The 72089-nt window shown below is 40.5% G+C and overlaps 1 protein-coding gene and 2 long non-coding RNA genes across 3 annotated transcripts; 2 read left to right on the forward strand and 1 right to left on the reverse strand.

The window, feature by feature from the left end:
• Nucleotides 1-12317: 12317 nt before the first annotated feature.
• LOC310923476 (F-box only protein 15-like) lies at nt 12318-36588 on the reverse strand (the record flags this gene model as incomplete). The annotated part of the gene is made up of 10 exons (XM_083885465.1): nt 12318-12587; nt 15813-15937; nt 21324-21469; nt 22612-22694; nt 24976-25105; nt 26898-27107; nt 27358-27591; nt 31121-31225; nt 33127-33240; nt 36569-36588. The coding sequence occupies 10 exons, from the start codon at nt 36586-36588 to the stop codon at nt 12318-12320; spliced, it is 1437 nt and encodes a 478-aa protein (XP_083741591.1).
• A 1945-nt stretch (nt 36589-38533) lies between these two features.
• LOC310923474 lies at nt 38534-40101 on the forward strand. Its single transcript, XR_014592598.1, has 3 exons — nt 38534-38676; nt 39839-39901; nt 40002-40101. It is a non-coding gene; the product is annotated as an uncharacterized lncRNA (long non-coding RNA).
• Nucleotides 40102-42529: 2428 nt separating this feature from the next.
• On the forward strand, nt 42530-45991 carry LOC310923473. The gene is made up of 2 exons (XR_014592597.1): nt 42530-43344; nt 43439-45991. It is a non-coding gene; the product is annotated as an uncharacterized lncRNA (long non-coding RNA).
• The last annotated feature ends 26098 nt before the right edge of the window (nt 45992-72089 follow it).

The following is a 72089-nucleotide window of genomic DNA, read 5'->3' on the forward strand; positions in this document are numbered from 1 at the left end:
TGGACACCTTTTCGGGAGCCGTGTACGCCTCTGCCCACACAGGGGAGAAATCGGCGGATGCCATTCGGCATCTGATACACGCTTTCTCCTTCATGGGCATCCCCAAGTCTCTAAAGACTGATAACGGCCCAGCGTACACGTCCAGGGAGTTCTGTATCTTCCTACAGCAGTGGGGAATAAGTCACAAGACTGGCATCCCTTATTCCCCAACGGGCCAAGCAATTGTGGAAAGGACCCATCAAAACATCAAGAGGGTCCTTAGCCAGCAGTCTAGCATCCTAAGAAACGAACCTCCATCTATCAGGTTGTCCCGGGCCCTCTTTACAATCAATTTTCTAAACTGTTCCTTCGAGACCATGAACCCGCCAGTGACGAGGCACTTTCGTGGGAGTGCACAGTTAGCGCCCCACGAAAGGCCAAAAGTCCTCGTCAGGGATCCAGAAACCTTGAGAACATTAGGACCTCACGATTTAATTACCTGGGGACGCGGGTACGCCTGCGTCTCCACTGACACCGGACTTCGGTGGGTTCCATCCCGCAATGTGAGACCTTATGTCCCCAAGGTTTCCAAGGAGGGTTCCAGGCCGGCTCAAGTGACAGTTGCCTCCTGGAGAAGGAGGAAGAGGTCCGGTACCGAGGGCAGTAAACAGAAAGACGATCCGGCAAGAGGGGCAGAAATTACAGCTGCAGTTACCTTGCCCCACTGGATGTTTCCCCCCGAGGGAGAGGAGGAAGACTCCTTCCCTTTTTCAGTTTCTGTCAATGATCCCGAACCAGGAACCCTGGAGTGGCTCTTTAATTGACTTAAAGTATGTGTTCTTAGTTCTCCCCCCAGGGAAGCCGCGGACCAGACCACCCAATCCTTCGCTAGAGGATTGCCCCCAAGCATCATCATTGCCATCTGGATGATGCTCCTAGCCAGCCTCGCGGGACCAGCGACCACCTGGATGGTCCCCCAGCCCAAGGCAAACGTATGGAGGACCTTGGCCAAGTCTCTAAAGCAGGACCATATCTGTCTGTCCTCCGCCTCAGCAGGAGATCCCCTGTCATCGTGCCTCGTGGGGATCCCGTCCGTAGAGAGTGAGTTCCCCCCTCAACTCTTGCGGTTCAGAGCAAGTTATAATCGTAAGCCCATCCAGGTTAATCATTGGAAGGAAATAGGCCACGATTCCCATCTAATCAAAAATCCCTTGGCGCTCTGGAAGGAGTGGACCTCCCACCTCCCTGTCGTTACCCAAGAACCCCAGGAGCTGGATCTCCTGGGGTCTTCCCCTGCAACCTTTTGCATCCACTTTTCCTTCCAGCCCGCGGCCAACGTCCGAAAGCACTATCGCGAAATCAAGCAGGTATCAGATAACTACTGGGCCAGTCGGTGGTGCTCTGCCCTGGCCCACGTAGCAACAATCTCCAGCACCCAACCCCTTGCACTTCCCCCGAAAACGTTTTTGATTTGTGGAGATAGGGCTTACAGCGGCATCCCCTCTCTTGTGTACGGAGGCCCATGTACACTCGGGCAGTTAGGGCTGTTTACCCCCAACAAAACTCAAATTATTCATTGGATCAAGAAAAATTCTACTCAGCATGCATCAATCAAAAAGAGAGGCCTGGCAAACCTCCACCCTGATTGTGAATCGGAGATATTGCATTGGTCCAGGGCCAAGGCTACGGCCGTCACGATTTTTCTGCCCTGGGTTTCAATTGCAAAAAACATGGGGGAATTGGCCGAATTGGAGTGTTGGGTGGCAAAACAAGCGAATTTGACGTCTAACGCGCTATCGGACCTCCTTGCAGAGGAGAAAATAACGAGGCAGGCCACCCTGCAAAACAGGGCGGCCATTGATTATCTCCTGCTGCTTCATCAACACACTTGCGAAGAGTTCGAGGGGTTGTGTTGCTTCAACCTCTCGAGCAGGGCGGAGGACATACACAAGTCCATCGTTAAAATCCGAGATATGGTCGGAGAGATCAAAAAAGAGACTGGAGGCTGGCTAGGGAACCTACTGGACAAATGGGGGGTCCCTTCGTCCTCTTGGTCTGGTTCCGTGATTCAAACCTGTTTGACCATTGTTTTTGTTTTAGTTATTGTTTCGGTTGCTTTTGCAGTCATTAAAAAGATGCTTCTAAGGTTAATTTCAGACAACACCTCTCCCACAATAAACCACCTAGAAGAGAGCCCCCAGGTGAAAATCGAACTCCAAGAGCTGGAGGACGCCCTTCGCCAGCTAGATGAGTTCCGGTCGGCGCCTTTTGACGAAGAAACGGTTCTCTAAAGACTGTCAAGAGCTTTCGCTCTTTCTTTAGTTAAAGTAAAAGGGGGAGATGTTGGGGTTTGTAAAGTTTTATGTACATTTGTCTGTGTTTTATGTACATTTCAGTTTAGTGTACCCCAGTTTTATGTACCCAAAATGGCTTCCCTGGGCCCTGTTCCCCTGACTCCATCTTGTTGTTTACCACTTAAGTTATATAACCCTCTGCCTACCCTCCCTGGAGACAGTCCCTGATTGGCCCGTCCTTCCCGCCACAGGCCCTGTCCATCACCCTCACCCCCCATGCCAATCTCCCTGAGGCCTGGGCCTAGGGATTGGCTGGGTCCCTTCCCGCCTTTTCCCTGGTCACTCCTGGTTGGATCACCCCTCACCCTTGCCACTCCCTGGTTCCTGCTCATTGGTTGTTCTGCGCTTTCCCCACACCCACTCTGTGTTGTATTTAAGCCGGTGCATTTGTTTGCTCGGGGCTCTCCCTGGAGTGCCCGGGCAGGAATAAACTTCTCTGACCCCAAGCTCCCGGAGAGTCCTTCTCTCATTTATCACCGGCTTCGTGGCTGCAGCTCAGGTCGTTGGCCTAGGTGGAGGACCACAAATATCAGGTGTACTGCTACGTGCGCTCCGGGCTAGCCACACAGGGCAAGCGCACGGCGGCAAATGCACATTCATTTACAGTTGATTTCCAGTGGTGAAAATCTGACCCAATGCTGTAAATTATTAGAACTCAACACTGCGATTCAAAAGCAGCTCTTCTCAATTCTCAATGAAACATCTCAAGAAGGTAAATCAGTGCCTTGTCTAATTACGAACATGTTTCACATATGGCATTTTTTCCAACTCTGGCTCTTTCTGTAAGTGTTCTCACCATTTCTTAATGTGTGTGTTTTTTTAGAAGACTGTCCAGCAGTAAAAAGCTGTCTCCTGCCAAAAGTATGCTGTTCTGCTTCAGGAGGTCAGGTGTGTAAGAAACTTATTTTAAGGGAATAGAACTACATGAATTGATACCAGCAGAAGATCTTTAATGACTTTCTGTTAATATTAGCCTCTCTCTCAGATTTTACTTAATGAAATATATCCTTAGTTGCTTGTGGAGGAATTTGCTTTGTATAAGAAGAAGTCTGTGTTATTATACTGCTTTCCTCTCCTAGGTAAAGATTTGATATTTACATTTACATTTACATTTGCAGAGACATCATAAAAATGCCATTTTTAAAATGTTTATGAGATATTTGTGCCATATGTCTTTTAGAAAAAATAACACTGTGGAAATACATGTGTAAACTGAAGGTGTGCATAAACTCTATGCATTAATTTGTGAGCTCCTTTTATTTTCTTTTTTAAAGAAAAAAACCTCTAAGATTATCTTAACACTATATTATTTCCTGGAGTGTTAAAAAAAGAGAAGTGTTCATGTGTGTTGTAATACCATCGTGCTGCTGCCATGATATTTGGAGTTCGTATGTATTTGGTGTTTACTGAAGGGGTTGTAATACTAACAGTTTGGCAGAAAAGACAGATCTGTTGTGGCTTTCTGCTTTGAAAAAAATAAGAGAGTTGGCTAATTCAGGCTAGGGGAGGATCTTCAAGATCCTGAGATTTGAGAGTGATGTCTCCAGGTTCTTTGGTTTCTCATTTTTACACCTGCTCTGTCAAAACCTTTCACAATTAAAATAAGATGAATAAAAAGTGATATCCTTTAAGAGTCAGAGTCTAGTATAATGCAGTAGAAGGGTTCTGCCAAAACGTCCCCAAAACACAAAATAACAATGTAATTAAATGACAGTACACCAGGCATACCAATTACAGATTTGTCATTGCACGTGACATTCAAAATTTAAAGAAAACCCTGTTGCTCAGTTACTTATTTAATTCCAGTTCTAGTAGGCCATTCTATGGGTTGTAAAAGGCAGCTGCATGTATAGTAAGTAGTGTGCTTTCTGGAATGATAATACTTGTCTCCTGTGTTCTAATAACTTTTTCTGTTGTTTTGTGTACATGAATTCTCAAAAAGTTTATTTGAGTTGGTGATGTAGTCAATCAGAAGTTGACTAACTGGAAAAAACCAACTGTGCAATACATCTGCAAAGTGCTTTGTTCTGATGACTCAGGCAGTAAATCTGCATATGCAGACCTTCCATAATTTCTACCATGAGGTATAAAATAAGTGAATCTATTTCTTTATATAACTGAGTCTTTGTTTGCTGTGCTTGAAAAGTATTTCTTATGTCTCAGAGAGAGTGCAATTGTTTTTGTTCTCAGTTTCTTTAGAAATGGTAGTTGATGAAATATTTAGAAATACATCTGCCCATAATGCTATAGTATTTTGCTGAGAGAATCTATAAGGTAGAACATTCAAGCAGTGTGACTTCATTTCCTGGTAGGATCCAGATGGAGGAGAGCTACAGCTGAAAGATTTGGCCTGCAAACTGAAATGTCGACTGCGAGACCTGGAAGGAAAACTAGCTGAAGCTCGTGTAGAGCTCTGCGAGATGGAAAAAGAGTAGGGAAATCAACTGCAGTTCTTTCTGTTTGCTTTTTGTTTTTCAGCAAGCCATGTTTTTCTCTTGACATCTAAATATTGATGGAGATTTATAAAATGTTTCATTCCTGGCCTAAAACCAGAGTTTCAAAATGCATCTAAGCTCTATATCATGTGTATGTATCCAATGAGGGGTACAAATGATACTGTCACACCCACATTCATAAATTGACTTGGTAGGTTTTGCTTCTGGCAGAGGTGTTGAAAAACATTCCAGTATTCTACATAAAAAGGATTTGTATAGTCCATGACAATCCCATGTGGAGCTACAGTCTATGAAATGTTGCATGCTGAATAAACCCTAAATAAAAAATCAGTTGAGTAGCTATAGTGTAACATTTATTGAAGGACCTACAACATGTCACAATTAATTATGCAATGTAATTGGTATGTAAATATCCGAGAAGATAAAAGCCACTGTCATCAGATGGAGGCAGAGGGTTGGATTTCCAAATAAGTGACTAGACCCAAACAGCTTTTGCTTAGTTGCATAAAACATATTTTGTGGAGCACTACAATATAAAAATAACTAAATTGCTTCAGATACAAATTCGTGCAGTTATTACCGGTTCCAGGGCCATTTAAGAGGTAGCTCCAAGTGGCAGACACATTATCATGCATCCTATTAGCATGAGAACAATGATTATTCACAAGTCTTGGGTCAGTACATTAAGTGATATAAGTTCACGCCCTTATTAAGTGATTCCAAGAATATCAGTTTGGATTTTCCCTGTGCCTATTTCTAGAACTCATTTTCCCAAATCTAATTTTCTTTCCCAGTTGTCCTTTCTAGTAGAATTCTTTAGTCCTCTTTAGCCCTACTGTTCCTGCTAGAAGTCTTCCCTGAAGGAGCTGACTAAGGATGGAACTGGGCAGTCTTTTCTCTTAGCAGATGTTGCTGGCCTTATTACCTGTGGTCATCTCAGTCAGCCTGCTCCTTAAAAAGGTGGAACAAGAATCTTGTCAATTGATAAGTGTTAGAGCTTTTGTTGGTTCAGATCCTCAAAAATCTCACCAGGGTCCTTCAGTAAAGAGAAGAAAGGACAGAGTGAATACCTTCCAAATAAATAGAAAACATATTTTTTAATTTTTTCCTTCCACTTTTGGTAAGAGGAAAGCAACAGTAATACCAGTGTTTGACGGGAAAACAGAGATGTTGGGATAGTTTTTAATATGAAGTAAGAGTAAAGGACAAAAGATAAACTTGCTTCACTGGTTGTCTGCCAACCTTTAAGAAACACTCCTTTTGGGGACAGCAGGAGAGGAATTGTTAGCTTTGGTATTACTTGAATAATACCTGTGATATCCTTTGGCTGAGTAATACATTGCAGCAAAGAAAGGAGCCCAAGAACCTGATAGAAGAAAATACCTAGGTTCTTAATCTGTAGGAAAGAAAACTGAGCTGGTTTAGTTAACTGTTGGAGTCCAGGGTATCCCTCTGGGCGCCCTGGGAAGTCACAGACCTCGGTAGAGAGGCCTGGGACCCAAAAAAGAGGGTCTGGGGTCTGTGCAGGGAGATTTGCCTGGCACAGAGCCCAGGAAGACACAGTCTTTGATTTTGGTCCATGAGAAAAACATCTAACACAGAGAAGAATTGCAAGTCACAAAGGTGTTACTGAGAGTAGTGTAGTTATCACTGTGCAGAAGATTTTGTAGTTATGGATTTTTAGAATGTAGATGCAAAGGGACAAGATGGTGATTTTAGGGCAGTGCCCTGGGTTCTTCTTCTTCTCCCTTGGCATCCATCTTCTGCAGTGACGTGGGCACAAAATAGTTTCAGTGGATTGGATCAAAGTAGAAATGACCGTGTTAGTATAGGTGATAGACATTGGCATAGAATTGTAAACAATGGGTACGTAGTTATCTGTATAAGAGGTAGCGACCTCCCATCACGGGGGGAGTCGCCTTGTGTCCGAGCTGCAGTGGACATCATGGCAGGACACAGGGGAAGGGGAGTCACCTCGTGTCCAGGCTGCTGTGAACATCTTGGCCGGACACAGAGAATTGTAAGATAAGAACTAATAAACAACGCGAGAAACCAGAAAAGCAAGACCTTGAGACTCCTCATCATTCTCGCGCGCCAAACACCGAGCACCGAGCTCAGCACAGAACACAGAGACACAGAGTCAGACAGCAAACCCTAAATCCTTCAGAGGTCCAGAGGGAAAAATCACTCCCTTCGTGCCCACACGAACCACCAGCCAGCCTTGGAATCTCGGGTGAGGAAACAACCGAATTAAAACCCCGAGAATTGGCGTCCCTGGGTGGGCACACGAGTGGGCACATGGATGGGCACGAACGGGCACGAATGGACACCGGTGTGGGCAGAATCGGTGCTTTCCAGTGGACACAGCAAGACCTCTGAAGGAAAGAAGACAAGCTGAGAAGACAGGGGAAGAAATCTCTAACCAGAGACGGCAGCTGATTGCAAATTCACCTCGGACCGACGAGTTCCAAGGGCCCAGGACTCGTCTCCTGAAATCTGCAGGTCGGTGATCAGGAAACCTCCGAACTGAATTTGAGAACACCTGCACTGCATTCTTCGATTTTGGTAAGAACAGTTAAATTTAGAACACGGGAGGAGACCCTCTCCCGGGAAAAATAAGGGAAAAACCTTCTCCGTGCAGCAGCAGTGTAGCAGGGAGGGAGGAAGAAACACTTTACCAGCTGGCCTGCAGCCAGCACCGGGTTTGTCTGTGGCCAGCAGAGAGCAGCGGGTTCTTTTGCTGGCCGGCAGCCAGGCAGGTCCTGTCGTCTGTTATCAGCAGACGGGTCTCATACACCTCTTACAGGAGGTGGGGAAGGGGAGAGCCATCAGCCTCCTCTGAGTTTTAATAGGAAAGGAGAGATACCAGCACCCTCAGGATTACCGCAGGGAGGTAAAAAAACCCTCGAGACAGGAGAGTCAGCAGGTCTCCTTGAGTTTAGCACAGAAAAGTCATCAACTTTCCCTGGGTTCGCCACAGTCCTCAGGAATTCAGTCCCAGAAATTCGTCTCGGGAAAGTCAAAACTTCTAATCCATCCCGAGATAAGGACATGCTTGTTTTCGAGGCGTGTTCCGTGAGCACGGGACACTTGCCGCAGCAGTGGGGGAGGGAGAGGTGAGACAAAGTGCATCCAGGAGTCTTTGCAGCCCCCCTCAGACACAGCGCGTTCAGACACAGCCTGAAAGTTTTCCACTGCCCTTTCCCCTTCAGCGCAGGGACAGACAGAGAGAGGGGGGAAGGGGGAGTGGAGGAGACACCAGGAAAACAGGGAAAACAAGCCCAGATCGCGTCAGTGGTGAGAGATAACACTGCGGCGTGTGCGCGCGAAAGCGATCGCGACTGGGGGCGGCCGGGGAGTGCCCCGTGTCGGGACAGCGCGGGCTGCGGGGGCGGCGCGGGCGGAGCAGGGCCTGTGTCGCGGAGCGCGAGTGAGGAGCCGGAACAGGCAGAGAAAGTACAGAGTTGGAAACTACAAACCCCAGAAAGCCTTGCGGTTGGTGCATGCGCAGTGACAGAGCCAAGATGGACGGCGCAAGTGCAAAGCTAGAAACTACAAATCCCAGAAGGCCTTGCGGCAGGCAAAGAGCGAGTGGGATGCAGCTGGAGCAGTGGGATCGCTCCAGGCGGGACAAACCCCGACAGAGAGCGAGACGCGGGCAGCGCCGGGGCGGCACAGGCAGTGCCGAGGCAGGTGGTGCCAGCGCAGGCAGGACCGGGGCAGGCAAAGGCAGAGCAAGCAGGGAGGAGGCGTGGCCAGGGCGGAGAGTTTCTCCAAGGCGCCACCCCCTCAGAGCGAGTGCTGCAGAGCCTGACCCCGCCCACAAGCGGCACTTTGACATTGACAGTCCAGTTCCCTCAAGTTTTCCTTTCAGCAAAAGGTAGCCAAGTTTCCCTTGAATCCACTGCACACACCCTTTCTTCATTTATCCTTCGGCTACATGCTGGGTTTACCCTTTTCTTAGAGTTTTAAAGTCTCCACTCCTCATCCAGGAGAGGGAGGGATGCCGGGGAAGGCAGTAACCCTCGGGGTTAGGAGGGGCTGCATTCAGGCAAAATAAGAATTCAATTAAAGTTACAGGTTTTGTGAATTCAGAAGCAGAGATCTGGAAATCATTGGATGTTTGCAAAGCAGCTGCATGATCAGGAGCAAAAGACTTATTGTCATGACATGGAAAAGGATTTTTGATTATAGTGTTGATGTATTTGGATCCAAGTTGATTTGTGTTTTAGTATTGTATTGACATTAGAAGGGATTTCTATGTGGTTTTAAGATTTGTTAAGTAAGTAAAGTTGAATTTAAGATAAGGATTGATAAAGTTTAAGTGATAGATTTATATTTTATAAATTTAAAGTTTTATTGTATGTAAATTTTAAATGTATTTTATATTAAGCTAAATAAGTTTTAAGATAAATAAGTTAAGAGAATAAGTTTTAAGATAAGTTAAGTTTTAAGTTAAGTAAGTGAAAGTTAAGATAAGAAAAAAGTTAAAATAATAAGGTAATAAGTAAGATAAGTTGGTAAAATAAGATAAGTTTAAGATAATAAGTTTTAAGTAATAAGTATTGTTAATTGTATCATGATACATTTCAAAATTCTCCTTTATGTTCTTTAGTTGTTTAAGCATTTCATAATTGTTGTTGTTAAGAGCTTTGTTCCAAAAATGTATTAAAGGATATCACTCTAGATAAGGCCAGGGTTTTGGCCACACTTTGGCTTTAACTAGAGGAGAGATGTGTTCATCAACAAGCACAGATGTTGCATGTGAAACTTTTCCTGATGGATTTCAGGTTTTAACAAGAGTTGTGCATTTTCCATCAAAGTACAGTTTTAACTAACCTATGGCAAAGAAGTAGCTTTTGTTTCTGCAGATCCAGAACACAAGTGAATTTCTGCAAAGAGTGTGGAAATCATGTCAAGCGCAGAAGCTCTGACGGCTTCAAGAGTAGAGGAGAGAGCATGCAGATGTGAACCAGTGTCAAGACTGCAGACATCTTTCATTCTGCGTGCAAGGACTTATATCTTGCGTTTTCTTTTCCTTCTGTATTGCATGAATTTGTCAGATGGTTCAGAATCAATTCACGAGAGCACAGAGCGGTTGGGAAATGGAGTGAACAAACTCAGAGAAGAAACCAGATCACGGATGAATGGCATGTTTGATTTCTTCAACCTTTCACGGTTGTGGAAGAAAATTTTGAAAAAAATTGTATGTATTTTATTGAGACTTGTAATTCTTCTCATGATCAAGTTGTGTTTGCTTTAATGCATATGGCAAAGCAGCCAAAGAGGTGTTTTTTGGTGAAAACAAAGGGGGGAGATGTTGGAGTCCAGGGCATCCCTCTGGGCACCCTGGGAAGTCACAGACCTCGGTAGAGAGGCCTGGGACCCAAAAAAGAGGGTCTGGGGTCTGTGCAGGGGGATTTGCCTGGCACAGAGCCCAGGAAGACACAGGCTTTGATTTTGGTCCATGAGAAAAACATCCAACAGAGAGAAGAATTGCAAGTCACAAAGGTGTTACTGAGAGTAGTGTAGTTATCACTGTGCAGAAGATTTTGTAGTTATGGATTTTTAGAATGTAGATGCAAAGGGACAAGATGGTGATTTTAGGGCGGTGCCCTGGGTTCTTCTTCTTCTCCCTTGGCATCCATCTTCTGCAGTGACGTGGGCACAAAATAGTTTCAGTGGATTGGATCAAAGTAGAAATGACCGTGTTAGTATAGGTGATAGACATTGGCATAGAATTGTAAACAATGGGTACGTAGTTATCTGTATAAGAGGTAGCGACCTCCCATCACAGGGGGGAGTCACCTCGTGTCCGAGCTGCTGAGAACACCATGGCCGGACACAGGGGAGTCGCCTTGTGTCCGAGCTGCTGTGAACACCATGGCCGGACACAGAGAATTGTAAGATAAGAACTAATAAACAACGCGAGAAACCAGAAAAGCAAGACCTTGAGACTCCTCATCATTCTCGCGCCGAACACCGAGCACCGAGCTCAGCACAGAACACAGAGACACAGAGTCAGACAGCAGACCCTAAATCCTTCAGAGGTCAAGAGGGAAAATCACTCCCTTCGTGCCCACACGAACCACCAGCCAGCCTTGGAATCTCGGGTGAGGAAACAACCGGATTGAAACCCCGAGAAGCATCCAGTAAGAAAGACGACAAAATGCAGCTGATCATTCTTGTTCTGGCTAACGACCAAAGGTAGAAACATTTCCACTGTCTCTTTGGGTAAAGTTAACAAGGTGAACTAGAACGGTAACAGCCTCAGCTTATTGCCTTTGAAAGTCAAATTAACATACAACTCTGTGGCTGTAACATCTATCTACCTCTGTAGCATGGAAGACATGCTTACATATAAACATTGTACAAACCAATTAACGTATGTAAACAAATAAAGAGTATTTATTTTTAAGGAAATCATTACCATAATAAAGTCAGAGCAGTCAGCTATGTAATTGTCCCTGACAGGTAATGACATTGGACTCTCAGTATCGTGTAATTTTTTTTTTTGTTTTGGCGGGTTTTTTTTGGTGTTTTTTTTTTTTTTTTTTTTTTGTTTGTTTGTTTGTTTGTTTGGTTTTTTTTGTTTTTTTTTTTTTTTTTTTTTTTTTTTTTTGTGTGTTTTTTTTTTTTTTTTTTTGTTTTTTAAATACAGGAAGTAGAAAATTTGATCCTAAACTTACTCCAAGGAACTGGAAAGACCAGGCACATATATTCAATTTTCAATTGTATTCATATTGTTAGATAAACTATCAGATATACATTGTTTCCAAAACAACTGGATGTTACATAAATTCAGTATGAACAGACACCAGCTGAGGTTAGCTTATAATTGGGACACTTACTCATAGGCCAATATGTGAGGCAAGTATCTAGGCTCAAATCAGACAAGGTTAGAACATGGGAAAACAGAACAAACAGGAATTTAAAGAAACGTCATAAATAGGTTTTACACATTACTTCCTTAACAAATGCCTTGACTGACATATTTTTCAAACCTGACTTCCCATCTACCCTTTCAATCTTTTACTAAAATATATTTAAGTGACGTTTTTCTGGAAAAAGCATTTAACAAAGCCTGTAATTTACCAGTAATACTCCAACAAACCTGGAGCAAACAGCACACATGCTGTTTTATTACTAAGCATTAAAAGTCAACGTTCTCAAAACCAGTGCAGCTTATGTAAGGTAAGGCATCTCCACCGTATGGCTCTCAAAAGAAGCAATTCCTTAATGACAGTAACATGTGTCTATAAAGAAAAATCTTCCTAAAAATAATTTAAATATAGCCAGCGAGAAACATACTAATGTTCAACAGAGAAGAAAGCCTCTCACATAAATCAATATGTCTCTTTGATCCCTCAGTTGCCTATTAAAAAAATTTAGGCAATTGCGCTTATTACTGGAAAATTTGCAGTCTTGCTCGTTGGTGTCAATCTTAAATATCAGTTTGTGTTTTTTTTTATTGTGGGAGGGTTGTTTGTTTGGTTTTTAAAGCAAGGAAATTAGTGACCTAATTAAGTCAGTAATTTGTTCCATACCAGCTATTTACCTTTTTGGTGCTTACATAAAGCACCAAAGTGACCACAATATATTCCTTGGTTTCTTCCAACCACACAAACTCAACACAGACTTTACCCTCTGAATCTGCATAGTCTGCAGTATAAATATGACCCATGTAGTCATAAAGGCCAGATGACTTGGTAGACAATCCCATGTGGACTGGAGCACTAAAACACCAGAAGGGCTTTCCAGTTTCATCCAAGAGAGTCAGATCCATCACAAAGCAGTCCTACAAACACAAGCAGAAGAGATTATTTCCCCATGGCCCAGTAAGTAGATCTGTCCCTGATGTTAGAAGAAATATAAAGGGTTCAGAGGGTTTTGTACAAAGGTTAAAACCTCAAAATAAAATTGATAATGGTTCACTGACCTATTGCAAGAAATACTTACTTAGAGGTTTTCTACAGAAATCAAAATTGCAACCCACAGACATGAAACACTGCAGTACAGAAGGTACCACTGCCAAACCAAATCAGACATTATTTCTTGAACATTTTTCAGCCCTTAACATCTGTTTTTCTCAATTATTAGTTACTTTACCATTCAAATGATTATAGTCCCTTCAATATGAGTAAGCAACCTAAGCTTAATGTCAGTTGCTAAACTTGTGTGAATGTAGCAATGTTTGCAAAGATACTCAGGGACCACTCAAGGCAGAGCACGCAAAATTACCCTTCCAAGCCAGCTGTATACAGTACTTTTTGAAAGGCTCACAGCTTCAGTTCCCAAAAAGGTAATAGTAATAATCCTGATGTAATTCCTCCTCTTACAAATTCTTGAAAATATTTCTTTACAAGATTACACAACTAGATAATTTAAAAATGTTAATGCCAATTCTTTTGTCTTTGCAAACTGATAGTTTCCCATATCCCTTAGAAGCACAGGAGTTGTCTGTCATGGTTAGTATCAGCTGTTCCTTATTCTCTTGAGTTCTGAATCACTAAATGAATCAAATTATCTTAATTATGTTGTATCTGTGGTCCAAAAGCAGAAATAAACCAAAACCAACACATTCCATGCCAAAAAAATTCATTTGGAATGCTTTATTTCTCTGTACTACATAGTTGTGTTTCTGTTGCTCTAACATTGCTTTCACTATTACTTTACTTCAATCAAACAACATAAGGGCAGATGGCACAAACATGAGGCAGTATGATACACACAGTTTCCCTAAGCCTTTTAATGCAGACTATGCTGAAAATACAAAATTCAAACCAAACCTGATAATGATGGTATCATAAACTTATATGAGCTACAGAATCACTGGAAACCAGAAAGAATTACAATTTTCTGGTTTGACAACTTGCATATATAAGGCCAATTACAAAATGTAAAGTGGGATGGTGTTGGGTGGTGGGATGGTGAGGTTTCCATGCATTTCCTTCCTGGTTCTAGTCAGGATCAGGTTAATTTTTGCAGCAGCCAGGAGGTAGCGTGGCTAACACAGTGACATTGTTCTATACCACCTCATCTCATTTCCAGGAGCAAGGAAAAGGTTGTCTTCTCAGTCAGACTATTGTGGCATGGTCAGGTTGAGTTCCTCCCTTCACATGCATGTTTGCATGTTAATCACTCGCCTCTCTTGTACCTTCTTATTATTAATTTTGTTGCTGCTACTCTCCATTTTCTTCTCCCATTGCTGTTTCCAGTAAACTGCTCTTATCTCAACCTTGACCTTTACCTTTGTGCCTCCAGTTCTCCCCTCCAGCTCAGCACAGGGCAGAGGAAGGGGAGAGAGCCAGTAGAGAGTGTGATTTGGAGTGGTTACAGTGAGAACATTAAATTGGAGAATACCATTCCTAAGCCATGACAATTTCCAACTATCTGTACTTCAGCAATTAAATTTTTTACTAAAAAACCCAGAAGTGCCAAGAAAGCTTTTGGGTTTTTTGGTTTTCCTTAAGAGTATTAAACAAAATTCAAATAAATTCCAAGTACTGGAATGTCCTACTTCTGTGGCTGATGTTATTCGGCCTCCACACATTTTAAGAATTTTAGACACTTATGGTAAAGACCACAGTGAATTCAACCCATGGCTATATGCTGACAAATTCTATCTGTCACCCCAAAATGAGGCATTTAAAAAAATTGTATTCTTTATTTTGTCGTAGAAACAAACACTCAATATAATTTATGCCGTATGCACATAGGAGGGAGACTAAAACTGAAAAACTAAAGACTACAGCCACAGCTGTTTCCTCTGTCAGATAACTTCCTAAATTCTTATATACTACTCAGGAGTATTTTCATGGAAAAAAAAAATCCTGCCAAGCAGCTGAATCACAGATTAGACTCGGGTTAAAATCACAGAATGATTTGGGTTAGAAGGGACTTACATAAGTCATCTAATTCCAACTCCCCTGCCTCACCATGCTCATCATGGGCGAAAGAATTTTTTTGCCTTTTTTTGTCAATGTCCAATTTAAATCTACCCTCTTTCAGTTTAAAAATATTGTCCCTTGTTTTGTCAACACATGCCTCAGTAAAAAAGTCTCACCTTATCAAACAATATTTCATTCCACATCTATACATGATTGGCAGAAACAGCAGTTTTATTAATTTTGAGGGTCTTTTCAAAAGACGTGCCAAATTTGAAATCAAGTGTTGAACTAAGTGATTTTTCAGTAGTGCTTAAACTACATTCATCAGAATTTTTACAACTTCTGAAACATTCACGCCGATAAAGTACATTTAAAAATATGTGCCTTCACCACTATTGCAAAAGGTACAGAAATAATCTGAAGCTTTGTTTGAAGTAACTCTTTCAGGAATTTTATCCAACAGAATGTGTGAGCATTCCTCTAAAAAAATAAAAAGTTAATCCAGCTGACTGATGTACCTGACTGGAGCTAGGTGCTGACTGTGTGGATGTGGTCTGTAGTTTCTCCCTGTGGCCACTGGCATTTTAACATTCCCCAGCAGTTCCTAACTTTCACTGCATACACACCACAGAACTGCAGAGTATTTCCCCAGAGGTTCAAGGCTTATTGCTCACAAACAAACCCCAACCAACCAACCAACCCAAAACAAACAAAAAACCACAAAACAAAACAAAAAAAACCAACCCACCCTCACATCAAACCCAAAAAAAGCCCTCACAAAAAGTACATCTGCAGTATTTTTTCTTTTTTTTTTTTTTTTTTTTTTTTTTTTTGTCCAGCATTTACAAGCAAGGCTGGTCAGCCACAGCATCTTTGCTGAGTGGAAAGCACTGGAGTGATAACACACATTACATGAATGAGTCTAGCATGCAATCCACACACTATGAGAGAAAGCAGAAAATGTTTTTCCTCAAAATTCACTTATTTTTTAAAATATTGGAACACAGGTCCTTGTCTAGTAACAGACACCTTCTACATATCAAAAAATTGTTTTAAAATTAGCATATTTAAGATGCACAAACATAATTCTGTTTTGAGATAAGCATTTCCACAAACAAAAAAATATTTCTGACCTTTACATTGCCTTTAAACACATCTGTTTCCCAGCATATGCCAAGTGTCCCAGTAATAGGAAAGTGCTTCCTATTATCCTTCAAGTTTACAACTCTGAGCCTCAGGTATCCATTTTCAATGTCACCTGAAAATATAAACAATATACAACATTACAGCAGTATAAATCAAATTCAGTCCAAGTACGCTGTAAATGTTCTCCTTTTCATGTCTTTTTCATCTCACTCACCAATAAGAAACCCTGCCATACACCAACAGCTAAATATCAAGCACTTCATAGAGGAATTAAGTTGCAGTTCGAAGTTTGATTCTGTGATCCACAGCAGAAATAGCAGCTAAAAACTCTTTTGTATTTTTTAGCATAAAAATAGGAATGGCACCTAAAGAACTTACACAAGGATGCAAGGAGTAAATTTCATATTCAACACTTCCATCTCTAACTGGAAACTCAACCCAATAAAAAGGGTATACAGGTAACAATTTCTCCTTAGAAAGGATATTGCATCATTTAAATTGACATGCATTATGATTTGATTTGAATCAAGTTTTTAAATTATGAATTTAATTTTTTTTAAAGTAGCTTTCCAAAACTCCTGGTTCTTGGGGTTTTTTTGGCAGAACTACTATGATTTGTGATTTTTTTATTACTACGTATATCCATATTTCTTTGGTATCTCTTCTCTCAGAAGAGATTGACTTTTTTTTTTTTTTTTTTCCTTTGCTATCAGAGGAGGAACCAGGGACTCCAACATTCTAATTGTAAGTTTGGGAACATTATAATGAACACAATCTGACTACAAAGAAAAGTGAAAATAAAAGCATCACATGACACAAGCAGATTTCTTGGTAGGACATCCCTTAGACAAGTTTCCTTGAACAAGAGATTCTCTCTCAAAAGAGCAAAACAAAAGCACTAGAGACCTCAGTGCAAAAAAGAAAATATCTAGGACTTGCAGGAGACAAATGAGAAGGGCGAGAAGGAATTCCCAGGAATATAATGCCTGTCAGGATCCAGTAGCAGGTCCTGGATGGTAAGGTAACAAGCTAAGGGGCTTGCAGAGGTTTAAGATGGAAGTGACAGAGTGAAAAAGGAAGTGTTTTGCCTGTGATTCTCCTTCGATCAAGCTGAAGTAGCAGCATGAGGCCACAGACAGAAGAAGCAACATCAGAAAGGCTGGCTGTGAGTTAAATGGCTGCATCCAGCAGGCAGTGCCAGCAAAACCTCTGCTTGGTGGCTGCTTGAAGCAGATCGTTAGAGGCAGTGAAGGAGAAAGAAAGCCCACACTTCAACACAGAGGCCAAAAACTTCTCTGAACTGGTGCTGTAGAGCCAAGGCACAAACCAATGCTGGAAAGGCATCACTCACCAGTGGGGAGTCCAGAGAATACTTACTCTGGGGAGGAAGCAGCCCAGCACATGACAGAGAACAGCAGCTGCAGGTTTTTCAATACAGACACTGTCTGGAATAGGAGTGTGAATACAGTAACCAACGTGACCATGCCCAGGAAATATTTTGTAGGAAATACTTTGTATGGTTGAAGGAAAATGCAATCGTCCGGACCATGATACCCACTGTCTTTGCAGTGAAGTGCAAAAGAAATCAGTGAGAAAAATGTAAGCAGAATTCGTTTCCAGGACCCAGCTCAAAGTAGAAAAAGGGCATTAACTTGATACCTGTCCAAATGGTTCAGTTCCAAAACCTCAGTAAATCAAATTCAATGACAAAATGTCATTCAAGGTAAAAATATTTTACTTAGTTTACTAACTAACCACTGAAAGACCACATTTAAAGTTGAGTTTTTGAACAAGATTTGAAAACATCAGTCAACAAGCATTTTTTTCTAAGATGACTATTTGGTTATCCACAATTCCAGTCTGAATGGAAGTGGCCATTTCTCTTACTCATTCAAATCAAATGAAGTTTGAATGGATTAAAAATGGATTGAAAAAAGCATTCTGCTAATAAATTAATGAAGCCCAGGACATCACTGCCACTGCATGACATTAATACACCACTGCTAGATAGATCAGCTGGCTAAGGTGTATTATAGTTACTTCTTAACTTTAGCCAGAATGGAAATAGGCAACAGATCAAGAATCTGAAGGCTAATTATTCATGGGCTGGTTAATCCAGTCTTTATATATGGGTTTTTTTAATATAAAAGCTCCATTGCAGTCTTTATATTCCAGAGGAGGGAAAAGTCTGCCTAGAAACAAGCAAGGAACTGCAGGCTAAGTACTGAAGTCTTCCCTTCCTCACCCCAGTCACATAAGAAAATGAAATTAAAGGACAGAACAAGCTATGTTAAACATATGAAGAGAAACACAGAGAAAGCAAATTGGACAGGGCTTTCTTCAGCCTGATCCAGACTTTGTTTCATTGTCCCCTTATAACATCTCTAGTCCTTGGTTTATGCAAGACACGCATAGCAGCAAAGCAGCAGAGTAAGTTATAGGGAACAAATATTTCCAAGTAAAGGTAATAAAGAACATATATCATGTAGACAAACTTCAGGGGAAAGAAACAAATAGACCAATAGTTCCGGAGTACTTATTTTAGCTAAAAGCCAAGGAAGTTTGTTTTGCTAACCAAGCCTTTGTTGCAAATTGTCATTTGATTGGTATTTTCAGAGGAAAAGCTGTGCTTAACACTAATTCTGGTGCCAACAACCAGCCTTAAGACACTGAAACGGTTATTTAAACTTGCAAATCAATCTTCAAGGTCAAGCAAAACATTTCAAAAGCCTGATATGAAATTTTACAAACAAATCTTAAAAGCTCTCTAAATACACAAAAATCAACTCTCACATTTTGCAAGCACATCACATCAGTTTACATCAACAAGAAATGACATTGAAAAGTCAAAGCTTAAACTACCATGTGGGTACAAAGCTGTGCTTAAAAAGTTGAAAACCTGGGTAAAAATACACTTCAAAAGTATTTATTAAGAAGCTGGATTCATAGCTTCTGGGAGTCTTCTGGGAGAAAAGCCTGTCATACCTTCCTGAAAACAAGGAAAGTTTTCTAAATATTTTCAATTCAGTTACAAAGTATTTAGCATATTCACCCTACACTATCTGCCAGTGAGACCATATTGCCAATTCTGTTTACATGAAAAGGAGAATAAAACAAAATGCTAAACCCCAGCCCAAACAGTGGCAAACCAGCTAATTACTGTAATGTAAGTATTAATAACAGAAAAAAAATCTGAAGCCATATACACTCCATCTACTTGGTTCAATGAAGTGTGACATAACTTTTTAAATTTAATATTAAGAATTCTGCAAAAAGAATTGCAAACAGAGTAGCAAAATGAAGCTCAATACTAATAGACACTAACAAAAAGCAGATAAATATTAATATTGAACAAATAAATCAGTTATTCTGCAAAATACAAATGGGCATTCTCTGGTAACCTAGGAAGGCCTAGAGCTCCCTAACGAAAACCAATAAATAAGTAAAAGAACAGTATAATAGCTGACAACTGATCTGTGCCTCAAGTTGTAGAAATTGCCATGGGCATGTCTATAATTTAAAATAAAACTGGACTCAGTAGAGAATTTTCAAAAATAGCAAGACAAGAACATTGCAGACTTCCATGCTTCAGAGTCCTCCCAGAGGAAGGGACAAAGAATATTATTAGAAGGGAGCCTAAAACCAAAACACAAACCAGCAAACACAACCAGTCTGGACAAACCTGGCCACCACATTCAGCAACACCATGTTCACCAAAATGAGAAAAATGAACAACAACTTAGAATGAAAAATGTGAGAGCAGACAACCATATGCTGCATCACTACACCATTTCAGGAGGAAGTCAAGCATTTTCCACAAGGAATTATTGTGTGAGCACATGGAAGGGACAAGTTGACAAATGAGCTTATTGTCTGCAGAACCATGGCTTCAGCTGCCTGATGTCCTGTGAGACCAGAATCTGGTGGCTGTCACACTGCTGAAGGTCACAAAACCAGTAATTCAGAAAACACTCGTGAGCATAAAACAGATTCTGTAACTTGCAAAGTGAGATGGCATCACAACTGTAGCTCAGGGACATTTCCTAAAATTTGCATAAAGATCAGCTTATCAGCTTAATCTTTTGTGGAAGTAGCTTCTAAGCAGCAAGAAAGTGGTATCAAGAAAGGAAGTATGCCACATAATACTTTTTCTTGTGCAACTGTATTGCTAGGAGCATAACATTTTCATTTTAGAAAACAAAATATGACATTCAGCTAAACCAGAACAACCAACACAATTCCAAAAACTCAATCCTCTTGCCAATTTTGAGACGTTTTGGGGTTTTTTCTGATAATATAAAGAGGATTCTTGTACTACACAACACTTCAGGTAAGATTTCTTGCTACATGCGTAGACTTTCACTGAAGTTTTAGCCGTAGAATTATTCATTTAGTTTAAGCTTGCAACTTTTCTGGAATCTGAAAAATGTATTTCAGGTATATTTCAGGTTCAAGGACTACTACACTCCACACTGCACAAGGCTGCCATCTAAATGACAGCTCTTGGAATCACCAAACACCAACGAGAAAAACCAAACCAAATCACGGGGAAATTCTGTAGCCCGGTAAAAGCGCTCACGTCTGACAACAGTGCCCTCTACTGACCGAAAAACAACATGTTCTGCAATCCGCACTGCTCAGGAGTGTGGATAAAAAAAATTACTGCCGATACAAAAAAAAATTATTTGGGAGCAATAATTAATTTACAGTACTTAATTCTAAATTAAATTCATGACAATGTCTAATTTTAATATTTTAATCTGTCTCTGCTTACAGAAAGACAGCTATGTAGCTGTAGGAATTTATGCTGAAGTTATGTCAAAAGAGAGATCACACATGTATTTTTCAAAACCTCAGTACAATTATGAATTTGGGCTGTATGAGAATAACAGGGATGGTCAATCACGTCTCATGGAAAGAAGTGCTGAAAACAGAATGAAGCAGCAGTTAAAAAAAATGACTGAAATTGTTTACCACACAATGACGAGATGCCAGAACAGGCAACCTCAAGCTCACCAAAAAAAAAACTATAGATCTTAAAGTTCACAGTAACTTCTACAAATTTATCTATATTTTCAATCTGTCTGTGCATCCAAAGTATACTCAAGGCGAATTCTACAGAAATAAGCTTCCAAATTGTACGAGGACAAACTGTCTCTCCTTTATAAAATACAACTGAAAGAAACATCAGCCTGCACCAAGAGCTATGCCACCGCATTATTAATGCAGCAGAGAACTAAAAGAAAAGACCCTGACAATCTGAAGAATTCAGTCCCAGGCCTGACACTATAAAAATGTAACAATGGGCAGACTTCTTACAGAGCAGCCTTAGGATGCCACACAAAGCACCATGCAGATATAAAGAAACCACACAACTAACAGACATCTTACTCTTAAAATTCCATTTCAGTTTCACCCCTTAAAAGAGAGAAACTGGATACAAGAAGGAAAGACAGGGATCATTTCTAAAACAAACATTATTGTTCTGTCAACTTTACGTTTTCTGCAGAAGAGGCACTTGAATGATCCACACAGGTACATGCAGGTTCTGCCATGAAGGTCAAGATGCAGGTTGTACTCATGCAGTCCATACTCTGAGTCAATATCATCCAGTAAAGGTTGATTAGGTGGAGGAGTATATTGACTTGAAAAAAAGAAAAATAATAGAATTTAGCAAGGGGGAACATGACTTAATAGAGATGTAACATACAGCCCTACACTGAGACTGTCATCTTAAGACAGTTTTGAAATCAAACATCTCTAGTTCATCACACTTCTTTTAAACTAATACAGTGTCTAAAACTGCTGATCAGCTGTTCAACCCAGCCAAAGGGAGAAAATATGGCAGTCAACTTTAAAAGGTACATCTGTTAAACTTCAAAACACGGATTTGTCTTCAACAAAGAAAAAAGCATCAGCTTAACTACAAATCTAAAAGCCCACTAGCTCTAGAGACTTCTCTGAAATAGCAAATATTGAAATTATTTTGCCTGTGCCTAACTAAATAACTACTGCACATAAATGACCTGAAGTGACCACATGCCAGAGGCAACTGAGCAACTTCTACACAGGATCCAATCTGGTACTAAGAGAGAAGGTGTTAAATCTTACATTCTGTGAGAGAAGAGCCACACTGAGTTATAGTGGGCATTTAAGACTACTGGTAGATACAAAAGTATCTGACTAGAAAGCGGAGTGGCAAATAAATTCCCCAAATACTGTTCTAAAGCTAAAAAAAAAAAAAAATTGTATTTTTAAACAGTTTATAATGTATAAACAGGTATTACATTATACACTGCAATATACACATATACAAACACTTAATAGGAAACCCTGCTACTCTCTGAATAGGACTAAAAGATAATTGCAAGCACCTCACCAGTTTACCAGAATTTTTCTCCCCTCTTACACAGCCAAAGATTACTTCTCTACTTCCTGAAATGTCTCCCTCTTTTCTATCACTGTTTCAGATAGGAAGAGGAAATAAAAAGACTGCTTATGAAAAGGGAGAAAGTATGGGCAGTGTATTTCTAACTTTCTCAATACAGCCAGTACTAGTACACTTTTTTAACTAAATTATCTCCACAATAGCATAACGATGGCAATATTTTAGTATGAAAATGCTTCTACATTTTTGTATTTACTGTAACTGTTGTTTATATTACACAAGAATAGTTAATTACTGCCTAAACATAAGCATCTTACCAGCAGGCAATTTTAATTGTAAAACTCAAAGCTTTATTCAAAAGGTTATCTTTACTTCCCACAAAGGAAAACCAAACTTACACAGTAGCAGAACCCAAAATGCTTCTCTCAAGAAGTTGATTATAATGAAGATTCGCCATAACAAAAGCAATTTCATTTTTCTCCTGAAAAGTTAATTAAAGTATATGTATTTTTATCTGGAAATTCTTTTTTTCACAAGGTCTTTCTGAGCATTAAAATTCATAGATAAATGCTGCCGCTTATTACTCTGCCAGTTACTGTAATACTGTTAGTAATGGCTTGCTTTAATACTTGGACTCCTAAAACCTTTACTGTTTTTTCACAAGAGTACAGAATATACATAAAAGATTACAGAATTTCTGTATTACAGGGAAAGAGAGGGAAACTACCTATGTCTAGGCAAAAATTATGAGAGCTCCAAGAATTGCCCCTAGCTTCTAATAACCACTTTTAAAAAGATACCTAAACAAAATCAAACTGCACTTACTCCCAACTGCTGAAACATCAAGATTATTTTCCCATGTAAAGAACTATTTCCAAAGAGGGCTAACATCAGTGAGGAATACAGAATTATTCAATAGAAACTGTGAATTTCAAAGTAAAAAACATGTCTTCACCAGACTATTTAGTCCTAGGAAAACATTAAAAACATAACCTTCTACAGATGTCTATACAGAGAAAACATCAATGCGAAAACTAGAGACAGAGGTATATATTTACTTCAAGAACACAATACTAGGATATCAAGTTTTTTTTCTCTTTAAATGCATTTTTTTAAATCCTGCATTTCCAAACACAGAAGTCAATAGGAAAATAATTCCCTGCCAGAAGTCTATTACTCTCCTGAAATGTGGGCAACTACTGTTTTCATCTCTCTGGGTTACCAGAAAATGACATCCTCTATTCAGACTTTTGGCTTTTTAACTGCTCCTGTATTTTCAAAGTGCAAAATTACAGCTATAAAAGATTTAACTAGGGAGATCTATCAATCTCATAATTTCTCAGTCTTTCTCTGTCCAAATACCAGAAGGCCCACGTAACCTGCCCTTGGTTTCTGTTATGCAGATATGTGCAAAAAACAAGACGTGTGGCATTTACAATTATTACACCCACTGACACTTAACTACCTCATATTACTCTGCCTACACAGAGAATAAGAACTGCTGTTCAGAAAAGCAAGCAGGGAAAATATACTGGAGTGAGGCACTCGATTCTTAACAATGATGTGAAACTTGGTTATGACTGAACCATTTCCAGGTGCTGAAAGATCTCTCTTTCTGAGCATGGATGGGGCCAATGCATGAGCAAGACCAGAGAGCCAACAATACAGGGGCACCCATCTACAAAACGTCTGAAGATAAGAGAGAAATGGCTGTTCACTTAGCAGAGATTTTCACAGACTGAAACAACCAATAATGGGTTTATGCCAGTCAGGTTTTCAAGTTTTCCAGGAAATGGATTTTCACTCTTACCTTTAAGTAGGAGTGAAAGAAATAGTCCTTCTGCACTTTTAAACATTGCCTCTGGCGATTGTGTACATTTGAGGCAGCATGTTTGCAGCTGGAGATTAGACACAACTTTGAGGAACTGCTCACAGCCTCCCTTAGGAAAGTTCCAAATAACCTAAGTCTACATCAAGAGCATGGCTGAGGGGAGGAAAAAAGGGCTACCACCTCTCAATTCAGACCAAGAGCAGAACACCTGAAACAGGCCTCCATAGCACCCAGAGCTACATAGCCACAGGCAGACACAGAGGTGCCAGTGCATCCCATGCAAAGATGCAGATTCCTTCTGAAGTCGACTTCAGATGTTCGGCACTGCCCTCTAAAGACATTCACGTCTACACTTACCCTACAGAGGCTAACTGCTTAACCTAGACTCTTAATACCAAGAATTTAATACCTCCAAAAGGGCACCATTTACAGCATTCCTGCTGCTGGAGCAGGATACAGCTACCTGGTGATGTAGATTAAAATTAAGTTGCTATGTGGGAACTCATCACTTTGAGTGGCATGGGCAGGTAATGGCACGAATCAGAGGAAGAAGCACTTCTTTTCTCAAACCATTCCATTTAAAATTATTCTAGCATATCAAACTTGGGCATGTGAAGACTGTAAAATAAATAAAATTGAACACAGCATCTAATATGGAATGATAGATAACTGATCTCTTAATTAGAAGTGGATTTTTAAAAAAAGTATATATACTCCTGTGACAGCTCTTCAGGATACAATAAATCTTCCACTTACTGTCCCTACATGTGTTTTGTGGTTACTAGTTTAGACAAGATCTTTCAAAATCCAAAGGGGAAAAAAAAGGAAGATTAAAAAAAAAAAAGCCCTCCTCAAACCCAAACTACAAGCCAATTTTTTTTTTTTTTTCATTCAAATCATAATAAAATACAGAAACAAAATGTTATCTTACCTTCCAAATTCCTACTAAGAGTCCTGGACTCAGACTGAAGAGCTGGACAAGCTCATCAGCACCAACTGCGACACTACTTTCAGTCAGGTTGCCAAGAGGGTATTCAGCAATCAAGGAAAATCGACGAGGTCTTTGAAAAGAACATACAGAATGAAGTAAAAAGGCTGTGTCTCCTTATTCATGTAAAAGTTCAGTTTAATTTCATTTTTAACTGTAAAGTCTGACCAGCAGCACATGATGAAAATGGTTTTGAAAGCATTTGCCATGCAGAATCATAAACCATACATTTGAACAACCACAGTGTACTAGCAGGATCTCAACCCCTAACAAGAAAAGAAATAAAAAACACTATGATCTTCTAAAACATGCTTAAAAAAAGAACTTACGTACTTGCCCAATTTTTCAAGATACAGAATTACTTTATAACTTGTTTTTCATACTCTATTGATACTAGATGAAATCACTGAGAAGCAAAATTCAAAGGAAAGTATCAAACTGTACATATAATAAATTAAAAGTATGTGCTACAGGAAGCGTTCCTTTTTTAGATTTTTTTTCTATATTTTACCTATAATTAAAGCCATTAGCTCCAAAAAAATCTTAAATATAAGTTCATGAACACTCTTATTAACTAATGATGCATTTTTAAAAAGGGCAGTAAGTAAGAGTTTGCATTACCTACTCAGAATGAAGAAGTCTTCCTCAAATCCTTTTCAGACTCAGGCTCTTACTATATTCAAAACAGTTCCTAGACTTCCACATAGTATCACTGTAATACCACCTACAATCAAACACTGAACACTGTCTGGGATGGGGCATCCACAACCTCCCTGGACAACCCATTCCAGTGTCACACCACCCTTACAGTAAAACATTTCTTCTTGATCAACATCAACCTTTTCCATCTTTAAGTCAATCAGGCCTGTCCCTGCACTACTGCCTTATAGTCTAAACAATGACATACTGAAATTGGTGAAACCACTGACTTCATCTCTAGTCACAATTTCTAAAACTTGTAACTCTGTGAAATAAACACATCAACTGCCTGCAAGCTTTTTTATTTTCTACATATGAATCATCATCTCGGTAAAACAACTACATTTCCCACATAATTTGACTGCAAGACTTGTTCAGTTAACTTTATACAAAAGGCTTCTCTTGATTTATTTGTTTTATAAGTATATACTCTGCTCATGGTTGAAGAACCAGATGTTTTGTAGGTGACCAATTCCCTCTTTTCAGAGCTCTATGGCCAGGGGCTTTGTGTAAGAAGCAGGCAGCTGACTCTGTACCTACTATACACACAGGCTCAGATGTGGGCAAAACTCCTTGACAGCAACCAAATACCTCAAATAAACACTTTTCATTTATTTTTTAGAATATAATGACAAAAACCACTGTACACATGTAAATTAAAAAACAAGGGACATGCTGTGGACTGTGTGACTTCATATGCATGTACTGAAGACTGCACACATAGTTAAACATCAAGTTCCCTAAATTCATATACACACCTACCAGACAGAAAATAAATTTTAACAACATAGAATACCTGACTGTAGCCACATAAATACTGATTAACTCTTCCAAGCTAAATTTCTCACAATAAAGTCTTCTAGATTTACATTTTTCTTTCATGCTCTAGGGCTTAGATTCAGCTTTCCAAGTCAGGACCTATCAGCCTGCATATCACATGCCAATTAACCTATGAATTAATGCCATAGCTTGCTGGATTATACTATTTCTACTATTCCTCTCTAAAAAGCTCTACCAAAGAGAAGAACATAGAAAGAACTACTGCGGGGAGGCTTTCAAATGAAGGGTTAACTTACTGAATCAAACAAATGTCAGATAGGTCCTACAGACATATTATCAATCAGTTACACCCAAAAAATCCTCAAAAATCCTATATTAAAACTCACCCATTCTTGCTGGGAGGTCTGTTTTGGTCAGGAAGCAATAGTGTAACTCCAAACAGTTTTAGGGTTGACAGGATGTCCAAGCATGGCCAGTCTGTACCATACCAAAGTATGGTAACAGATGTGTCCTTAAATGATAGTTTTGGATTCTCTACTACATGTTCTTTTCCATTTTTGTCCTTTAGAACAATTATCCAACTCAAGCCAGAGACTCTGTTATTTAGGAATTGAGAGGGGAGAGGAGTGTTTAAAAACAAATTCTCAAAGTGATAAAATTTAAACTATGCTTTCAACAGAATTTTTACATTTCTACTAACTGCGACTCAGTTTCAGTCATTTATAGATTATCATTGTATCATTCCATTATGATATACATTTTATAGCTCTAATTCTATACTACTCCAAGCCATTAATGTTTTGTACATTGTTCTGAAGTAAATCTTTGTGACAAGGCATTGCTTACTTCATAGCTTCTTTGTTTTTACATGGAAGACCTGTGTAAGGATCTAGAAATTTAACGAGTCGCATTACTCTAGTCTTGAAGGCACACGTTTGTTCGAAGATGTATTCTTTCTTCCAGTACCCAGGCTTTTTATCATGTAGAGCAGCACGGCCCAAAGAAACAGCTTCTGTTTGTTTAGACTTCATTTTCCATTTTGGTTGCAAATAATTGGAATAAAGTTTCAGCCAAATTCCACTGAAAATAAAAATAGAATAAAGAGGAGTAAATTTCAAGAATAGTCACTTCATTTTTACATGCACATCTCAGCTACCACTGAGCACAGTGTTAGCAAAAAACCAGTCTTGTCTGTCTTCTCAAAAATATGGGATCCAGGATGAAGCTCTGTGACAGCACAGTCAGTCAGCAAGTAAGTGAAAACTGATAAAGGTTAAGCAGAAATTTTTGAAAATTCCACCCTAAAACAATGATGTGTCCTCCTCATAGAAAATCAGCTAGTGGAAAAAGTGGTTTAATATCTCCTATTCAACAAAGACCATCTGTAGACTTCAAGTTTCTCAGTTCAGCTGAGGAGGACAATTAGAATCACCTTTGTTTGGTGGTACTAATGTAATTTCAATCCTTTCTGCACTCTCTTTGGAAAAGCCCAGAGAAGACATGACTTTCTGAAGTCAAAGAAATATGTGACTGTAACGATGGGTTCATCTCTTTCATGCCAGGAAAACTATTAGTTCACATTTCAGCCCCTCACACCCCAGTATCTCTAGCACACCCCAGTATCTCTAGGACAATTCACAGAGTTGAGTCCAGGAACCTACAAAAATTCAATCAATAATCTGTGAATATAGGTTGCCAATAAGTTTTCTAATTTTGAAATGCTAGACACACAGTGTACATAACTGCACTGAAGAAAATTACTAGTGAGGGCAACAAATAGTTGAGACATTTTCTACCATTTATCAGCAAGGCTACCAGTTCTCACTTATCCTCAGGCAAACTTACACTAGCATGTATGGTATGGCATCTTCCCTTCTCCTTAAAGTATTCAAGGACTAGATCCATCCCACACTGCCTCCTACCCATCAAAAGCATTCTCAATTCATTAGCTACTGAGAATAACTCCCCACATATTGAGAGCCAGCTCTGGTTATTGATGCAAGCAGACCCAGGAATTTCGCAAAAACCTTCCAGCCTGCTGCTCTGCAGATATAGACAGAATTCCCCACTGCCATTTTTTAAGACAAAAGTGTCTAAAACACACAGACCAATAAGTTACCATAACTGGTAAAGGTGGGTTCACAGTCAACATGAGTTTTCAACCTTCCATTCACCAAAAGCAGAGTGGGAAGGGTAACATAAAGAACAATCCCCATAACTGAAACAAAGTTTTAAAATCCTTCTACTTTAAGACCATAAAGGGTAGCCAAGTTACCAGACAGTATAAAAACATTTCTGATGGAGGGGGAAAGTTCTTTTTTTAACTCCAAAGCAGTTTAGAACTGTCCAGTCATGAAAAAAGGAGAGATGTCCTTAACATAACATCACATGGGGAATTTGAGCTGTGTATCATCCAATTGGTCTTCACCAGCCTAAAACACCCAGTAAAATAACCTCCTATAAAACTTTCCTGATAACTAGAAACTCCTTCCCAAAAAAAGATATCCTTTGATGGAGAGAGATACTCTGCACCTTACTGTATGATGCTGAAAAGACAGGGCTTAGTACTAGGCATTTCCTGCATTTTGAAGTTGCAGGCTCAGGCAATTTAGTTGACTGAAGATAGACTAAGGACAAATACCTACCATGTTCATCCTCACTCTCAGAAACATATTGCATCTTCCTTTCCCAAAACAGTGTTGGGCAAGCAAAGAAATTAGTTCAAGAAACTCAAAAATTCAGCTAGGGCAGGGAGACAGAGAAGAAGATGAAGGAGGACTTGGAATCACAAGTGTTTAGGAAGGTATCACTTCCCCTTCATCCTCAACTTCTGAAGAAGTCAGGGCAGATAAATCAAAAAGGCATCCAACAGGGAAGCACAAGTTTGCCTCTTTCACAGCAGAATACATGCCCTGCCCTTCTTGCCTCAAATTGTTAATACTCATCTCAAGGTCTCTTACTGAACATTACTACAACAAACCAAACAAATCTTCTACTGCTAACTCAGATGCCAGAATCAGACACATCATCATCAGTCATCACTTGACCACAGTGGCAAAGACTTTGCCCTGTGCTCTCACTTCCTCTCACACAAGCACGTTCTGCTGGTGATCAGAATCCTCAGGCCTTCACAGGCAGACCATACCCATGAACTTCCCACACTGCATGGTAGGAAGGCTGGAATATCCCATGCTGTGACAAGGAGGGTACAGAAAGGGAGGGTCATAAACATTTCCTTGTCCTCAATAGTTACACTGGAGAGACATCAGTGCCAAGAACTGTTCAAGTGAACAGCCCAAAGACAAATCACTGCATTAGGCAGCACAGACATAGCACAATGAAAGACTGATGGTCCTGTTGCAACAAGGACAGCTCCCTGTACATCCAGGACACCAGAAATATCCTAAAAACCACAGTCAGATTTGTCACAGAAATATGCAGTGACTCCCATTAAAACTTCTGTTCATTCACTGCAAGATTCAGGGTCTTGAGAAGGTCCAGGAAAATCCATCAGGAAGAAATTACCTGGTCCCCCCTGAACCAGTCAGGCTCCTAGATAAGAGAAACTAACTCTTTCCAAAGTCTCATTTGTGCACGCACACTAATCTCTATTGAGATTAGAAAATGGAAACAGACATTGTCGAGATGGAGACAGATGAATCATCTTCCCCTGGACAGCCACAGTGATTTTATCCTGCTTCACCATCCTGAAGTGGAAAACACATACCAAGATTGGTAATTTGTGTCAACTATGCAATTTTTATCTACCCTCAAAACCTAAATCTGGATTACAGATCTTCCCTTTAAACTCATCAGTTCTAAAGGTATTAATGCCAAGGTAAACTAACTAATTCACCACACAATTTTTAGTAAATAAGGGAGAAATAGATTCATACCTGGTACAGCAACTTCCTATAGAGGAAGACATTTTCTCATTCAAACAACACTAATGCAGTAGAATCCTACAAAGAAAAGGATGCCCAGATCCTAGTTATCACACACCAACCCAAGTCTCTCCTCTTCACCCTTTCACAAAATTATCATGATATTGGTTGGAGCAATTTATGAACTCTGTATAAGCAATCCTTATTAAAAAACGTGTCGGTATTTATCTTTGTCTCTTTTGTTCTCATTTAGACGTCACCAAAGATTCACAAACAGAGCAACAGATAAAAACCACTAGTGGATCATTTGATTGAATCAATTCCTCTTCAAAAATCTAATGAAAGAATAAAGTATGCAGGACTTCAAAATTGTCAAAGCTACAATTCCATAAAGCTACTGGCAACACACCATTAAGGATCACCTGAACCGAAAAGTTTCTGCAGGTCCATGTGAATACAAATAAATATATAGAAATTTTAAAATTAAAAAAGTGCTAACACCAACATTTCAAAGCACTGGATTTAGTTTTTGCCTCATAACCCCCAATAAACAACAGGCCCTGCACAGCTAGAATTGCATGCAACATGTACTGTACGCTGTGCAGGGCAATTTCAGCAGAGTAACTGCCCAGAGGTGCTCTGGCATCAGAGAAACTGAACTGGAAAGACTCATAATTCAGGTAAACACAACTAGGGCACAAACTGAGACCTTCTCTCTTCCTTACTTGTCATTGGCCAACTCATAGAAGCGTCTATTCACACAACCAAGAGACAGTAGGGACACAGCATCTAAATAGGAAAATATCTTCAGCAGCATTTCTGATGGCATGCTAGAAAAGAAGAGAAAGAGGAATTCTGTTAGACTTGCCTGCAAACTCCAGAAATTACAATGGCAGAGAATTTTAATTTCAAACCAGACAAAAACAGAAGAGGTGGAAAGCAGCAGGTTGTAAACAGATGAAACAAAAAATCACCTAAAGAGTTAAATTGTGGAGTTTGGGCTGTAACTTCACTCTTTGGTATGTGGCATTTGCCTAAAATAATTAATCACAACTTATTCCAGTGGCACAGCACGATTACACAAAAAGTTGTAAGTTTGAGGTTTTATTAGACTTTGTTAACTTTAACTATGTTTGATATGAAACTATCTCATTTAGCTTCAGTTCCTTACTGCTTGTACCATGATTTTAACGTTTATTCCACAATCACCAGCATTTGCAAAACTGCAGATACATTCACTCTCCCTTTTGACTGCCGCGTCTGGCCTGAGAACGCACCAGGACAGAAATGTCCTAGTCTAACAGCAAGATCATGCTCTACCTCATCATCATCTCCAAACTGTACGTGCTCAGGGGTCTTGTGCAGTTTTCATTTATGTCAGCAGAAAGATGTGAACTTCAAAGTAAGAGCCAAGTGATATCCTGAAAATGCCAATGTCTCTGCATCTGGAAGGCTGCCTGAAATGCAGGAGCCAGTCTAGGCATGACAAGCAGAACATACCCTGGGATTGAGCCAAAGTGATTTTTGCATTAGCAGACATGAACCTCATACAATTTGAGCAGTAGCTCATAGCTGCAGAGTTTAAAATACACGCATTTTATACTCTTAATTTTTTTGAGCATTGAGTATGGCCACATCAAAATCACTGCTGAAAATAAAAGGTGCTGTGAAAGTCAACACCCCATCTGTGCCTCTTGTCCTTTTACTAAGGGGTTATTTGCAACACTTGTTGATTTATGACACTGTTTCAGAAGCAGAGAGCTTTAAAGGGTAGCACAACAATGCCAATACCTCAATGTTTGTATTAAACTCACAATCTTAGTTACATTGACATAGAAATAACATGCAAAAACTTGCACTGTTATTATGTGAAATAACTCATAAACTCTAAGTCCAAAGCAATTAGTGCACTCATTCCAGAGACAATTTAGAAGTGATACCTTAAAAAGCTGCAAATTAGCTAAAATAATATACTTGATCCAGAATTTTCAACAGCAGTTTTTACAGCTGTATTCTTTCTCCTTTGAAGGAAGCTGATTTTTTTTTCTTTTTTCTCTCACTATCACACCAGTCAGACAGCATAGAGGTGCTGAACTGGCCATCCAATGCAAAACAGAGAAATCACTACACAGTAGTGATCAAATGTATAAAACTAATTGCTTTTTCAGGTAACATAGTCTTAGAATATTTTTTGTAAAAATGTAACTAATTTTCAAAAAGAAAACAACTCATAATTATATTGAAACTACTCTTTCACTGCCAAGCAGGAAGAGAAACATTTACCTTGCAGTAAATATGCAGCAGCCAGTAATTCCTCCCTCCTTTTATCCCAATCCACCATTCTCAGCCTCTCCATACACTAAGATACACTTGATGACAACCAATAACCAAGAGAAACACATGAAGTTTAATTCCAATCTGGCTTTTATTGAAGTAATAAAATAACAATTTTTATTCTCAAGGAACAACACTGCCCATGACTTCCAAAGAAGTTGCTGAAGGCTTCACATGGCTTGGAAAACCTACATAATCCTTATGAACCTAGCAAATAACACAAAGGAGAACCATGCCAGAAAACATTAGAAGGTGAACACAGGATCCCAAAGCAGGCCAGGAAAGAAAATCTTTTCAACTCAGAATATTTGACATAGAAATCTCCAAGATATGAATACAATTACTGCAAGCAGTCAAAAGGCAGTTTACAGGGTGACTTACTCACAGACATACTCACCTCTCAAAGCTCATGTTTCGTTTCAGTTTTCTGGGAGGTGTCAAATACAGACTTTCAATGCCAGCATTTACACTTTCAGAACATTCCCCAGGCCTGGCAGCAAAGGTCCTTAACCTACTTGTAAGAAGGAAAAGCTGTTAACACATATTCACAAAATGAAGAAATACGCATATTGCGCACACCTAGACACAACACTTCAACCAAGGCAGGATGCAGGGAATACACCACGTGGCAATCATTATGATTTGAACAATTACACCCAAGTTAAAATACCTGGCATCAGGAAGATTCAGATTTAAACTCACAGCTGTCAACCCTGTGATTGATCTCTCACAGCAGGCAAAGGCAATAATAGTGTTGCTGCTCCCCCAAATCAGTTTGAATCTGGTAGAGGTTTATTACCCTTAGACAGCTGCACCCCTGTGGCCACTACAGCCAAGCTCCACTGAGGCCCCTGCAGCAAGTCAAACTCACTGATTATTCTTCTGTTTCACAACATTACTCCAGAGACATTTTTGAGCCACTCAACTTTGCTAAGCGATTAAAAGATACCAGATAAAAACAATACGTTGAAACTTCCTCAGAAACTGCTGAGGTTCAAAAAGAATTTGTATCCTTTCAAGCATAAACAAAAAGAAAGGAGATTTAACCCATGAAACAGAGAGCAGCTAACAAGGTCTAAGGGATGTCTAGGTGTTAGACAGACAAATTACTTGTCGGTAGAATTGCTTTAGTAAGGTTTATGGTTTGACACGCTTCAAAGATTTCAGATGTAGTGAGAGGTTAACAAAGCTTGGGAAGAAGGATGACCACTGAGAGTGGACACAAAGAATGCAGAATTTACAGGCCAGAGGGATACCTGGAACAACTCCCAAGATAAGGAAGAAACTATTAAAGCCAACTCAGCAATTGTGCTGAAATCAGCTACAGCTTCCAGAAATGTGAGACTGCCACCACTGACTCAAAAAAGAGAAAGACTGAGCATGCAAACTAATCAGCATGAGAAGCAAGAGAATTGTTAACCAACAGAAGATAGAAAATTAATTAATAAGAGAATTATGTAGCTTGTAGCCAAGGAACTAATTCCTTCCTTTGCTAAATGCCACCCAGCACTGTGCAGAACTGTAAATACATCAAATAACTCCATGTCTGGATTGGTCTCTTGCACACCATGGTGAAAGAACCTGCTCTGGCAACATTTCCACATCACAGTTGGGATAGAAAAGGAAGAAACTTTGCATATTTCTAACACAAATTCTTACAATCCAACTGCTCACAGATTTTTCCAAGTTTTCTGATAGAAAGGTCTTTGTCAGCTGTAATTGCAAACAAATCCTATCATTAATCCACAGAGAAAGATGGGGACAGAGTTTCAATCTTAAACCAAATCCTTACACTTCATACCCTCGGATGCCACTGAACAAGCAGAGCTCCCCATTCACTGCATTACTGACGCTTTAAATTGCCAGCAGATTTCCAACACCTGGTCAAACCAGCTCGGGGTTTCTAGGCAACCAATCCATATGGGGGGGAAATAGCTAATTTTGAAGTATATGGTTATCATATACATTTAATAAGTTCTTGATTTAAGATTGATTTATGCTTAAAGAAAAAAAAAATCAAAATAAATTAACAGCGCTGGCCTACATTGTCAACTGTGCTATGTAAAACAAAACAAAAATATCCAAGACACTTTACTAAGAATTGTTACAAGCTTAACAAAAAGACATGCACATTTGAGCTTGGGTGCTAACCAACTACATTAACAACTACAAAAAAGTAGTCTTGTAATAAATACAATCTGGAGATCAAACAAAGGGTTTTACTAATGTATCATTATCAAAAACACTTAGATGATGAGGCCCTAAACACTTAGATGATGAAGCAGTAACAAACTGCTGTTAAAGGGATTTAGAGACACAAGTTGTGTTCAACAGCAGCAGAGCCATCACTTCTGTATGTTCCAGGGCAGCACATCCCAGGCTATTCTGCCCTAAATCCATGCTGAAAGCAGAGAGTTTGGGCATACTCTCTAGGGACGCAATTTCACAAACTCCAGGCACAGAAATAATTCAGATACGAAGCTGGATTCTGGATTTTAAAATAAGCTACCTTGGACAAGCATAAACTGCACAGACTGTCCTTCTTGCTCATTTTAACCACTAACCTCTCCCTTCTTCACTCCAGGGAGAAATATCTGAGGGAAGAAACACTTTGCCCATGGGTGCCTTGAAAACTTTAATGTAATAGCTATTGTTTTTGTAAGCTTCAATTTTAAAAAAAATCTGCTGAACTTTTGTATTCGCCAAAACAAAAATATTCTCAAGGTGTGAAGAAACAAACAGCAACCGAATCCATAAATTACTTTTCAAGTACTGCGTGTGCTAAGATTTTAAATTAGCATTAACAAAATGCTTTTAGGTTGCATTGACACAGTTTGGGCAGATTAGCCTAAGATGAAAGTCAATGACAGCTGTTACACCCCCTCTTTAGAGACTTCTAGAACTGAGATGATCTTACTCAAGAGGCACAACTTCAATTGCTTTTTCATTAGCTTTCAACCTGTGGGGCTCACTTTTCCAGTATTTTCATTTTCATACCCTATAATACTTGCAATGTGCCTTGGTTTTTTGATGGTCAGCAAACAATTGTCTTCTGAGAAACATTTCAAATGATGTACACAAAGTTTTAAGTAGTGAAAAAACGTGTCTCCTCCACCTCTGTAAGCGTATGCAGGGAAAAAGAAAAATTACAATGATGTTTTGGATGGGTTGGTTGTGGGTTTTTTTTTTTCCTTCAGCTGTCTATTTCAATTTAATTTTTAAAGGGTGGATATTACCCCAATCCATTAGCAGGTTGAAAAAAGGCAAAAAAACCCACCCAAAAAACAGCAGGGGGAATGAAACTGCTATGAAACCTAAGGCTGTAGAAATGGGTTAGCAGAAAAATCTGTTTTCTCAACTTTGCCTCTAAGACTGATGCTTTAAAATTTTGAAAGCCTACCCTGTACTGTAAGAATTATGGTAATCACACCTTCCACAGCGAAACCCTCCTATTTATCACAAAACCCAAACTACCCTGGACGTATAAAGCAGCCACTAAACTAACTTTGTGGGTACCCATTACAGCATCTCCTCCAAGTTGAAGGACACAGAAGTTTAGGCTCCCCAGGCAGGAAAAAAAGTGTTAACCCCAGGCCTCTGTGCACCTGGCAACACCAGCGTTCTCCACTGCAAGGCGTCCACTGGGCCAGGAGAGGAGAGTACCATGCCCACAGCCCTCGCCACGAAGACTCGAGAGCTGGAAACCAGAGCCGTGCAACACGTGAAATAAGTTTTTCAGAGGAGCAATGGGAGCTGAGGGAAAACAATTAAACCCCCCTCCCCGTTAAAGGTGAAGAAGGCCGAGCGGGCGGCCCCGGGCCGGCAGAGCCCACGGTTACCTGCCCCGGCCCGTCGCCATGGCCGCTCCAGCACGGGACAGCGCCGGCCTCGCACCGCCCGCGGGGAGGGCAGGGAAGGAACAAGGGCAGCCACCCCCCGGGGCACGCCCTGGGGCGGGGTGGGCCGGAACGGCGGCGCCCGGAGCGCTGGCTGAGGGCGGGCGGGGCCGAGGCGGGGCCGAGCGGGGCCGGGAGCGCTGGCTGAGGGCGGGCGGGGCTGGAGCGGGGCCGGGCGGGCACGGGGGAGGCGGTAACGGGGACGGCGGAGGTGCCTGAGCCTCGCCCCGGCTCCACGGCGAGCTCCGAGCTCTCGGGCACTGTGGGCTCGGGTCTCAGAATCACATAATTAATTAGGCTGGAAAATACCTCTGAGATTACTTTACAATTTATGACCAAACACCACCACGGCAGTTAGACCACAGCACTAAGTGCAGATTCCAGTCTTTCCTTAAACACCTCCAGACCCGGTGGCTCCACCACCTCCCTGAGCAGCCCATTCCAATGTCTAATTGCCTTTTCTGTGAAGAAATTCTTCCTAATATCCAACCCAGACCTCCCTAGTACAGCTTGAGGCCATTTCCTCTTGGAGAACAGGCCGAGTCCCACCTTCAGGCATTTGTGCAGAGTGATCAAGTCCCCCTGAGCCTCCTGTTCTCCAGGCTAAACATCCCCAGCTCCCTCGGCCACTCCTCAGACTTGTGCTCCAGACTCTTCACCAGCTCCACTGCCTTTCCCTGGACACACTCCAGCAACTCAATGTCCTTCTTAAATCGAGGGTGTCAAAACCGAACACAGTACTCTCAGTGGTGTGGCCTCAACAGTGCCTGATAAAAATAAAATGTTTATCCTACAATGTAACAGTGGAAAGCCACCTCAGTGGCACGTGGCACCTTTCCTCCCAGACCACCTTAAAAACGGAGAACCCGTTCCCATCAAGGAACTCTCAGGCGCCGCGCCCCCACCCCGGGTCAGAGATGGGGCGAGGGAGCCGCAGCGGAGCCGCCCGCCTCAGTGGAGCTCCAGCCGCGGAGCAGTCGGCCGTCTGGCACGGGGAGGTTCCGACCCCCGCCGCCGCCGCCGGAGCGGAAAGGAGCCGGCCGCTTTCCCCCCCCCAGGCTCAGCACAAAGAGTTCCAGCCGAAGAGCAGCCTGACTGCAGCCGCTCCCCGTGCCGGAGCGGAGAAAAGAGCCCCGGCCGCCCCGTCTGCCCGCAGTTGCCATGCTCCCCGTACGAGCCGCCCGCAGCCGCCACGCGGTCAGCCGCCTCGGCCAGATGAAGCGTCCCCGAGCTGGCCGGACCGCTGCCCCGCTTCAAGAGAAAAACCCCACACCCGCCACGTTCCACCTCCCACCGCACAAGCCCCGGTCCAAACCCCCACAACGTTGCCGCCGCTGTGAAGCAGCGTGAGACCGAAACGCCATTGCTGCGGCAAAGACTACCACGTGGCCGCAAAGAGCTTCAAGTGCCCGCCCCGGTGATCCCGCATGCAAATTAAAGACTCCAAAAGAGTCTCGGGATGAAATCTGACATAAAAAAACCCTTATCAAATAAAAACCAAGTAAAATTAAAACAGATAAGAACTAATACTCAGCCGTGTGGACCCTGAGGAATCAGAAGAGCTAATTTCTCCGGTTTTGCTTACTAGCCGTAAGTTAAAAAGACCAAACCGGAGATGAGACCACAGGAGAAAACAAAGAACTGTCAGGACTCTGGGGTTGCTCCCCAGGCGAGGGCCAGTCCTCCAGCTCTGTTGAATTGCATGCAGCAGAGCTGATAAAGCCCTCCTCCTCCACGGCGACCAAACCCCTCGGGCAAATATCAATAAGAGCTGATTAATAAAGGCGTTTATGGAGATTAGTATTTTCTCCGCCCATTTTTATTCATAACAACTGGGGCTCGTCCGGGATTGGCCACGCCCAGAAGAGGACCGAGACGGGAAGGCGCCGCCCACCTTGGACCTCCTGGACAGCTGCTGCTCAGGGCCGCCCGTCGGGGAATCGGGACCCAGGCAGGAGGGCTGAAAGCTGCAAAGCCTGGCGGCGATAGCAAAGATGTGTCCGTGCAAAGGGCACTGAACGAGGAGACGCTGGTGTCGGCGGCTCAGAAAGGTAAGGCGCAGGATGCTGTACGCTGCTCAGCTAAAGTTTTGTAGTTCCAAACATCAAGTATCTAGGAAAAAAAAAAAAAATCTCAGCACACCGAGCCGGTTTCTTTTCGCATCATATTGTTTGGAGCAGCTATTACATTTCTATGTATGCGTTGCACAATCAGAACAAATTATGTGATTTCTTCTAAATAATCTGTGGATTTAAGTAATTATCAGGCACAAGGTGTAGCAGACTCTCATTTTCCTTTTCAGAAGGAAAACCTATCACATGCAGCCTGACTGTAGGGCTGTTGGGATAAATTCACCTCCAACCAAATCGTCACTACACGTGATGGATTGCCTTCACTCATTCACTTCAGTGAAAAGTGATTACTGCATAATTAGCCTCAGAAAGTTTAAGTACTTTGAAATGATTTACAAAAAACGCCTTCAACTAATTAGAAGACTGCAGGAGAAATAGTTACTAACGTTTCCTCCTTAACTTGTACTCCACTAAAATGCACACTGCCACTAAAAGATAGTAGTCTCTTTCCAAATACTCAAATATTTTGAAAGAGAGACTCTCATATGACTTACTTTGAAGTATATACTGACACTTGTACTTTAGATCAAAATTGAAAGATAAAAACTAATCAAACAGCAGTTAGTTTTGTTAATAAATAAAATATTGTTTTGGGGCTAATATTGCCCCTTTTACTGTTCTATTGATTGCTAATTCATAAAACCGGTTATTTTCAGTGTGTGTGACTTTTAAGCTTTCACTTTTTTATTTTTACTTCTTTTCTTTGCATAAGGATTGCAGTGATTGTGCGTTTAGGTGGTAGTGTGAATACTGCAGTGCTAAATGCCTCATTAGTTCCTAAAAAATCTAGCTCTCATGTACCCAAGAAGTAGCAGTCATTGCTACTTTGGATCTTGCAAACATCTGGCAAACCGAAAGTAATAAGGCTTAACACTGACATGTAAACATGACCTGTACAATGTAAGAGATGTTCCTTGGCCTGTTTTACAGCAATGTGGCATTATGGAAACTGTTACTGGAATTTTTTCTTCTGGTAAAACGTTGTTTGAACTACAGACTAACAGAAGAGCATTTATGTAAGAAAGGCATACAAGTGTTATCCAAGGCTGCAACTTATGTGTTATTATCTTTTTTATTTCAGTGAAAGAAGCTGGAAGAGACTTTACCTATTTTATTGTGGTGCTTGTTGGAATTGGTGTTACAGGTTATTTTTTTTAAATTACATTCTTTATCAGAAGACACTTCTCGTTAATTCCATCTGGTTTCATAAGTTTTCATTTCATCTGCTGTTGTCTCTGTTACAGGTGGCTTGTTCTATGTGATTTTTAAAGAGCTATTCTCTTCTTCTAGTCCAAATAAGATCTATGGAGATGCCTTGGAGAAATGCAGATCTCACCCCGAGGTTGGTTTTTGAACTTCAGTCATCAGTTTGTGTTTCTCAGTAGTTACTGCCTTTCTTCAAGTCAAAACTTCACACTAGGAATCTCACAAGCTACTTGAAGACCCGTGTGGTGCTTTAGCAGTTCTGCCAGTGCTTGTAGCTGGGATGGGGTGGGTCAGCTCCAGAGCAGAGCCTTCATCAGGACAGGTCAGTGCAAGCATTGAACTAGCCTGCTAGAAGCCAAGTGAGTGTGCCACAGCATAAAAACTGATGGAAATACAGTCTGTCTTTCAGAGCCTGGGCTTGTGTCACCATACAGAAACTCTTAGGGACTTACCTAAGTGCCTGCTAAATATAGAACTTGAATTCTCCATGTCAGAGAGGCAACTAGTCCCACTAAGTTGTGTAGATCTAACCTGCTGCCTTTTCTCAACACTCTTACTCTATTGTGACACTTCCCTATGGTTCTGTCATTCTGTGAAGCACTGCACTGATACCCAGGAATTGAAATTCTTCATTTGAAGCACAGTTAGCATTCCTTTGGCTAACAGGAAAACAGGCAGAGAACAGTCATGGGATCACACAGTCATCATAGCTAGGTGTAAACAAAAAAATCAGTGTGAAACTAGATTTTAAAAAACACTACTTCAGACAAAACATCCTTCAGAAAAGATTGTAGCAGATGCCTTTGAAGGTAACCTAGAAATGAAGTGACAAGTCGTTGCTCTAGTAACAATAAAAAGACTGCTTTGGAACAAGTTTGTAGAATTAATACTTCTTTGCAGTACTTGCACAGTAAAACTTCTCTTCTTCTAACCAAATTTAAAGTAAGTTTAAGACTATGTTGATCTACTCTGATTTTATAGATCTGAAAAAAAAAAATTACTGAATTTCTTATTCAGTCGTGGTTTTTAGATAATAGGAAGGGGAATGCATTTGCATTTTAAACTTTGAAACATTCTCTTGGAGGAGACATAGGCAAATATTTTGTGCTTTTTTTTTTTTTCTTTTTACACAAAATGTCAATTTCCACATCTTCATCTCAGAGAACAGTACAAATAGAAGATATCAATAGGATTTATTTTAGGCATTTAATACAGAACTGTAAAAAAAAGACTGGAATACAGAGGCATTTTTCTTAAATTCTTTTTTTTTCATAAACACTCCTATTCTTGACATGTTAGATTCTCCAGGGGCATTTTGTTAAAAGAGGGTGTATTCACAGCAGAGGCATGAGCTGATACTGGAATACCTGTTTGTATGTTATCCCTTCTGACAGCTCAAACCTCTTTTCTCTTGTAGGTAATTGGTGTTTTTGGTGAACCTATCAAAGGTTACGGAGAGGCAACAAGAAGAGGAAGACGACAGCATGTCAGATACCCCTTGGTGTTTGCCCCATAAAGACATCAGTTTCTGCACAGCAAAGATATTTTTGGATCACAAGTTAGTTCTAGAGTGATGAACTGTACGTAACATATCCTGTCACTTTTGATCAAACATAGAAGTTTTTTTGCAGTGCCTCTTGTGTGCCATATATCACTAAGTACAGTGTACATATAATATAAAATGCCAATTCTGAATGCCTCAGAACAAGCAATGGTCATCATGGTAAACATAGAGCTCTCCAGAAAATGGGATGAGCCTGAAAACAGTAGTGCAGAGGCCTAGGCTTGCATGAGGAGAGCAGTAATCTGACAGAAGTTTACAGTCTGAAACTATACTGAGCTGATACACAGGATGCTTTTTGGTACTTGAAGCAGCATCTCTACTGCATATTTAACAGAACGTCTATCACCTTAACCTCTCATGAGTGTGTCTTTTTATTACTTTCCTTTTAAAAGAAACAAGAAAACTATTTCTTACAAAACGTAAGTCCTCCCTGCTTTGCCTTTATTGGGTTATTTGGCAGGAATATATTCAGTGAGGTTTCATATAGGATGAGACACATAAGCCCAGACAGAGGTTGAACCATGAAATTGAGATTCCTTGTTAGGTCTGAGGAAAGTGGCTTTTAATCATTGAAGCTCTATCTCTTCACCAGACTCAGTGAAAAAATGTTTAAAGTAAAGCTGCTAAATGAAATCAACGTGCACAAACATCTTGAGCACCTGTCTGTAAATAAGTAAATGTACTATGAATCAGCTTTCCTAGTATTTAATTTCCATTATTTTGAATGACTAGTATCTTAAATAAATTTTTGAGATGAGAACTGTGTAAGATTGTAGAGTTTGCATCTGCAGTATAAGAATGACCTTAAATGTCTCAAAAATCTACAGGTTTTTTTTGTGTATGAATACCCTGAATGTAAATTTACTGCAGTAAGGCTCTTCTTTCATATTTGTTCTCTCTACCATCATGTCACTTTAAACTATATTGGAAGTTTATTTCACAGTGTGTACCTGGGCATGACTGATGGACATAAGAGATTGGTGCTAAGCAGCAGTTAATATTTTCAGTAGGAAACATAAACCAGAACTCTAATGGGGTCATTAGTTTCCCAAAGTGGTCACTTTGAAAGTGATGTGCTATTTATTTAATACTTGAGCGCAACCCAACTCCAGTCTGAATACCAGCATTTAGGTTGGAGATCTCATATCAGTGCCAAAGTTACACAATTTCAGCAGAACAAAATTATTGCCAAAGTAACTTTGCACATAGTAAACTGTTTGTTTTGATGTGGTTTAACCAACCTAATAATTAATTTGAAAAAATATGCTGTGTGTGTTTCGGTTTGATAACTTAGTTTAGGTGCCTAAAATAACTCTGGAATTCTTGGTGATGTGGGGTCCCTTTCTAGATGTCAGGCTTCAAATCTGGGGTTTTTTAGAATTAATACAAGGCATTTCCATAGTCTTCAGCACTGGATTGCTTTTCAGTTTTGAGGGGAGGACTGGGGTGAGGACATTTAAGCATTTCATCTCTTAATCCTCAGCAGCTAATTAGCTCTTCTAACTCCACTAGTCCTTAGGCACTGACAGTAAAGCTTGAGAGGAGCAGTAGAGAAGGAACCCAAGGTAGAGTAAGGACACCACTGGAATACACTTTCTTACAAAATAAGTAAGCAACTCCTCTAAGTAAGTTTAAATTTGAAGTCTTAACTAGCATATAATCTGTATTCTTGCTGGGTGGTTGGGTTTTTGTTTTCTGTTGCTGTTTTTAGTCACATTGAATACGTAAAGGACGGACTGAAACATATGCGTTTGAAGTTCTATATTGAGGGCATTGAATCAGGGAAACAGGGAACGGTCCATGTGGAAGTCAAAGAGGTATGTACAATTGCTTGATACACCTGACAACCTGACAAGTCATGAATTTAAACTACCAAAGAGAAAAAAACACTCTGAATTTTTTTCTTTGCAGAATCTTGAAACAGGAAAATTCAAGGTTCACTATATTATTGTGGACGTTGAGACCTATCCAAGAAGAACCATTGTTATAGAAGACAACAGATAGCCAACGATCAAAGCTGCTGCCTTATCTCACATTGGATAATGATGTTGTAGCCAGGCTACACATGAATTGTGTGGTGTTGCCAATTGTGTCTCACAGCTTCAGGGCTGTGTTATGGGAAGTAGCCTCTCAGGACCTCCACTAACAGATAAGGGATTTAAAGTGAAACCAATGAAATATAGCAGAACTATCATGGAAGATATTCTTGACATAGGAAAATAATGCCTCCTAATGAACAGTCTAATGATCGATAATACTTCTGCACACCCAAAACCTGAGTTTTTCAAGGATTTAGGTTTGGATGGGGAGTTTTTTGTCTTCCTTGGCTTGGATTTCCCACTACCACTGCAATAAAGAAAGAGGTAGTTTAACTGTAGACAGAACTCTACTGTTTTCATTTTGGATACCTTTGTAGTAAAAAGGTAAAGTAAGAATGTTAGTGATGCAAAAGAGATCTAGGCATGTAAGGGTAGGAATGGTGGAGGCACACACACCCATGGCAAACAACTGAAGATAAACACTTTAATATTGGTGTCTTCTAAATAAATTACCAGCAAGCAGAACATCACTACCATCTGCTCTTTCCGGTGTTTGCCATGCTGCTCTGCATGGTTGTAGCAAGGTGGGGGTTGGCCTTTTCTCCCAGGCAACTAGTGACAGGACAAGAGGACATGGCCTCAACCTCTGTCAGGGGAGATTTGGGTTGGACATCACCTTCAAAATGTTTTGAAAACCACAATATTTAATTTAAACTTCTCTTTGCCACCTTGTCTGTATCTACATCTGATAAACACCTGTGGTGTTTATCATGGCATCTTTGATCCGTAAAATGTTCCACATTATTTTCTTTTACTGCCTGCATCACCTTGCTAGCTGAGATTTACCAGGATGCTTCTTTATATTTCATGAATGAGGGACACAGCTGTGAAGGACATAATTTCTCCTGTGTTGTGAAAAAGCTGAGAATATTCTTGATAAAATTAAGACAGAAAAAGTAGCAGAAGAAATCCACCTTTATCTGACCTTAATGTTCTTAATTTGAATGAATTACAAATACAAGGCTCAAATGCTTTCCAATCTCATTGCAGGAAGCTTTTTGTAATCTTTTTTCTAGGAACATCTCATCAGTGAAGAAAAAAAAAAAACACTTCATAGCTTTGTTTGTCAACTTTCTACTAGCTGGATACCTATCACCAGCAAGATTATTTAAGCCTCTTGAAACTTCAGGAGTGTTAAAGCTTTTTAGAAATATAGATTGTCTGCAGAAATAAAAGTCAAACATTTTTTGCTAACAGAAGTCTTATGTGAACTGATTACTTCTTTCCATATTTCTCCTGAGGCTGAAGTTCTCTTTGTGGACTTGGCTGGCACCCATGCTTACAAAGCTTTCTTAAATTCTGTTTCATACAAATGCATCTATGGAGACACTGTAATCAAAATTAGGTGAAGATTAGTTGAACAAGACATTTGGAATACTGAACATTGATCTCTTGTGCAGTATCATCTTTCCTGGTGGTAGTTTGCACTGGAGGGGAATAGCTGTGTTCACTGAGTTTAAACAATGTTTTAGAACACCGCTTTGGTAATTCCAAAGAGTGTTAGCCTCAGTTTTCCATATGGAGCTGCCCCTGCCTCACTGGATCATTGTACTACCAGAAAGTCGTGCAGAGATCCTTCTCCATGGCAGAGCTCAGTGTTCCATCCTCTCACTGGAGGCTGTTAGGCTGGGGAGACAGCAAAATAACTGAAAGATTCACCTTCAGTTGTCGGTAAACACAAGCAGTAACCATTTCACTATTTCCTTTTTAAAGCTCTCACTTCTTTTTCCCTTGGGAAAACAAAATTACAGCATCTGCCAGTTACTTTCTGAAGTAAATGTGTCATGTTATTGTTACTCAAGTATTGGGGGAAAAAATCACTGCTAGCAAGTCAGAGCCAAAGAAATTAAGTTTTCATAGAAATTAAACACATTTTTCAGAGTTCAGTTTTGATTGTTGCAGAATAAATAAAAGTAGTATTCTTAAAACCCCTCCTTTAGGAATCGGAAATATGTTACTCACCAGTGAAAGGTTGTTTTTCCAGAAACACTGTGTGGCAGACTATTCAAAATGTGTTTTAAGTAGGTGTACAACTTGGTCTTAAGTTTCCCATCTCTACATTCATTTTTGTGGATGCCAAACCCTATGTATGCTTCATAGGCAGCCAATATCCTTAGAGGTGGTTTATGGGAATAATGTTACTGTGTCATCTCTATGACCTGTGTTTGATTCTAGATCCTGTGTATACTTGCTGTATAGCAACAAAAAGAAAATCCCTCTAGGAAATGAACTGAGTGGAAACTTTAAAATATATATATTAAAAAAAATCCAAACAGCAACAACAGCAGCAAACAATAAATAAATAAATAAATAAATAAGAAAATTAAATAAATAAATGAATTTAAAAAACCAATAACAAAAAAAACCACTCAATAAGCTTTGATAAACAGAAGCTCTTGTAAAAAAAGATGAATGTAGATTGGGAAGCAAAGGTGTTGTTGTGCATGACTGAGTTTAAAAATAACCTTGTTACCTAAATATTTCTTGCACAGAATTCAAGTTTCAGCAACTGATTTAGGCAATGGAGTCATGATCTTAGAAATGGTTGTGAATAAATGCATATCTGATACAAGAAACTTCAACAAACTCATTTAACAAGCGAAGAAACAAACAAGACAGGAATGTGAGTAAGACAATTACTGTATCACGTGCCAGATGCAGAGATAAAAAGCCAAAGAAAATGTGCTGGGAGTTTGCTTTCAGCTTTCACTTTGCTCTCAGTCTCATTCACTATCACAACAGATGCTATCCACCCTAATACTTACAGGATTATTCCACTGTGTATATTGTCAGCAACCAAACATTGCAGATTATGCCCAAAAATCATCAAGGACACATTTTGAACCCAAGCCCACTTTTATGATTCACTCCAGCTTGTAAACTGACAGAAGTCAAGCTTAAAGGTGACAGGGCTCACAACTGGTCTCTGCATATGGGGTTGTGAAGTCTGTCTGAAGATCTGGGGTACAGTTGGCACTGGAAAAACAGAAGTTTGAAAGCAAAGCCAAAAAATTTGAAAGCAAAAAGATCTTCACCCTCTTTTTTTGAGAGGGGGGAAAAAAGGCCCTAGAGAGTCCCTAGAGAGATGTTCACTTGCTCCAAATAGGAAATAATAGAACTCCAGTAGAAATTTTCCTTAGGCATCTGGGAATGTATGTTGTTATGGTATACAGTGATTCCAAACAGTACAATAAATAATTGAACAGCAGAAGTATTTGATAGTTTTTCTTAGTAAATTCTCAGGGTTTTTTATTGTGTATGTGTTCTGTAAAATAATGTATAGGAATTCTAGAAAAATGTGAATTAATACCATCCTGTATTCAAATTCAGTCTATTTATATTTTTTAATGATATATACTTAAAAGTTGAAAATGTAGCGAAAATGTTTTGCAATTTAAAGGAAACAAAGGAAACAAAAAAGCTTTTTGGAATTTTGTTCTTCTTGGGAGAAATATGCTGTATTTGATTCCCTTCCTCTATATAGGTTATTGTAGAACATTTGTAACTCAGCTAATCAAAAATATTTATCACAAATACCCATTTCAGTAAAAGAGATCAGTGTGGAAAGCCTCTGTTTGCCTCTCAGGGTTCAGTATCAAACTACTGCATTTCGTTTTAATATCCATGTAAAAAAATTCTGTCAGTTCTGGAAAAAGCGTAGTATGGGAGGGATGCCCTCACCTGCTCCAGCCCGCAGCCACCCTGCAGCAGATCAACCTTGGCCAGCACCCAGAGCTGCTCCCCCCACAGCAGGATGGGGGTGGAAATGGGGACCAGCAGAAATGAGAAATCTTGGGGGTTGTGAGCAAGACAGGGACATCACTTGCCAGTTAAGTGTTGCAGGTGAACTAAACTTCAAAATGAGCTCAATTTATTGCCTTTTGCTGGCCAGAGCAGCAGCGTGGGCAGTGTGCCACAGAGGTGAGCACTTAGCAGGGCTGGCAGCAGTGGTGTCTCGACTTCCAGATCACGTACAGGCGTCTGCCTCCACATCTTAAAACCTTCCCGTACTGTGCTGGGAAACCTTTTCAGGATAATCGTGTTTATCCAACCTCTATTTAATTACAATTCCCCTTTATCAGAATCACAATTATCTTCTCTAGCACGAGTTGCTGTCTTGTATTACTCCCCACAATTAACTCTATTAACCTTTTATCCAAGCACATTTTTACCCTTTATGGGAACTGGGTTGTTTTTCAATTTCAATCCTAATTCTTCTTTTTTTCCATTAAAAACATAACAATCTCAGCCATAACAACATTTTATTACAGTTATACACGTACTAAATCATGGCTATATTCCCTGAGATGTGATTTGCTTCATTAGTGCTACAACCTCTGTAGAGGAGCTGGAAGTGAATTGCTATCTTGTATGCTGTCTGGGACCATGCATTTTCCTGTGTTTTAATAAAACAGAGACAAATCCCAGTGTCGGAGTGCAGATTTGCAAAATGCCACCAGTTGCTTTTTGGTGTGATACCTGGTGAGGTACAGATGCCCTTGTCTCCTCTGTGTGGCTGCAAAGAACCACATTCAGGGGTCTGACACTGGAGTTAGGATAATAGTGTTGGGGAGAAATAACTGAGACATCTCAAGATTTAAAACAGCAGCTTTCTATCAACTGCCTTGAGCATAAAAGCCTCATAATCTACAACTATTTTTCCCTGAAAACATCTATGCAAAGTGTCCTGCTGTGCTAACTTTTTTGTATTTTTCACACTTATTTTCCTTGAATTTCTCTTTTAACACCTTTTTTTGTGGGGACTCCTTCCAGCATCTGCATGTATTTCTCTTTTCCTTCAAATTACTGTGTTTAACTTGTGTGTCTGCATGTCTCTCCTTTACCTATATTTAATTTAGCAGAATAAAAGCTAATCTCCCTCAACTTCTCATCGTAAGATATTTTCTAGACCCTTTGTCAGCTTCATTGCCCTTATACATATATAGACCCATGCATAAAAACATTATAAATATATAATGTAGAGCATATATGTTGCATAATATATATTACACAGATTTAAAAAAATACATATCTCCATATATGTATATATTTATGTTCCTGACTTCATCTCGAAAGCTTTTCAGGTAACATCAAAATAAACCAGCTTCTAGGGCCATTCCAAAACAGACACTTCCCATTACTGACCAAGTCATGTTGCAGAGCTGGTCTCCAGAGATGGTCCTGAGAGCACTGTGATCCTCATAGGAATGGAACAAACAACTCTTGAATTCTGGGTGGTGGGTCCGATTGACACCTTCATTTTTAGCTGATATCCCACACCCCATCCAAGCGTTGGATGACTGACAGCTACAAAAGCTCCAGGTATCTCTCAGTGGCAAATACTTCAAGGTGAGTTATGAAGAAATTAGATAAGCAAAAGGATGTGAGTTGTGCTAAGATTAGAGCCAGTCAATTCTAATCTCTTCTGTACTGAGTGAATCATGATGGCAATTCCTTCTTGATAAGCCATCCTGCATTATAATGGTAAAGGCCAGTAAAGTTGTCCTGCCTTGCTGGTAGTTGTCAGCTTGTCAGCCTTTGGGATGGGATTAGAAGTGGAAGTATGTGAACATGGCTTTTGTGCTTTTGTAAAAACATGCATTTTTCGTGTGGGAAGTATCCTAAAGCAACCATCAATGTCACAGTCAGCCCCATTTATCCACAGGCTATAGCTGTCATGCTGTACTGCTCCCACAAGGGATGTGACATAGGGACTTCCTTTTCCCAGAGGACAAGCTCTGTGCGTCCTAAACAGTGTTCCTGCATAATGCCTCTAAAATAACTGTACACCTCAACATAAATACCAATGCATACACAAAATCAAGGGAAAACTAATGCTTTAAAAAATGAAACATGAAGAAAACAATATGGATTCCATGGACTGAAATCAATGTTTTTACATTTAGCACACTTCTGTGAACATTACCAGGTAATGCTGTAATCAGTGAGCAATCTTGCTCTGTGAGAGGATTAAATACTCTGCTATGTGCCCATTTGGATGTGGTTACATTGCTGTCCCTTGTCACAGAGTTCAGGAGCAACCAGCACATACATATCCATGTTGAGGTGATTGTGATGGTTTTTATAAAGGGTTTTGCTGCTGTGCCAGCTGGTGTCCTGCTCATGGGAGTCTCCAGCTTTCAAATGGCAGACATCTGATGCTTTCTAAAAATACATTCTCCTCACCCTTGGAGCCCCAGGAATGGTTCTTGTCTAATTCTTCTCTAATTCATCTCTTCTTAAGGAATAAGAAGCCGTTTGCTGGTTGGCCTCTTATTAAGCGACCAACTGCAGGCAGGTCTTTCAGACCTCTGCATACCACACATGTCCCTCAGGCCATGCTTTCTGAAGCAATTCCATGCAGATGTCACTGGATTTTAAAGACCAGAAATAACATGGGTATTTTTGGAACAGCCTGTACATTACCACTGCTTCATACAGGGTTATGTGCAAATCACACTTTCACACTGAAATAATTTACTTAGTAGAAATAAGGACATATTAGTAATGATACAGATTTATTTTTTTTTCGTCACACAGATAGGTAGTGAGCACAGATGGCACTCAGAAAATACTGATTGTATGATAAATTCTATCACCCTTCTCTTCTGTGGACCAGGAGTGAGTATTGTTGTCTTTTTCTCTGCTATAATAATCACTTCTTGCAAATGTTGTGAGAATCAGGTAAGGAACTGAAGCTGCAGACAGCCTGGTCAGGTAAGCAGGAGAAAACAATGAGTCTGAGGACCCCAGAAGGATCAATTTTCAGAAACCCTTGATTTCTAAACACATTTCAAGTCAGTACCTGAAACCATTTTTCCAGGAAGAAGATTTCATCACTTCTGTCTATCAAAATGATGAGTAAAAAAATTGTTTGATAACGTGTCACAACATTAGGGAAACAAACACTATTGACCTTTATCTCAAGCCATTCCTCCAAAAAATCCATTGTTATGTAGGAAGTTTCATAGTAAACTGAGAATATTAGCACTGATGATGAAGGGTGGAAGTGTCCAGTAGCCCAAGCCTGGTATTCCTGGACATCCCACATGCCTGCACTGCAATTAATCTCTGGTTTTAGTGAAAACATCTTCAGACTTGAAAAAGAACGTGACCAGAAGCAGAAGCTCAGTTTTAAACTCAGGTTAAAAACAGCAAACAGAAGAATTTTATGCATAGCAGAACAAAACTCATCACTTGAGGACAGAATGAAATTCTTTATGCATATGAAGAATAAAATATATTTTATCCTGAGCTGGATGCAGCTTGCTTATGATGCAAACAGCAGGCACAGTCCTATGTGCACATACATCACTCTACATTATAAACAGCCTAAAAGCCACAAAGTTGAAAGCAGATCTTGATTCTCACATAATAAAAGTAAGAGATGCTGCAGGAAGGATTGAGCTTTCCTGACACTGGACTGGGAACTTATCAGGAGATAATAAATAATAGTATCCTAAGCTTATTCACCTTCTCCTTTTTTTTTTTTTTTTTTTTTTACTTCCTACAGCATTCCTTCTGCAATCTTTCTGGATTTTAAGAAACGGCAACAACCATCACTAAGTCCTTTAGCTGCAGGGTATGCAGCTCCCTCAGCTTTTTCCATAATTTGTAGTTTAGCACCACCTTCCTAGACACCAAAGAATTGCAGCTTTGCACTGCCAGAACATTTGGCTTGAAAGCCTTAGAACAAAAAGGAAAGTGCAAAGAAAGGTAGTTTGTAGTAAAGCATTTCTCACACCCAGCAAGTGTTTTCCATACAGGGAAAGTTTAAGGCTCACCCCTTAAGGTAAAGAGCCCAGATTGTTCCCTACCCTTCTGACAAGGGTTGGCTGAGGGCCAAGAAAGAAGCATCTATTGGATCTTGTCACTGTTCTTCAAACCCTCTATCCCTCTCTATTGGCTCTAAGCCAGGTTATCCCTCCTAAAATATTAAGAATTTAAGAAAGAGCACAAAAGGGAACTCTAGGCTTTTCAAGGTGTGTTAGCAGGGTGTCTGAGGTTTCTCAGGTGCCTATGCACAACTTATTATTTGTTTTCTGCAAAGTTTGTTATTTTGTTATTTTTTCTTTATTAAACCTTTTGGTTTACAAAACACCTTCGAGAAGCAGTCTCACTGAAATTAATTACAGGCACTTTTCTGCCAGGCTGGACCCTCAGAGTGTGAGGCAAACCCACAGTGGTTATTTCCATATCTGTTTTAATTATTAGACCTTTTTAACAAGATAGCATCCTCTGTCCTCATCAACTTTTGCAGTTCATCAGTTTTCAGAAACCATCCCACAGACCAGTGCTCCCTGTAGCACTTCATTTATGGCCCTATAGCTGCGGCTCTATGCTGTCATAATTTCAGGGCCCATCGCTTTTGTTTCCAAGTAATGAAAACTGAAGTTTCTAATGTAAACTGTATTTTATGCTGAATATAGTGTGTTTTAACGTTTAAAAATGAGCTTGTGAATGCTTGATGTGAACATGGTATTTTCACTCAACATTCACAGACAACAAATTTCAACTTCTTTTCTGCAGTTCATGATAAATAGCTGTTAAGGAGAGAGTTTTGATGTCTCATTGAAAAACAGGATTGACAATGGTAGTCTGTAGCCTCATAGTACAAAATATAAATATTTTCTTCCATAATCCGAGGAGTTGGTAAGAAAAATGGTAAAGGTGACAGACACATGGGTAACTGACCTGCTGTGGTGTCAAAGACAAACCCATACCTCAAAGAACATTCATGCAAAGCATGTAGATTTTTTTAAAAATTCATTATTCAATTTTCCCTTTCTGTGTGTTTCCCCAGCATGTCCTCACTTGCATGGGGTATGACCAGGATCAGCTACCCAAGAATAAGCTTAATCACAAAATTACCTTACAGTCACCCCCTGCAAAACCTCCTTCTACACTGAGCTCCTTATCTTGTGACCCAGAAGCTGCAAATACCCACCATGACATGACCTGTTTTGCAAAATTCTCACATATTGATCCCTGAAAACAAGCTAGAGGTCTGTGTGCTTGGTAATTGGCTCGGTGCTTCCCATCAGCACTGTATGAGGAAGTCCCAGAAGGTGCTCCCTAGTACGTTGTCACAAAATTCTGGGTGGCACATCACCATCCTCTCTCAGTTTGGGTGATTCAGGTGATTAAATGATTAAAAGTCCTTGGCCCTCTAAAAGCCCCGAGTCGCGTCACAAGGAAAAAAGCGGAGTCTTCAAGGTCTCGTTTTCAGGTTTCTCGTGTTGTTTATTATTTGATATCTCAAAATTTTTCTCCACACCAGCCAAGATCTGAACAGTGACTGGGACACCAGGCGACTGACTGCTGATGGAGTGTCGCTTTGCTTTTATACAGATAACTACATGTTGGTTATTTACAATTTCATACCAATGCCTAGTGCCTATACTAGAAGGGTCATTTCTACTTTGACCCAATCGTCTCAGACTACTTTTTGTCATCATCACCTCAGAAGATGGAGGAAGAGGAAGAAGGAGAGGAACTCAAGGAACCACCCTAATTCCTCCATTTTGTCCCTCCACTTACCTCTATTCTAAGAACCCCAAAACTACTAAATTTTTCATCTTGTGATGTGCTAAATTATTGTTTTCACACTTTTGTGGTTTGTAATTCCTCTCTCAGTGTTGGAAGCCTCTCCCATGGACTAAAATCAAAGCCAGTGTCTTCCTGGGCTCTGTGCCAAGGTCTCCAACCCCTGTGGACTGGCTCCACACCCTCCTGTCCAGGGTTCAAGCTCCTTTCCTCGGATCCCAGGTCATCCAAGGGGATGCCCTGGACTCCAGCAATCCTCCCTATGATTCTCTGGACAGTCCAGTGGCTAAGCCGCTCACTGCCATGTTGGACACTGAAGCTCCATCCCCTCTTAAGCCTTTGCTTCCCTCTACTTTATTCACCAACTAGAAAACACTTCTGTTGTTGGGGAGACCTTTTTGGCATTTTGTTCCTTCATTTCTTTGCCTGTGAAATTACTCAAGTGTATATATACACGAGTATATATACACTGTGAATATAAAACAACACCTCATTTTTGTGTCTTTGAGGGAAGAAAAAACCCCATGATATTACATATTAAGCAACATTTTCCCTGCTAGGTATCCAGCCTTATATCACACTTTCCCAAAATCAGTACCTCAGTGGCAAATTATTGCAGTTTTAATTAAGTCAGTGAGTTGAGAAATGGGCACTCATTTAACATCTGCTGACTGTGGGCAAAAACACACAGAGAAAAATAAATGATAAGAAAGGAGCTGTAGGTGTCAGTCTTTAAAATCTTCCCTGAGTTCCACATGTGAATCAGGTAAGGTTGCTTCAAGCAACCTCAAGAAAATGCATGTGAATGAGTCTTTTAAGGTGTATTAGTTTAATTTCTTTACACTTTTATCTGGATATGCTCATTCAGAATTTAAAAAAAAAATCCTAAAGTGGCCCTAATTTAATTTATTTAATTTCCAAGGAGAACTAAAGCAGATTGTATTAAGGAAACTGAAATTCTGGGTAGGAGCGTCTGTGTTATGTTTTTAAATGAGGTTTAATTCTTGACTTTTCAATTCACATCTTTAATTTCCTGGGGCTGCATTTCCAGTGCAGCCCTGAGAAGCCAAATAACAAATACATTACTGGGAAGAGTGTCACGATAGTGTGCAATGCTAAACAAATATATATTAATTTTTGTCCTATTTAATGGATTCTACAAATATTTCCACATACACTGCTACTCAACAGAGGCAACTGCATGAGCACATGCAACTGTATGTTCATATGGCACATATTTTTTATGCTTCTGTTAAAATTTGAATTTTACTATAATTGTGCCTGGAGTTTGCATAGAAAAATGTGTTATATAAGAGTATTCTTATATAACACATATATCATATATGATATAAATATCATATATGATATTTACCTTCACAGGAGCTACTCATTTTTATGCAAACTTGCCAAGTGTAAACAGATTAGCTCCTATTCAGCAGGGAAACTGGTTTTAGTTGTCTGTAATTCCCTGGCTGTCCAGACCTTCTCAGACACCAATCATTATCTCTAAAACCTCTCTGAGATTCTCCAGTATCAGATGCAGCCCAGCCACAGTGTAGGACAGGTAGTTTAGTCAGAAAAGCCGTGGGGTGGACTCAGGGCATCATGGCATTTTCCAGTCACAATATTTATATCTCCTGTTCATGAAGCTGATTTTGGTAGGCTCTGGCTTCTCTTTGTAAAACATTAGCTCTGTAAGTGAGTCAGCAGGTGTCTCAGAAGTATTAGCACTGGACAAAAAAGCCCTTTACAGCTGTGGTCCAACAAAAGTCACAAGCACAGCCAGCCAAGTAGGCAGTCGCCCTGGGCCGATAGCGCTTCTTCTTCCTCCCCATCTTCCTTCACATGTAGCATTGCTGGCAGTGCCAGAGGCCAGCAGCACCTGGGGACTCTGAGGTATTGTGAAAAAGGAGCCTGGAGAAGGATCTGTGGGTTGCCCATGAGCAGGAGTTATGGACCTCAGTCACTTTGATTTAATGCTTTTCTTCAGTATAGTCTATCTCTTCTCGTAAGTGACAGATGAGGAAGTCAAACTATTGTGAGCAGGGAGATATGTCTGGTGAAGACATTTGTTTGCCAAGCAGTTTTCCATCTTTCAGGTAAGTGAACTTCCCAATTAGCTCCTGAGCATGGTATTTGTATGAAAATCGTTCCATTAACGACACTCTCTTTGTCTCCAGCTGCTGCACTTCAAATTTGATGGCATTGTGTGTTGTTAGAAATTGGAATAGAACAAAAAGCATACAGAGAGAACAGAAGGCAAACAGAATTAGCAATTATTGTTTGATGAATACAAAGTAATAGCGCCAGCTATAAAAGCTGAAAAAGTTGTGCTTACAGTTGCTTAACAACTTGGAATTCAATTTTACACAATGAGCATCTGTTATCAGTTGATTTTCCCCCGTACTCCAAAAGCTTCAGTCAAGATAGTTTGCCCATTTTTGGGGCCAAGGCTGAGGAAAAAATATGTCACTGCTTTTCCTCTGCCTGATGTAAAGTACCAAGACCTTCTATCAGCTCCAGCAACCTCAGATTTGAAGTAGGGATTTGGACTTGCCTGCAGACAGTTTGTGCAGCAGAAATCTGCCCTTTTATTCTCATGAAAATCCAGGTAAACTTTTCCAATAAATAAAAAAGTGATGATTGCACTTGTCTGCTTTGCACAGACCAAATGCCTTGGGGCACCCAAGCACCTCTGGGTGACCATGCCCCATGCTGCTGGGTCATATCCATGTAGATGTCCTGCTGGGCAGCAGAAGATCCCCTGGAGCTTTGTAAATAGCCTTTCTCCAGCATCTCACCCTTTCCTACAGCATTTAGAGCAAGCAACAGGGAATAGCCTTTCTGTGAACTGGAGGGCAACAAAAGTGCTGAACAGCTATAAAACAAGTGTCAGAAAACGACATCAGAAAAGAGCCAGTTGCAGTAAGATGCTGGAGACATGCTCTTTGTCTCTCCTGGTCTGTCACAACAAAATCTAAATGTGGCTTTGGGTCATTCCTTCAAGCTGTAAAAAGCATTATAGTCATCTTCTGACTTATGGTGAGTGGTGGCAGAAAGAGAGGTTGTACTGTGGCTGCTTTGGACTACACATTCATTTCAGAGTGATTCTAAGGATAGAATTAAAATGCCATAGTATTTCTACAATATCTGAATAAATCTGATTCTTGTCTTAGTGGCAGTTTTAGCTCCATGGCTTTCTGTGTCCACAGCTATTTAGACACAATATAAAATATATTGCAAGAATAGTCCATTCCCCAAAGTGGAGCTAAGCTAAGAAGTGAAGAACCCAATGGAATGCTATATCTTTTTGGATGCAGAGGGCCCCAGAGCACGCACAGTTATGGGGATGACATCTTCCAGGAATTCAAGGAGCCAGATAAGTTTAGTCAGACCTATGTACTGTGCTCTGCCCTAATATGTGTCTACTGGTGGCAGGGAGGAGTGCAACCTTTCTGCTCCTAATGCTCGCTCTCCATTTGCAAAATACACACCCTGGGGCAGCTCACTGTGTTGGAAAGCATTGCCTAGAATAGGTAGGTCTCTGGTGTTGAAAATAAAACAAAAAACAACTCTTGGAAGGCATTTGAGTGTTTATTGAGGGCGGGAGCCAGCAAAACGCCAAGCTGGCTGCAGCACTCTGCCAATGTGCTCTGCCAGTGCAGCTTCCAGCTGGGCACTGGGGCTCCCCTCTGGGCCTGGTGCTGTGGCAGGGGTCATGTGAGGGGACCGTGTACTCTTTAGAGTGGCCATCTGCTGGCACCGAGCACACGAGCAGCTGGAACAGCTGCCTGCAGAGCGAGCACATCGCACTCTGTCTGGCCCAGTGCTGGATGCAGGCAGAGCAGAGCCCGTGGAGGCAGAAGGGCACACAGGCCGAGTCCTTGACATCTTCCAGGGAGAGGGGGCATTGATGGGCTCCTCCAGGCCTGCCTGTGGCACCTGCCTCATGCTGCTGTTCTTTGCTCCTGCAGGTCTGGCTCAATGGTGCCCAATGTCATGTCCTGCCAAGAGAGACATGCAAAGTGCTGGAGCTTTTCTGGTGCTGAGAAAAGAGGAGCAGATAAAAGCCCAGAGAGCTGTGGAGGACACCCAGATGGATCTCCTCAGCAATTCCTCAGCTTTCAAGCCCCCTCAGGCAAGGTGCCTGGGGCAAACTGTGGAGAGCTGTTGGGGGGACATGAGGGGAGAGCTGGAGCCTCCAAGCCCCCAGAGCACCGTGCTCTTCACCAGACACCAGCTGGATTAGCACAGGGCGTGTGCCTTCAGGAGGTGGTCAGAAAATCTGGGCAATGTTTGGCATGGCTGAAATCCCTGGTGCTCTCGTGGTATGTCTGGTCCCAGGGCAGGCAACAAGGATTCTACACAGGCCTACACAGCTGAATAGAGGAGCAAGAAGTGCTGGAAGTGGGTTTGAACCTCGGGGTCTATGTGTCATGTGGGTCCAGTGTACTAAAGATGGAGACCCAGAAAATAGGCACCCCACACTACAGTGGGGGAGCCCTGGTGAGCCAATGGAAGGAGCACCCCAACTTAGCTCTTCCAAGGGCTTCACTGGAGGTAGAAGTGCCTGACCCTTGTCCCTGAAGTAAAAAGCTCTGAGATGACAGTTGAGGTTGGAAGGGACCTCTGGAGGTCACCATGTCCAAGGTCCCCACTCAAGCTAGGTCAAGATGTACAAATACAGGTGTTAGAGGGACTTGAAAGTAAAGAATTAGAGGTTTTATCTCATAAAATTTTTATCCTATTCTGCCAGCTCCTGTCTTTTTGGTCCTCCTGGTGCCAGTCTGCAATAGAGTGATCAACAAAAAATACAATTTATTGCTTTACTGGAAACAGGTCCTGCCATATTCAGCATTTATTATCCTTCATGAGCAGCAGCAGTACGTATGATGTATGTGTTAATGAAGTCTTCATCCATTAGATGAAGATGGATGCTGAAGGCTGTGAACATTTTCAGTGTAAAATTTGAAACAGACTAACACACACCCTGAGTAACTGTTTTTCCCACTTTTCTCTGTCATCTGCTCTGACTTGCCCTGTTATTACTTCCATGCAGAACTGCTAAGTGCCAGCATTCCTTGCCTGGGTGACCAGTGGCAATACTCAGGACCTGACATGCTCACTCATATATAAAAATAAATGCTTTTTAATTATTTCAGTGATACAACTATTTGTCTTTCTGCTACTACCTGAACTTCTGTGGCCTGTGACAACTTAGTTTCAGGCTTCTGTAAATAATATTCTTGGTAGGTATTAAAATGATTAATATTTACATTATTACTTCTAAAGTTATTACCTCTGATTAGCACTTCAGAACTTACTGAAGAACTGTGAAATATAAAAACTAAATGTTTCTATTTTCTATCTACTCTAGAAGACCAGTAATTCAGTAATATTTTTAATAAATGTAAATGGATCTCTCATTATCTGCTCTCCTGAGACTTTGAAAGTGTCAGTAGAATTCTTAGGTCCAACCTTACCTATTCCAACAATCTTTGTGTCCCTATATGTCTTTCTGTCATCCTTGGGTCCCTGATGACTCTTAGAGACGTGATGCATAAAAGAACTCTTCTTGTCTTCAGATGTTTCAATGAAAACTCCAAAAAAGAAGATTCTTCATAAGGAATAAATGTTACATTTCAAAGGACATTTCTAGATTTAACAACCCCAGAATTTAAGACTTTGAAAAAACATTACACTTTTAGGAAAATGGAGCTTTATCAACCACAGTTTTTACGATGTGATTGTTTTGTTGTATCGCAACCAAACACTGCCTATTCACTAATCATGGATCAGGGCTCTTGAAAAACATTTCTAATCCTTTTGTTTTACTTATATATCTCTTTAGGCTTTGAATTACATGTCAATGTGCTCTGATTTTCATCACAGTCACAAAGCCTACAAACTCATAAACTGAGAATCTTGGATAAATCACTTGACTCTAGAAATTGAAGATTTATGTGGATCTGTTTTTAAAATGCAGTGTTGCAAGTAAAAGCCTATAAACTAAAGGGAAAGAGAAGTTTATAACCTATTTCTAATCAAATTGAAGGACAAGAAGACGAAGTAGGAAAACTAGATTAGGTAATTCAAGTATTTCTTTTTTCCATAAGAACTCTTGGTAGACAAGATGAGGATTATTTATAACTGAAAGTATAATTTAATTGTTTAATCTTCACTGTTGTGGTTCCACTGAGAGTTCCTAGTCACATGTGTTGGCCATGGAACATGAGTGTCTTGGAGGGCACATAGGACAATGAAAATTTGGCAAAACAAATGACAATTCCTAAAAAAGTAAAGCAAGGCTTCTTACTTCATATAGAAGTACAGAAAGCCTAAGCTCACTTCTCTGGAAATGGGAAAACCTCTTCCCTTTGGTTGTTTTTTTAGGATTTATGACATTCAGAAGAAGGCTTGAGTTTAATGACAGCAGAAGGGATCACATCAACCCTACACAGTGATGTCTGCTGCCTCAGATCTGCTGATCCTCCATTTTGAGGGGGATTGATCACCACATAAAAAACAGTCCTGTGAATTATGTCTTTGCTTCAAAAATGTTTTGTGCTTCCCACTACATTGCAGTGTTGCAGTGACAGGCATTTTACCCTGAATGAAAAATAGATGAAAGGTAGCTGGAAATGCAGTTTCTTGAGTTTTTTTCCTGAACAATATCAAAATTCTTTTCTCTATTCATAACTTAACTTGTTCAGCTGATCTTTACAAAGAGCAGGTATAGGATTTCATAGTACTTTGTGTACATCATGCATCTCTTTTTACATAGCTACAGTGACATAGTATAAAATGGGAAGATAACTTCCAAACAATGCTCACAGGTTTACAAACTTTCCCTGATAACCAGCAAATCTGGCTAGATGCTTAGTGATTTTCTTTCCAATGCCATATGTCAGCAAACTATGACTCATACCAAATTCACACAGCCCCTATGAGGATAATATTAACTCTGGCTGAAGCCAAATAACTCAAAGTCTTTGTGTGTGACCAGGAAACAGATTCAACACAATTTTTTGTTAGATTAACATAGCAATGAAGGGGCTACAGCAGGCAGAGGAATGAGCCGTTGGGTTGGATATGCCTCATGGTTTCTCAGAACTGATGAAATGTCTTTCAGAGCCTATGGGTATTACCAAAGAATCAGCAGGACATGGCAAAAGTCCTACTGATTTGATTGAACTACTGCTGACTGGATAGATGTTCCCAGATATTTAACTGCTGACTTGCCCAGAGTTCATCCTGACAGGTCAGCCTGCAGGCACTGATCCTGAATAACACGGAGGAATTTGTGATAGCTATATCGACTACATGTTGTGTACTGCAAGCATAATAATAAAATTGTGTTACATTGCACAATAACCATAAAGAACATACGCATGAAACCATAGTAACTATTGAGAGTTAACAACTTTTAATCTTTCTCCATTTTGCTGGTACTGCAGAAGTAGCCTATTAGTTCAAAAAATGCACCTTTTTTCTAGTGTAGCTGCAAAATATTGTAGTGTATCATCACAAAATTCAAAAGAAAGTGTATACTAGTTTAAATTACCGTATACTGAATATACAAGCTCTGCAATAGTTCTTAATGCAATTCTTAGCCAGCAAGGAGAAAATGTTAAGACTATTAAAGGAAATCGTAGTAGCTTTTAGGTCTTGTAGACTCCCCTGCTAATTTCCTGAAATACGATCATCCATCTTTTAAATTAGTAAATACTTTCCTAAAGTATTTACTAATTGGAGTATTTTCACAAACACATTTTTTTCACCCCCAACTTTTACTACTATTGGTTTCCACAATGAAGCTATGCAGCCAGCAGCCACTTGCCTTTATCTGTGATAAAGGAGGCAGAGGGAAAAGGGAGTGTGCAGGAAAGTGAAGTGTTTGGTCTCTTGCTTCTGTTCATGCTGCCCCTGGCTCCAGGATCCTTGGAGGCTACCACTCTGGGTACAGCTCCATACTCTTGCTTCTTTGCAAGCTTTGCTCCAGCTTTGCCCAAAAGCCCGTGCTGACCCTGTGTGAGACCTGTCACTTTTGCACAGTGCAGGGAGGACAATCTACAGTCTTTCCTAAATCTGTGGGCTGGACAACCTGAATGTCTGTGACTCAAATCGCCACTGCTACAACCTGTCATAGTTTCACTGCTGACTTTTCTCTCTTGTTCATGCTACCTTTGACCTCAGTGTCTAGACTCCCATTTTCTTAACTCATATTTACAGGTAAAGCACCCACAGGAGAGCACAAGGTCAGTGCAAGAGAACTGTGTCAGAGAAACATATGGAAAACTACCCAGCACATCTTTGCACTCACCGGGATACACAGCCCCACAACAAAACCTGGAAATGAGTGGGACTTGCCCACACAGAGCTCAGGTTATCATACCCATCTCCATATCCCATTTCTCCTCTGCTTTGCAGGCACCAGCCACAACAATTAGTCAGTCTCTCCTGAACAGCTGTTCTCAGTGTGTATTTAGCTGCACAGGTTGCCAAGAATTTTAAACCCAGAGACCTTTTGCTATACTTGCACAACAGAGTGTTTGTTAGAGGAAGCCAATGCATGCACACCCACCCTTTCAGCTTCCACTGTATCTTGATATTGCAAACTGCTTTTGGACCTGAGAAGTCATGGGAGAGACAGACTACTCTTATGAAAGTAGTCTGAAGCTAACACATCCCACACCCACATCCAGCACTGCCAATATCCAACAAATGGTAAATGGAAATAAATGAAAGGGAAGTGTGTTGTAAGTGAAATATTTGCAGACTGTTTATAAGGAACAGTTAGGGACTTCCCAGAGATGCAAAACAGGATCATCTTTTTCCTGAAGAAACTAGTAAACAAGGGCAGAGAAACACTGGAGGATTCTTATGCACAAGATACCACTGGAAATTATTCAATTAGAATGCAAAGAAAAAATAATTTTTATCATCAGAGGGAAAGTTGTTATCTTTCACCCAAAATTACCCTTACATATTTGTCATCACATACCATATTATTAACTGCCATGTTTAACAGGAGAAGAACTTCTTGCTTTAAAATTCTACTAATTTAAAATTAATCAGTAGATCGTCAGCTGCAATAGCAAAGGCCACAGCAATGTTGTAAAATAAGTACTTTCCGAAGCTGCAAGAGAGATTTTCTGCAGAAACCTGAAGGAAACTGCACAATGGTGCTGTTCTGTACTGTTACCCCTGCCCTTAGAGGGGCAACACGTTGCGACGTGGTGTGGACCCTCACAGAGGACAGCAGGCAGTAGCAGGGTGAAACATGGAAGGCTCTTTATTATCTGACTCCAAAGGCTTATATACATTTTGTACAGAGAGCCAAGATTGGCCCAAAGAAGCTACAATCTCCTGACTCCATTGGTCAATATGACCATCAGTCAAGTTCTCTCTCAGAGAACAAGAATGCAAAACATACAGATAAATTCTAAGAATACATATTGTTTACATGAAGCAGCATTAGAAGCTGCTGCAAAGACTCAAACACTTGAAAGCAAGAAATGCAGGGGTGACGCTGTACCTTCTCTAGGACATATATAATGTGGAACAAACATAAAAAAACTGTCTTCTGCAAATGTCAGCAACCTCACTGCTTGGTTTCATGTACAGTGTCAACTTCTGATATGGTAAAAAATGTATACAAAAATTCTTTATGTGTATGAAAATTAGGTATCAGTATAAGGGCAACTCATTCTTCCTACAAAACCCATGTATTTTTATTGCTCTTACTATAAATATTTTTCATCTGCAGGTACAGACTGTTCTCCCCCTGGGTTTTAGAGGAAACACTCTCCCATAATTGCCATTAACTCATATTGATCAGCAGCTTACAAATGGGCCATTTGTGTGACTGAACTGCTGCAGTATCTGCTGCCATACTGGAAAGAAAGTTGGATGGGATTTTTCTCATCTATGTCCCTGGGAGGTGATGGGTTGTCCTAGTTCACTCTGAGTTCCTGCCAAGGCCTGGATGACAGCCTCAGAAGAGAATAAATCCCAAAGAAAAAGAATTGTTGGCCTCTTTTTGTACATGATTGATTTGATAGTTTGGAGCACAGAAACATATTCCTTTGTGTATTACTAGCAGAAAATTAATAACTCCTTTCTTTTGCCACAAGAGCATTAGGTGCTTGCCTCATGGATTCTGCCCCCTTTCTTAGCTTAATTAGCAAGAATGAGTTTAGATGAGAAGCACTTTGGATCCTAAACCTTTGCTGATGATTAATGCTTTTGGGACATTTCAGCATTTCAGTTTTAGACTCTCCTCCAAAATAAATGAGATGTGTTCACCCTTCTCCAAAACATCTCTGATTCTGTGACATGCAGTGACACGCTACTTATCTATCAGAGCTGCTGATCTTAACAGTTGTGTATGTCTTGCCTTGTAGTACCCTGACACAGGTAAATAAATATCCACTGAACACATTAAACAGCTTTCTTCTTGTATTTATCTAAAGCTTTTGTGGTCTGTTCTTGTTGTTCCCTGACACAGGAGTTAATCGATGTGCCAAGCAAAGCTGCTTTGACATCTCACTGCTGAAATGTAAAGCTACAAAGTACTTAGGAGTTGATCCTACTTTCCTGGTTTAAGGAAGGCTACTGCATGCCTTAAGTCAAAATGTCTATAGGAGAACAATTCTTGCCTTAAAGGAACTGAAATCATGCATAGATGATTTCATCTAAATGAAAACTAAACTACATAGATGTAGTTACAGAAAGATACTGACACAAAATGGGTATTTTGGATACCATTCAGTAAAAAAGTTAATTTGGCCAAAATCTACTTCAATTTTTTTTTTTTTTTTTAATAAAGGTTTCTATGTACTTGGAGATGTAAGTTTGAACAGATAGGTTTTAAGCAAGTGTGAGAATGAAGCTTGGTACCTACCCTGTCTCTCAGATGTGTTTTGAATCTGATGAGTTTACGAGGTCAAAGAGTTTTTACATAGTCAGCCCTGCAAAGCCTGCCAGAGAGCTGTCAAATTAGGAGGGTTTTGTTGTTTTATTTTTTTTTAATCTTCATTAATTAAGTTCCCACAGGAGCAAAGGTTTCCATTTTTCAGCACCAACAATTGTATCCTATTCTTTTTAAGCCATTTAAACTATACTGAAAACTGTGAAGTGGCTTGAAGGTTTTTGACTGGCTTCCTGATTAAAAATAACACTGATTCTCATCCCAAGTGCACTTGCAGTGGAAAAATAATTTGCTGTGAGCACGTTAGTTTATGGGTCTTGCCCATAGTAGGGATTTTTTAAGACGAAGATGCCTAGTCACTGCAAATAAAACTGAAAAGATACATAGTTAATGTGCTGCTGAAAAAAAGATAGATGCCCTTAAATTTTGTATTTGCAATATATACAAAATTAACTTTTGGAGACGTGAACTCATTAGAGGGAAGGTAAAAGATCTAATTATAGATGGGTTTTTTTACATCAGTATTGGGATGATAGCAACTCTAAAAAACAAAAATAATTTATTTTAATTTTTAAAATATGCATAATTGATTTCAAATATAATCAAAGAATTACTAGGTTGGAAGAGAACTTCAATATCAACAAGTCCAACCCATGCTCTCACACCTCAACTAAACCATGGCACTGAGTGCAAATATAGCCTAGATGCAAATTTACTGACACAGAAGACACCATTCTTGTTTTCATGTGCAAAAGAAGAATTGCTCTTTAAATATAATTAAAATCCTCAGAGAAACTTGTTCACATATTTAGCGATTTTCAGGTCTTGCTAAAGTGATGCCGATTATTTTTCAGATTCTGCAGCCTTCCAGCTTTGGATTTTTGCATGTTCACATAGATATCTCATGACCACTGAGACTGAAATTTAAAATTAACAGGATGGTGGGGTTTTTTTGCAATTGTGATGACCACAGTACACAGGATATGCAGAGTATCAAGCAACTATAATGTCCTTCTATCCTCCACCTCTTTAAATATTTGTTAACACTGTCTTCCTGCACATGCTGAATATTCCGTAAATAAAACCACATTAAATAATTAGAGTATAATGTGTGGAGAGGAAGATGGGGGCAGAGAGAGAGGCAGAAATCTTAAGGAGTAAGCTGGAGGGAAGAAATGAGAGGATTTCTAATGACTGCAGGTGGACAGCTGGTCCCCGGCCTGAGCTGATGCCACCTCTCTCAGCAGGACATGGAGAAATTGCTGGTGGTGACAGATGACAGGGGGAGAAACTAGGTTTCACAGGGAGCTGAGGAGAAGGTGTGTGAGCAAGGGGCAGACATGACAGCTGAAGGTTGTGCTAGGGACTTTTGGGCACATTGTACCTCCCAAGACCTGGGGATCTACTTTGGTAATGCCCTCCAAGGCTGAGGATGTCACCAATTGCAAAGTTGAAGTGGGATGCAGCAAAACTGGGAGCAGTGAGGAAAAACTGATTTGGGGCAGACTGTTTATCTAAGTGGAGATAGGGGGAGGTGGGAAAAGGGATGTGAGAGGGAAATGAAAAAGGCGATCAAGAAAGCAAGAAGGAATGGATAAGAGAGTGGAAGATAAGGTATAGAAACAATGTTATCTGGAGGTAGTTGCAGAGCAGCCCAGCACCTGGCCACAGGCTCACAGCACCATTCAGGAGGTCTCAGCCCAACCTCCTGCTCACAGCCCCGAGGTCAGACTTAGCTGCTGCTGGCTTTGCCCAATTGAATCTTGAAAAACTGGGGATCATCAATACCAGGATGCCTAAACTATGATTGGTGGTCCCACACACACCAAATTTCATCTGTGCATCCACAGCCCAGATGGCTAGAGGCAGTGGGGGGCATCCCCCCTCCAAGAAGCTGGAGACATTGGGCATGGACCTCCCTTACCAAAGCTGCACATTATGGCAATGTAACCCTCCAAAACTGTGTTTGGCATGTCCCCAATGACAGTTTGAAAGTATATTATTCTTTCTGCCCCACCTTGTCCTCATATCTTAGGTCATCTGATGGACAAAGACACAGGGCAGGGTTTGTCAGAGGTGAGTGACTGTACAAGTCAGGATCAACCAGAAATTTGCCACTGTTCACCTCACTTTAGCATTTTGCATCAAGCGTTTCCTGCAAAATTAAGGATAACTTATAAAGAAGTGGTTTTAATCAAGATACAAGCCATTTGTGCAAGCCAGGTTGCCTATCCAGTGTTTCAATTTTAATAAATTGTGACCAATTCATGACTTAACTCACTAAAAAATTTGGTATCTAATCACATAATCAGTCAGTTCTCTGCATTTGTCAAGTTAACCAGGATTAGAGAGGCCCCATTTCCTTAAGTTTCATTTTTGATTGACTATTTACATGAAAAACTCTGTGATGCCAATGCCACCACCTCATCCTCAGGCAGCAAACTGTGATTTAACCACAAGAAAGATAATTTGTGCAGCCATAAGGCAGTACAAGACCTAAAGAAGTCAGTGAGTCTAGGTCCTGCATCAAGGCCAGGGAGAACTACAGGTAAAAATAAACTTCCCAACCTTTGGCTGTTTTAGCTCCACAACCACCCATGCAGGCTCTTCCATAGCTTCATATCCTTGGGAGGTTACTGCAGCACTGTTGGACCTGCAGTCCCCAAAAGTCCTCTGATCCTTTCCCTGTCCAGTGACAGTACTCAGTGACTCTTGCCCAACTGTACCATCTTTCTTTTATCACTGTGATGAAAGTCATCCCTATCTCAAAATTCTCAACTTTTTTTAATTCTAACCTTGTTCCCCTCTGCTCACATCTTCTTGTGGCCAAGAAAATCCATGTAAGAGACACCTCGAGCTAGGTGTAAATTACCTGCTCTCTAATCTGGTGTGAGACACCAGTGAAGGTGTGGCCGGGTTCTCTCCATGTCAGCCTCCCACAGGCATTCTGTGTCCACACAGACTTTACTGGTGTTCTGATGCCCTTCGGGGCATTTTTAATTAGTTTTCCTTTGTAAATATCTAGTTATTTTTACAAATAATGTCAAACTTAGTATCTCCAAAACCCTTTTCCCACTGTCAAATTCATTTGGCTATGGGCAATAATTTTATAATTTTTCAGGAGGAATAATACAGACTTCTGATGCCGAAAGTGACAGCTCTTTAGAAAATAATAAAAGGTTGGTTAAAGCATTTTGTGCCCATGTTAGTTAAATAATTTCTTCATTGGCTTAGCAAAAATAGAGGAATTCATTCCTATTTCTGCTATAATTTTCAAGCCCTGTCATTGAAATGATAACTGTTAAAGTAGTGTCTCAGGCTCAGAGAAGATAAGGTATTTTCCAAGTACTAAGAGAAAACAACTGATGAAAGAGTTACTTGTTCCAACCAAAAAATACACTGATATTCAATTTAAGAGGTAGCCATTTTCTATGCAGAATACCAAACTAAATGTAGAGGCACTTTTAGTGCAAAATTTTGTTTCTAATTGTTTTGGCTGGTTTTTTGTTTGGGTGGTTTTGGGGTTTTTTGGGGGGTTTTTTTTGCTTCATTTGTTGGTTTGGTTGGTTGCTGGGATTTTTTCTTTCATAGTAGAGAGTGCTGTTATTTTCACTTTGACTTCGTAGTGTTCCAGACAGCAATAAACTTCTGATTGCCTTTTCTTCCTCTCCAAAAGTGTCTGTTCAAAAGAAGGAAGAAACAACTACTTGTACTATGCCAGCACTCAAAATATGTAGAATAATCTGTAGTTGACATATTTCATCACTAGAGGGAAATCATTACAGTGCTCTTCTAAGTAATTCTGGTAGGCACACTGTTCTCTAGAGCTGCAAAATGTGCAACAGGTTTCAGTTGGGATGCAAAAGTCAGCACCTGCCCCAGACCCTGCTCCAGCCCTCACATCCCTGAGGGTGATCAACATTCCTATGAGAAAGACAGAAATAAAAGAGAAATGCTATCAAGGGACCAACCTTATTATTCAGTACTGTCTCTTTGGGATTTTATAGTACATTTTTCCTTTGACTTCATTTGGTAGAAGTCAAAGTGAGTCAGTGAGAGAATTTCTAGTGTAAATACTTAATTTCAAGATAATTTTGATTTCTCTCTCCAGAAACACCATTTACACTGTTTTTACAGTGACATTCTGAAGTGAAGCACTACAGAAATAGGTATTGCATGTTCCTGGCATTAATTAGGTATTTAGTGAAATATTCATTTTTAATGGAAAAGTTGCCACAATTTAATTCTTACTCTTTTTTTTTTCTTTTTAAAATAGTTCTGTGTTCCTTACCCTACAAATATTTACTCTAAATATGAAAGTATTTCAAACCCTGAACTTGATGCTATGAATGAAAGAAATAATAAAGAGATTTCTGAGTGATTTCTTGATAGAAAAATCCTTACTTTTCCATCCATGCTTTCAGGGTTTTTGTTTTGCTTTGCTTTCCTCTCCCTTGCAGCACGACACACCAGTAACTACTTTGCTGCTCTGGCAACCTTCTCACAGATGCTGAAAGATGGAATAAATCTTTGGATTGACACAGGGTTACATTGACTTATACTGGGATCACCCTAAGCTATGATCAGGCTTCTATATAATTTCTCAATTATATTGTTCCTGTAATCCACTGCAAAGTGATTTTCATCTTCTTACACAACTTTTTTTGAATGCAGTTGAGCCTTAGATTACAAAATTTTCAGGCTTCACAGATAACTGCCTGAACCTGAGCCCCATTAAACCCTCAGAGATCAGACTGAAGAAACACTTGGTATAATCCTAGCTTTGAACAGTTGTCAAAATCCATCCAACTTTCAAAGTTTCTTATTCTGTTCCAAAAACTGGAGTAGCTCTCTGTTTGCATGTTGAAAAACCAACGCACAGTAATACATCTTGTGTTCTATGAGGCTTTTTCTCCTAATGGTGTTCCATCTCCTACGAACAAATACTTCAGCAGACATATTACAGCCATTTTAAAAGGACTTAGATGGGGTTTAGGTTCTCTTCCTAGATAAGACCAACTAGAAGAGAGAAGAACAAGCTGAAGGAGAGCAGGAATAGAGGGAGGAAAATTTTTAAAAAAAAACAACCTAGGGAGATTGCAATCAGGTTACCAGCAATGGCTGATCAAGTCACACTGATGGAGAGACCAACACCCTGCCTCCACACTGTCTTAGGCCACCACCTCTGCCTTTTTGCTGCAGGTAACTTTTTTCTGTGCAGGCAGGCAGGACTTCTAAATTTACCTGTTTTGGAGTGAGAAATACAAAAAACCCAATAACTCAAGACTGTATAGTTTTTTTCCTGCAAGAAAAAAGTATCTTGGGAGAAAAAAAAATAACTTGCAGAAATCTTCAAATAGTGGCCCCTTACTCACATGGGTCGACTGCTCAGTAGCTGATTTAATTGCTTTTAATGCTTTAGAATTTAATTCAGAATTTAGAATTTAAATTCTTGCTTTAGAATAGCAAGATAAATAATTTTCTCTACACACTGATTTAGCCAAAGTGCCTTATGACAAATTTCATGGTGATGTGTGGAGAGGTTGAGAACCTGGCAGAGGTTGAGAACCTGGCTGAGAAATGGGAAGTAGATAAAGGACACAGTAGCTTTCAGAAAAGACACAATAGCTCTCAGAACTAGAAGCTAGGACAAGGCCAGCATGAGGATGAGGGAGAGGAACTGAGATCATGAGAAAGAGGAGTTAAATGTTACAAGGTGATACAAACTGTTGCAATATGTTGATATAACATGAAATAAACTATTGTATAGTCACTACCAATTAGGAGCTTAGCTTTTGCAATATGTATGAGCTAATTAAACAAAGTATATAACTCAAGATTGTACTTAAATAAACTGAGTTCTGCTGATGACCATATGGTGTCAGTGTCTCCCTTCTCCGACAAATGGCGCCCGAACAGGGACCCAAACAGGAACCTGAATCTGAAGCTGCCTCTCGTCTCGACTAAAAGAAAAAGGGGGAGCACGTCTGCCTGCGCCTGGCGAAAGAAGAGCTTCCGCGCCCCGGTGCTCACATCGGTGGGGCTGGTAGAGAAACGGCGAAAGAAGAGCTTCCGCGCCCCGGTGCACGTCTGCCACGGTTGGAGAAGTAGGGTTGGGGCCTGATGCAACCGGGTCGGCGTTAAACGAGGAAGGGATAACGCCCTCAGGAGCCATATAGGTGGTCCTGAGCCATACGTGCTGCCGAAGCCGGAGAGTTGCAACAGCGCTGACGACATAATGGACAGGCAAGCAGCATATGATTTATTTATGACAGGGTTAGAGAAATGGGGGGTCAAGGAGATAAGGAAAGACCTCCTGGGGTTGTTAGAATGGGGATATGCTAAAGGTTATTTTGTTAATCCACATTCGGTGCATGAGCTCACCGAGTGGAAAAAGTTAGGTGATGAGTTATTTACTTTAGTTTTGGGGGAGGATAAAACAGCAAAAAAGTTAGCTAAGACATGGCAAATTGTTCAAAATACTTTGTTGCAACAAGAGGCTGAAAAGCGGGCTGCTAAAGAAGCCTTAAAGGCGCAAACTAGGAATGAACAGTATACAGCTACTGAGGAGCCAAAAGCCCCAGCTGTAACAAAAGTGCTGATACCCTTGCCGGGAACATCGGGAGCCACAAGTAGTTCGGTAGAACCCTCTGCGCCTCTGCCTGAAATATCTATGCAGTCATCGCATGTGTCTAGTGAGCCACAGGCGCCACAATTATCCCTTGTCCCTAAGTTACAAAATAGCCTGTGGGAGGAGAGGGTAAGACAACGCAAAGAGGCATGGAATGCAGTAGCAAAACATGGCTTTGAACAGGGAGATGAGGCTCAGGTTGAAGCAGGAAAGGTATGGGCTTTCCCAGTGGCTTATACACAAGGTGTAGATGCACAAGGTAATCCGATTCAAGTAGGAGAATATACTCCGTTAGATTGGAAATTGTTGGTTCAATTGCGACAGACTGTTAGTCAATTTGGCTTTAAGAGTGAGCCCGCTCGACAGATGCTAGATTATATTTTTAACACTCAGCTGTTGATTCCTACTGATTTGCGAAGTGTGGTAAAGCTGATACTCACACAGCATCAACAATTGGTTTTTAATGCACATTGGCAAGCACAGGTTAATGAATCTGTTGCAGTACAAAGAGGGGCAGGAGATCCGTTGCATGGGATAACAATAGATGAACTGATGGGATTGGGACCTTATCAGAGAACAGAGGCTCAGATGATTATGGGTCCTGATAAAATAAGAGAGGCTATGAGATTGGTGAGGGCAGCTTTGGATGCTGTAAAGGATAGTTCTGGGATACCTATGTATATGGGAATCAAGCAAGGAAGAGATGAGTCTTTTGGAAATTTTGTGGATAAAGTTGCTTCTGCAATCCAGAGAGCAGGTGTTCCAGAATATATGTATGGAATATTGCTTAAGCAGTGTGTGTTGCAGAATAGTAATGATCATACGAAAAGAGTGTTAGCTACATTGGGTGCAAATTGGACTATTGAAGAGGCTATAGAAAGAATGTCGCTACAGCCTGTAGGGTCACAGGTTTTTATAGTTGAGGCAATTAAGGAATTAGGAAAGGAAATTGGTAAAGGGTTACAAAAACAGTCAGAGTCAAATCAGGCTCAAGTCCTTGCAGCTCTTGCTCCTCTCCGTGCCTCAGCAGCAGCTCCTGTGGTTTCTACAAATCACAAGCCACCTTCCATACGATGTTACCGATGTGGAGGCAGTGGGCATATGCGAAGAAATTGCAGAGCAACTAGAGTTTGGTGTCAATCCTGTCAGAGTGATTCTCATAACTCCTCTGCATGCCGCCAACGATCGGGAAACTTCAGGCGGAGCGCGAACTCAGGCAGCCGCGCAAAGACACAAATTGCCGCCGTAGCAACACCGTCCGTTCCCGCTCTACCGCCACCTCCTGCCTTCAGCCAGCCACAGCAGGGAGCCTGGGACTCGACTTGGCAGCAGCAATAAAGGTTACGTTGATGA

Source organism: Zosterops lateralis (assembly GCF_965231275.1).
Source record: "Zosterops lateralis genome assembly, contig: HAP1_HAP1_SCAFFOLD_59, whole genome shotgun sequence".
Taxonomy (NCBI): Eukaryota; Metazoa; Chordata; class Aves; order Passeriformes; family Zosteropidae; genus Zosterops; species Zosterops lateralis.